General features: G+C 49.1%; 1 protein-coding gene across 2 annotated transcripts; it reads left to right on the forward strand.

Moving 5' to 3' along the window:
* The first annotated feature begins 6,893 nt into the window (after positions 1-6,893).
* Positions 6,894-55,954, forward strand: LOC115080121 (butyrophilin subfamily 1 member A1-like). Of its 2 annotated transcripts, XM_029584158.1 has the most exons (10): positions 6,894-7,148; positions 11,369-11,465; positions 13,003-13,350; positions 19,316-19,597; positions 37,643-37,771; positions 38,801-38,821; positions 39,288-39,308; positions 40,872-40,892; positions 41,005-41,031; positions 55,299-55,954. In XM_029584158.1, exons 2-10 carry the CDS (start codon positions 11,378-11,380, stop codon positions 55,820-55,822), a joined length of 1,461 nt encoding a protein of 486 aa, XP_029440018.1. In that variant the 5' UTR covers positions 6,894-7,148; positions 11,369-11,377; the 3' UTR covers positions 55,823-55,954. The 2 variants fall into 2 exon arrangements, with proteins under 2 accessions (XP_029440018.1, XP_029440019.1); XM_029584159.1 differs by lacking the exon at positions 39,288-39,308.
* The last annotated feature ends 15,521 nt before the right edge of the window (positions 55,955-71,475 follow it).

Here is a 71,475-nt window from a genome sequence, read left to right on the forward strand (position 1 = left end):
CGACGCGGTTGGAAGGAAGTCTCGGCGGGGCCGCGACGATGCCCAAGCTGACGCAGCTCAAAGAAAGGCCTACGGGCTCGGCAACAGGAGGCATCTGGTGGTTGCAGGGCCGCTTCCTTCCCCTCCGGCAGTAAATGAGCAGCGCGGGCTGAGCCAAGGCCCAGAAGAGAGGACGACGCCTGAGAGGTTTGTGTATGTGTGAGAAAGAGAGAACTTGCATGTGTACATGAGAGAGGATAAAGATTGTGTGGCCGCCTTCACCCAAAGCCACGACAATCTCTGGGAGATCAGAAGATGCTGGGTGTTTATTTAATGGTACGGAGAGCTGGATATTTAATTATCTAATTTTTTTTTATTTTAAATTTTGGGGGGGTGTTTCATGTGTCTGCTGATTTGAAAATGTTTTTGGTGTTTGGGGAAATATTAGAACAAATTTATGAGACTTTTTAAATCCTTAGGGGCCCAGTATTGAAAGATGGCCCTTTTAAGTGACTTGGCTGGAAATAGCTTATCCTGCTAAATTACACGGTGTATTCAGTGGCACGGCTGTGTCGCTGACCATACGCATATATATTTGTACTTAGCTGTATCGGTTATAACCATCTAACGCAGCTGGTAAACTTTTATGTGGCTAAGACAGAATATTGCTACTTAGTTGCATAAGTTATGCAGATAAGTCACTCCGCCCACAACTTATGCAGCTAACTTTTTAGACATATAAGGGATTTAGGTGGCTAAGCAGCCATTAATGTTCAGCAGCCGCTACTTAACCACACAAGTCCTACTTATCCGGCTAAGTAGCGCTGAGCACGCTTTGAATATTGGGTCCCCTATGTTTGTCGGCTGTTGAGATATTCATTCTCTTCTTTTAATATTATGAATGATGTCTTATATCTCTTGATTTTATTGCTTGAGGAGTTGTGTGAGTTGTAATTGTTTTTCCATTGTTGCACTGCATAATACAGTCGGGCCTGTTATGGTTATTAGAGCATGTTTGAGAGCGAGAGAGAACGAGTGAGCCAATGAGTACATGTTTGAGCCAGTGGGCCTGTGTGTGAGTATAAAAGAGTAATTGAGCATGAGTGTGTGACACAGTGAGCATGTCTGTGAGAAAACATGTGCTCTGGTGAGCATAGGTGTGAGAATGAATGAATGATGGAGAAGAAAGTCTGTGCATATCTCCCACCCCTTACTAATCCATGACCATCTCAGGGGGACTGGAATCTAAAGTTCCTGGATACGGAGAGCAGGGGATTTATTTTAGCTTTAATTTTAATTATTGGGTGGTATTTGCTGGGTCTATTTTGAAATAGTTTATCGATGTTTGTTTTTTCAATTTCCCAAGCAGTTATATGTTTGTAATCATTAGATGTTCTTTTCATCAGTTATTTAGAAATATTTATTCTTTCTATGAGTTTGGTTTTACTGTTACGATGCTTTATATTTCTTGATGTTTAGTGAGGAATATGTTTTTCCATTCCACACAGTCTGGCATGTTTCGGTTTCAAGTTCAGATTTTGTCTGCATGTTTCTATTTATACTTTAGTATTTATTCATTTTGTGTTTGGCGAGGGTCTGTCTGTGTTCTGCAGGTGCGACTAAGGTGAGGTCTTCTGCTAAGCAGACTTGTGGGGTGGCCCCAACCAATCTGCATGGATGGAATGGGGGGGGTCCTGCAGCTTTGCTTACTCACTGCTGGTCGGAGTAGGCTCTATTTCTTAGTTATTTAGGGAAAATGTGACATTCACTTTGGAGATATTTGGCTTAATTCTGCAGGGTTCAGAGAGGACTTGGCCTGTTGATGCAGGTGCTGCAGAGAGAGGGAATAAGATACCCCGAGGGCTGGGTTTGAAAAAATCCCCCGGGCTGATATTTTCCCACAATCCGCCTCTGTTTCCTCCATTTCTATGCGATGTTGAGCAGTTTTTGCTTTTGTGTTTGTTTGTTTTTTGCTTATAGAGCATGGTCTGTTGCACAGACTGGCAGACAGGCAGATTATGCAAACCCAGGCTGAGTTTACCGGCGTCAGACTTCATAACCGGCAGCCCGGCAAGCGACCCCAGCGTGACCACCTAATTTACATATTGCATGGTGCCCCCCCCCCCTTGTAGGCGCCATGAGTGCGTTAAGAAAGCGAAGATTATTGCATCGGCCCCTTAATTTGGTCAGACATTGCTCTTAGGCCTGTCTGCGCTGATTTGGGGTCGTAGTAGGGTCAAATTGAACAGACAGGGTGCTGGTTGGTCATGCATGGGGGGGGGGGGGGGGTTCACATTACACACATTTGGTCTTGGGGTGCCTGTCCCAGCCTTTACGGCAGGGACGGTGTTCACCTTTCCAATGTAGGTAATGATCTACTCCTCAGTTCTATTCAGGAGGCCTTGGAGTCTGCTTTTCACCTCGTTTATCTTTAATGTGGGGGGTGAGGGGGCTGCGCAGATTTGGCCATGTGACCCCCCTCCCTATGGTGGAGTTACCAGATCCATGATTCTTGTGGGGCAGGGTTTAGAGCTAGGAATCTGCTTTCGTGACTCAGGCATTAGTTGCATGTGACTTGGGGTTCAGGCACGTGGCTGGGCTGTGGTGGGGGGTCCCTGTTAGCGGCAGGATACTGCTGGATATTGCAGGTTTGGTGGCCTGCGAAGGGATCATCTTGCTGGGATCAGGCAGATGATTCCTTAGGGTGGGGGATTTGTGTTGACGTTGGCTCTGGTGTCTGAAGGACTAATAAAGCTGCAGCCTTATTTTACTTCCAAATGCTGTTTCAGAGAATCATTTCATGACTGTAAGGAGCCACCAGTCCTGGCTGCACATATTATCAGAATAATCTTGTGTCAGGTTTAATTGTTTTTGTTCACATTTGTAGATGCGAATAGACTTTAATACAGAATTATAGGTTAAAACTACATTGAAACTTGTATCCGCTCAATCTCATAAGTGCTTTTGCCCCACTCCTCTTGGAGTGTTTTTTTCTTTATCTACCTTATAAATGGGCTCTGACCGACGGCCCGCAAATGCGCAGTAGAGAGCAGCTCTACTGCGCATGTGCGGGCGAGCACGTCGGTCAGAGCCGTGCATGCCCGAAAAAAAAAATGGCGGTGGGGCCACAGGAGCGGCGGCGAAGGTGAAAAGCTGGAGCGGCGGCAGCCGCGAAGCAGGAGTGGGAGGAGCAGTAGCGAAGACGAGCAGGAGTGGGAGGAGAAGCAGCGGCGCCGCGCGCGCGGGAGGGACACCCCCCCCCCCCCCCGAGATCTGCCGGTTGTGGATGATCAGAGATGGGAGGGGATTGAGAGAGGGGGAGTGACTGAGGAGAGGGAGGGGAAGGTGAGAGAGAGGAAGGGAGGTGAGAGGGAGGGAGGTGAGAGGGAGGGAAGGTGAGAGAGAGGGGGAGGGAGGTGTGAGAGAGGGAGGTGAGAGAGAGAGGGGGAGGGGGGTGAGAGAGAGAGAGGGGGAGGGGGTGAGGGGGAGAGAGGGGGAGGGAGAGGGGGAAGGTGAGAGGGGGGGGAGGGGGAAGGTGAGAGAGAGGGAGGTGAGAGGGAGGGGGGGGGGAGAGAGTGAAGGAGGAGGGAGAATGAGGGGGAGGGAGTGGGAAGGAAACGGACCGAGCCCGTTGTTACGGGCTTAACGGCTAGTAGATATATATATCTACAGGAAGCCATATACCCTAATCAGGAAAGAGAATACCTATACATATCTATCTATCTATATATTCGGTATTCTCTTTCCTGATTAGGGTAAATGGCTTCCCCTAGTTAATGTAGTTTATCATATTTTTATTGTTCTTTTATTAGTGTTTGTTTGTGTTTTGCAAGTTCTGGTCATCTTTTTGCAGGTCAATATACAAAAGTTGGAAATATTACAGAAGAGTTAATTGCAGATAATTTATGTATCAGATTTTATTTATTCTCTGTTCTATCCTCTTATTGCTCAAATTAATCTTCTATGCTAAAGACGTTGAAGTGTGATGCATGGACTCAGAGTGTGCATGAATGGCTCCGTGTTTACATTGGGCAAGCCCCTGAGGTAGTCCTGTGTGCATGCAGGTGATAGGACCCTAAGATAACTTCCAGTGTAGACCCCAGTGAGATTAACCCCCAGGGAGAAGGCCAGGGTGTGCGTCTGAACCCAGAGCAAAGACTTGGTGGAACAGAATGATGGAGGTGGGATTAGAGCCTGTGAATGTGAGGAGGGGTCTCAGTGACAGTGAGAATGACAGAGAGGGGATTAGAGCCTGTGAATGTGAGGAGGGATCTCAGTGACAGTAAGAATGACAGAGAGGGGATTAGAGCCTGTGAATGTGAGGAGGGGTCTCAGTGACACAGAATGACAGAGGGGATTAGAGCCTGTGAATGTGAGGAGGGGTCTCAGTGGCACATGAGAGTGACAGAGAGGGGATTAGAGCCTGTGAATGTGAGGAGGGGGCTCAGTGACACATGAGAGTGACAGAGAGGGGATTAGACCCTGTGAATGTGAGGAGGGGTCCCAGTGACACATGAGAATGGCAGAGAGGGGATTAGAGCCTGTGAATGTGAGGAGGGGTCTCAGTGACACATGAGAGTGACAGAGAGGGGATTAGAGCCTGTGAATGTGAGGAGGGGTCTCAGTGACACATGAGAGTGACAGAGAGGGGATTACAGCCTGTGAATGTGAGGAGGGGTCTCAGTGACAGTGAGAATGACAGAGAGGGGATTAGAGCCTGTGAATGTGAGGAGGAGTCTCAGTGACACATGAGAGTGACAGAGAGGGGATTACAGCCTGTGAATGTGAGGAGGGGTCTCAGTGACAGTGAGAATGACAGAGAGGGGATTACAGCCTGTGAATGTGAGGAGGGGTCTCAGTGACAGTGAGAATGACAGAGAGGGGATTAGAGCCTGTGAATGTGAGGAGGGGTCTCAGTGACAGTAAGAATGACAGAGAGGGGATTAGAGCCAGCAAATATGAGAAGGGTTCTCAGTGACACAGAATGACAGAGGGGATTACAGCCTGTGAATGTGAGGAGGGGTCTCAGTGGCACATGAGAGTGACAGAGAGGGGATTAGAGCCTGTGAATGTGAGGAGGGGGCTCAGTGACACATGAGAGTGACAGAGAGGGGATTAGACCCTGTGAATTTGAGGAGGGGTCCCAGTGACACATGAGAATGGCAGAGAGGGGATTAGAGCCTGTGAATGTGAGGAGGGGTCTCAGTGACACATGAGAGTGACAGAGAGGGGATTAGAGCCTGTGAATGTGAGGAGGGGTCTCAGTGACACATGAGAGTGACAGAGAGGGGATTAGAGCCTGTGAATGTGAGGAGGGGTCTCAGTGACACATGAGAGTGACAGAGAGGGGATTAGAGCCTGTGAATGTGAGGAGGAGTCTCAGTGACACATGAGAGTGACAGAGAGGGGATTAGAGCCTGTGAATGTGAGGATGGGTCTCAGTGACACATGAGAGTGACAGAGAGGGGATTAGAGCCTGTGAATGTGAGGAGAGGTCTCAGTGACACATGAGAGTGACAGAGAGGGGATTAGAGCCTGTGAATGTGAGGAGTGGGCTCAATGACACAGGAGAGTGAGAGAGATGGGATTAGAGCCTGTGAATGTGAGTAGGGGTCTCAGTGACAGATGAGAGTGATAGAGGGGGGATTAGAGCCTGTGAATGTGAGGAGGGGCCTCAGTCACAGGGTGGGAGTGACAGAGAGGGGATTAGAGCCTGTGAATGTGAGGAGGGGTCTCAGTGATACATGAGAGTGACAGAGAGAGGATTAGAGCCTGTGAAATTGAGGAGGGGACTCAGTGACACATGAGTGACAGAGAGGGGATTAGAGCCTGTGAATGTGAGGAGGGGTCTCAGTGACAGTAAGAATGACAGAGAGGGGATTAGAGCCTGTGAATGTGAGGAGGAGTCTCAGTGACATATGAGAGTGACAGAGAGGGGATTAGAGCCTGTGAATGTGAGGGGGGGTCTCAGTGACACATGAGAGTGACCAATAGGGGATTAGAGCCTGTGAATGTGAGGAGGGGTCTCAGTGACACATGAGAGTGACAGAAAGGGGATTAGAGCCTGTGAATGTGAGGAGGGGTCTCAGTGACACAGGAGAGTGACAGAGATGTGATTACAGTCTGTGAATGTGAGGAGGGGTCTCAATGACACATGAGAGTGACAGAGAGGGGATTAGAGCCTGTGAATGTGAGGAGGGGTCTCAGTCACAGGGTGAGAGGGACAGAGAGGGGATTAGAGCCTGTGAATGTGATGAGGGGTCTCAGTGACACATGAGAGTGACAGAGAGGGGATTAGAGCCTGTGAATGTGAGGAGGGGTCTCAGTGACACATGAGAGTGACAGAGAGGGGATTAGAACCTGTGAATGTGAGGAGGGGGCTCAGTCACAGGGTGAGAGGGACAGAGAGGGGATTAGAGCCTGTGAATTTAAGGAATGGACTAATATTTCCTATGCAGGTGGCCAGTGCCATTTTGAATATTTGGAGGCCCGGGGGTTATTTTTTCATACATGGAGGGTTTTTAGGGGAGGGGGTGGTGCCTGAACATGGGATCAATGATTACAATATTTTGTCACTGAGGCCACTTCACGGGGCAGTGGAAGGGGATGTTTTTAGACTTGGTCTGTGCCTGTAAAAGAGGACCCTGGAATACTGGGAGGCAGATTTTCATGCAAGCCAGGGTAATAGATGCAACGTGAGCTGCACCTCCAGCGCTGTGACCCTCTTTCCCTGGGAGCGTCAGACGCTGACCCTTGTCCTCATGCTCCAGAGGCCACATTAATCATTATAAGGATTAGATGATGTCTTAGCAGGGTGGGGAGGGATTTCCAGGCAGAAACTGCACCTGTGCTACAGCAGCACAAAGTCTGCCCAATCCCACAGGTCCCCTCAGTTACTTTCACTCTCACCCAGACTGAAGAGGAGGAGGAGGAGGCAGGTTTCAGGGAAAGTTAATCTTATGCTCTAAAAGGAGAGGAAGATGGTGACTGAACTCCTTCCCTTTAGAAAGCTTTGATATTTATACCTTTAAATGGACAAATATATTCCTGTTTAAATATTTCCAAATTGCTGCGATGTGAAGGAGAGGAAGGGAGACCCGACACGTCCTGGGGGAGCTGCACATCTGTAACCTCAGAGATTCTCTCACTGGGAAGATTCAGCGCCAGAGGTAAGAGACCCCCAAACTCCCCGATCCCTCGCCCAGGAGCCCCTCAGTACAGCTGTAGAGGGAGGGGGATGGGAAGGGGAGTTGATGCTGGGAGTGACTGGGTGTGTGCTGAGTGTGAGAGAGCCCTGGGGTGGGGAGGGAGGAGAGACCGTCTCCCCTCTGAACACCCTCTCACATCTTTTCAGTGAGATCTCAGAGCTGCGGCCCCACAGGGCCCCTTGCTATAGATACAGAGGGGAGATGGTGGTGGTGCAGGGCTGTGCTCGGATGTGATCTGCCATCTCTGCTTCAGTGACTCAATAGTATTTATAAAGAAGTTACCATTTTATCAAAGCATAAACTTCCTTTTTTTATAAAACTACATCAGCTTAGAGCAAAAATATTAAATACTGAACCTGAGAATGCTGGTACTGAGACCCTCACACACAACTCTGCCAATGCACCTCACTCCTGCCCTGCAGCACCTCCTGCTATTCCAGTACTGAGACCCTCACACACAGCTCTGCCCATGCACCTCACTCCTGCCCTGCAGCCCCTCCTGCTATTCCAGTACTGATACCCTCACACACAGCTCTGCCCATGCACCTCACTCCTGCCCTGCAGCACCCCCTGCTATTCCAGTACTGAGACCCTCACACACAGCTCTGCCAATGCACCTCACTCCTGCCCTGCAGCACCCCCTGCTATTCCAGTACTGAGACCCTCACACACAGCTCTGCCAATGCACCTCACTCCTGCCCTGCAGCACCCCCTGCTATTCCAGTACTGAGACCCTCACACACAGCTCTGCCAATGCACCTCACTCCTACCCTGCAGCACCCCCTGCTATTCCAGTACTGAGACCCTCACACACACAGCTGTGCCAATGCACCTCACTCCTGCCCTGCAGCACCTCCTGCTATTCCAGTACTGAGACCCTCACACACAGCTCTGCCAATGCACCTCACTCCTGCCCTGCAGCACCCCCTGCTATTCCAGTACTGAGACCCTCACACACAGCTCTGCCCATGCACCTCACTCCAGCCCTGCAGCACCCCCTGCTATTCCAGTACTGAGACCCTCACACACACAGCTGTGCCAATGCACCTCACTCCTGCCCTGCAGCACCTCCTGCTATTCCAGTACTGAGACCCTCACACACAGCTCTGCCCATGCACCTCACTCCTGCCCTGCAGCACCCCCTGCTATTCCAGTACTGAGACCCTCACACACAGCTCTGCCCATGCACCTCACTCCTGCCCTGCAGCACCCCCTGCTATTCCAGTACTGAGACCCTCACAAACACAGCTGTGCCAATGCACCTCACTCCTGCCCTGCAGCACCTCCTGCTATTCCAGTACTGAGACCCTCACACACAGCTCTGCCAATGCTCCTCACTCCTGCCCTGCAGCACCCCCTGCTATTCCAGTACTGAGACCCTCACACACAGCTCTGCCCATGCACCTCACTCCTGCCCTGCAGCACCCCTTGCTATTCCAGTACTGAGACCCTCACACACACAGCTGTGCCAATGCACCTCACTCCTGCCCTGCAGCACCTCCTGCTATTCCAGTACTGAGACCCTCACACACAGCTCTGCCAATGCACCTCACTCCTGCCCTGCAGCACCTCCTGCTATTCCAGTACTGAGACCGTCACACAGAGCTCTGCCAGTGCACCTCACTCCTGCCCTGCAGCACCTCCTGCTATTCCAGTACTGAGACCCTCACACACAGCTCTACCAATGCACCTCACTCCTGCCCTGGAGCACCTCCTGCTATTCCAGTACTGAGACCCTCACACACAGCTCTGCCAATGCACCTCACTCCTGCCCTGCAGCACCCCCTGCTATTCCAGTACTGAGACCCTCACACACACACAGCTCTGCCAATGCACCTCACTCCTGCCCTGCAGCACCTCCTGCTATTCCAGTACTGAGACCCTCACACACAGCTCTGCCAATGCACCTCACTCCTGCCCTGCAGCACCTCCTGCTATTCCAGTACTGAGACCCTCACACACAGCTCTGCCAATGCACCTCACTCCTGCCCTGCAGCACCTCCTGCTATTCCAGTACTGAGACCCTCACACACAGCTCTGCCAATGCACCTCACTCCTGCCCTGCAGCACCTCCTGCTATTCCAGTACTGAGACCCTCACACAGAGCTCTGCCAGTGCACCTCACTCCTGCCCTGCAGCACCTCCTGCTATTCCAGTACTGAGACCCTCACACACAGCTCTACCAATGCACCTCACTCCTGCCCTGGAGCACCTCCTGCTATTCCAGTACTGAGACCCTCACACACAGCTCTGCCAATGCACCTCACTCCTGCCCTGCAGCACCCCCTGCTATTCCAGTACTGAGACCCTCACACACACACAGCTCTGCCAATGCACCTCACTCCTGCCCTGCAGCACCTCCTGCTATTCCAGTACTGAGACCCTCACACACAGCTCTGCCAATGCTCCTCACTCCTGCCCTGCAGCACCTCCTGCTATTCCAGTACTGAGACCCTCACACACAGCTCTGCCAATGCACCTCACTCCTGCCCTGCAGCACCTCCTGCTATTCCAGTACTGAGACCCTCACACACAGCTCTGCCAAAGCACCTCACTCCTGCCCTGCAGCACCCCCTGCTATTCCAGTACTGAGACCCTCACTCAGCTCTGGCTTCTGCCCTGCTGGAAGCTGGAAACATTCACCTGTCCCTGAGCCTTGACATCTTTTGGTGTTGGCTGCGGTATAGCTAGCCTGTGACTGACATGATCTTGGTCACAGGCGCCATCACAATCTGCCGGCCTCTCCCTTACCGATAGAGACTTGGTGCCTGAAGAGCTCAGCTGCCAGGGGGAGAAGAGCTGCTGTACCAGCTTCTGGAGTCTGCACACAGAGTGTGGCTTTTTGTGGTTTCCAGTTCAGTATTTGTCTGCACGTTTCTGTCTATAATTTATGGTCTCTTTATTCTGTATTTAGTGAGCTCTGTCTATGTGATGGAAGTGAAGTATTCTGCTAGCCTGTATTTTTTGTGTAGGGATCTATAACAGCCTGGCTTGTTCTGGTTTCCTAGTAGGAGGTGTATTGGTGTTTTAGGACCTGGCGTAATATTTACAGCGCTGCCTTTTCACAAGTAGGGTATTTACTGTTTGAGTGCTGGCAGTTAGGGCTCTTTTGATATGGGAGATTTACAATATTGTAATTGTGATTCAATACACGGCTTTCCCAGGGCAAACCCACCCCCAGCGTGCATTACCCCAGGCCTAATACCATAGGGGCTCCAAGGGTCTTTTTCTAAATTCTTTTGGCAGGGTTTCTGGTTGGCACCACAGCAGTACCTGTGCGTAGAATATACACCCAGAAGTGATTACTTTTACCCCCCAGTCCTTCCTCATGTAAAATCTGTTATTATAAATGCATAATTGTGAATTGTGTATGGGGAGGAGGTGGGTGCAAGGCTGGGGTGCTTAATCCCTACACCCACCCCTCACTCATACATCCCTACACACTGAGGGGGGGCGGGCAATAGAGGGGAGATTTGGGGAGGTGAAGGACTGGCACAGAGAACTGGAGGGGGGAGAAGGGGGGATGAAATCTAGATGAGTGAATAGAGAGGCCGAGGTAAAGAGAGAGAATAAAAGGGAAAGATTGATATTAGACCGAGGCGTAGGGAGATACTGACGAGACAGGAGAGAGATGAAACAGAACATGAACAGGAGACCCTGTAAAGGAGTTAGGAGAGCAGTATAAAGAGGTGAGGACCAACGTGATTAGGAAAATAAAAGTCCAGACAGCCAGGGTAGAAAAGAGCATTTTATATTCAGTTTAGTGGATGGACTCTGTTGACTTTGGGAATGAGCAGCTCAGGATCTCTTATTTTGCTCAGTGCAGGAGGAAGTGTTTCTGCTTCTCTTTCTCTGGTGTTGCAGGGCATGCAGAGTCTGCTTTCTTGGGGTTTCCAGTTCAGTTTTTGAATGAAGGCTCATGGTGGTGCCAGGATCCCTGTACTGGTTCTGATTCAGCTGGCGGCCCATAGGGGCAGGAGGAAGCTGCTGGGTCAGAATAAGAATGAAAGTGAAAGCCCCATAGACCAGCGAGTCCTGGCTCGTGGCGTCGTGTGTTATGTTCAGGTTCAGGGCGCCCTGTTATACTTGGCCATAGCTGCCAAATAGCCGGGCTGCGGCTCTGGGTGTGGGAGTAACTTCATTTCAGTTTGTTCTAGGTTGATTGATTTTATTTTTTTCAGAGGCACTGAATGAAGATGCAGTTTCCTGATCCCCCCATGGTAAGAGCTCTCTGCTCCCTTCTGGTGATTTCTCATCACTTCCAGACTGTGAATGCAGGTGAGACGTCTCTTAATTTCCTGTGCCCTTTTATCATTATTAACTGCCGGCATTTTATCTCCACTTTCTCTTATTCTCTGTACACAGCTGTGTCATGGAGTTAAGAGAAAAGGACTAGAAACTGCTGTTTGCAATGGAAGGAATAAAATTATATCTGAGGTGATAAAATCCTCCGAGACTCAGACTTTCCCATCTGCAAGCAGTGGTTAGAGGAGGAGGCAGAGGACCTGGGATGCCAGGGTCAAATCCTGCTTCTCACCTCCCCCTGCATCTCCTCAGGTACAACAAAGACTCTGAGTCCTCATGGGCAGGGAAATAACTGAAGAACCTGAATTGTAACTCTCCTTGAGCTCGGATTTTGGAAAAGATGCGCAATTAAGTCTGAAATCCAACTCTGTTAGAGTAAAAACGAGGCTGTACTGTAAATCTTAAATGCAAGAAATGTAGAAATGATTGCTGCTCCCAACTTCCCACACTCCCTCCCACAGCCTCTGGCCAATAGCAGAGCTCTCCGAGCTGCCTGTGCTCCCTCCCACAGCCTCTGGCCAATAGCAGAGCTCTCCCAGCTGCCTGTGCTCCCTCCCACAGCCTCTGGCCAATAGCAGAGCTCTCCGAGCTGCCTGTGCTCCTTCCCACAGCCTCTGACCAATAGAAGAGCTCTCTCAGTTGCTTGTGCTCCCTGCCACACCCTCTGACCAATAGAAGAGCTCTCTCAGTTGCTTGTGCTCCCTGCCACACCCTCTGACCAATAGAAGAGCTCTCCCAGCTACCTGTGCTCCCTCCCACAGCCACAGGAATGATACAGGTTTTGGGTTTATGCAGCAGGGAGAATTTATTTCTCAAGATGTGCGGAGAGGTGGAAGGGTTTACAAATTTCAGGACTGCAGTTGAGCGATGGAAGAGTGATCCTTGCCATGGGAGGATGAGTGTCAGATCGAGGTCTGACCCATGAGATCTTCCCAGGCTTGATCTGCCCTTACCCAGCAAGGATGGGTGGAAGACATTTTTCAGTAGGATCTAGGAGTATCCAAGAGTAGGTGGGGGTCAGCAGTGTCAGAAGCAGTGGATAACTTAAGGACAAAACGGATTGAGTGAAGGCCTTTGGCTTTTGCCAAGAACAGGTCATTGGCGATGTTGGCAAGGGCTGCTAGGAGGCAAGGTCTGTGGGGATGAAAATTACCCCCACCCCACCCAATATGGTTCACAGGGTGCATCCCCTAACTCTATCAGCCTGTGCCCCACCTCTCACTCAGCTAAGAACAACCCTTTGCTTCCTACTCTAGCCCCTCCCTTCCCAGGCAGCCTGCAGAGAGCAGGAGGGGAAGGGGTGAAGCTGGAGTGGGCAGAGCAGAGCAAGAAAGAGCTAATCCTCTCCTTAATTCAGCCCCTGCCTCCTCTCATCTCCCAGGATCCCATGCATGGAAAGAAACACAGGCAGAATAAGAGCCCTGTCTTTAGATTTCTCAGCTGTCGGTCCCATATTCTCCGTTTCTGACTGATGTCATTCCCTTTGTTTTTTTGTGTCACATAATTACAGAAGGATTTAAAGTCATCGGCCCTGATGGGCCCGTGGTGGCTGTTCTGGGTGGAGATGCTGAGTTACCCTGCCGCCTCTCCCCACCCCTCAGCGCAGAGCACATGCAGGTGAGGTGGTACCGATCCAGATTTGATTCTCATGTGCACCTGTATGAGAACGGGATGGATCAGAACGAGGGACAGATCCCAGAGTACCGAGGCAGGACGGAGCTCATCAAGAGTCACATCTCCAATGGCAGCGTCTCGCTGAGGATACACAGTGTCGAGCTGAGAGATGAGGGAAGTTACAATTGTTTCTTTTGGTCTGATCCTTACTATGAAGAAGCAACGCTGGAGCTGAAAGTAGCAGGTAAGTGGCAGCTTTAATCCTCTTCTGACTTTGCAACCTTTCTCTGTTTATTCTGACCCTGACTGAATGACATAAGGAGCCTTTATTGCAGGAGACACACAGTGCCATATTGTAGCTGCACTGCCGAACTCCCTGATATTACAGAGATATTGATAATGAAATAGGCAGAGGAGGGATAGGAGAGATTGGATATGGAGAATAAGCTCAGGGTACAAGAATAGACAGCGACAAACTGAATAGGGTGGTGATTAGTAATAAATTACTGGAATAAATAATACTAACCAGGAATTGGACCTGACCATGTTGTAGGGTGGTGAGCGGGGAGTGAGTGAATGAAGCAGAAACCCAGGGAAGACTCATGTTAGAGGTGGAAGCAGGGGAGAAAGATCTCCTACTGCCCCTCTATAAGGCTCTTATCAGGGCTCACTTACTGTCCAGGTTAGGCAGGCACCATCCCTTTACAAGCTCCCGCCTTATCCTATCAGATTTCTCTTCTGTAGCCCTTGCTGGGAGCTTGCATCCACCATAGTTACAGGTCCAGCTTGCATAGAGTTTAAGCTCTCCTTAGTTTGGTATAGAAGAAAGCAGATGTTATTTAATCCACTCATCCTTCTCTGTAACTTTCTATGCCTACTGCTCACTTCTATAGAGCCACTCAGTGTATGCAGCTCTGTACAAATTCACAGAAGGGACAGTCCCTGCTCCAAAGAGTTTACGGTCTAATCAGGACAAGCAAACAGGGCAAAAGAGAGAATGGTTACAAGTCAATATTTCTTTGTTTGTTTAGAGGTTTTATATCCTGTCGTTCCATGTGAGAATCACTAGATCACAACGGTTTACAGTGAAACATTCACAATTATAATCCTCAGTACAATGGCAGACATCCGAATTCATAATCAAAAAGAATATAGCGGGATTGCGAGGTAGAATTATTTTTCAAGTCCTAATTTGGTTTTCTGAGACCTGGTATTCTGGAAGTTTGTCATTCCTTAGGCATTTCTGAAATGTCTTTTTTGTCTGTTGTTCGTAGCTCTTCAGGCAGGGGATTGCAGAGTTTCAGGCCAGCAATTGATAATCCTCTATCTCTGCTTTGTGTCAGCTGAGAATTTCTTATGGTGGGGTCTGCTTGTTTTGTGGTCTGAGAGTTCGGTGGTGGGGATTGTGTGGTTTCAGTGTCGCTCTTGTCTGGGTTAGTGTTATTGAATATAATCGTTAGATCTATAATATATTCTTGATTGCATTGGGAGCCAGGGCAGAGCCAGCAGTGTAGGAGTGAGGAGCTCCAGACAGCAGCCTTGCTGCGGCATTTTGTAGTAGTTGAAGTGGTTTTATGTGAATTGCCGGAAGACCTAGAAGTGAGGAGTTGCAGTAGTCGAGCCTTGAGAGAATATTAGTGTTTGTAGCATGTTTCTGAAATCCGTTGTGGTTAGTAATGGCTTCAGTCAGCTCAGACTCCACAACTTGTTGTAACCTGATTTAATCAGTTTACTAATATGGGTTTTCATTGTTAAGTTTTGGTCGATTTGAACACCTAAATCACTTACTTGAGTTGATGGGATTATTTGCCACTTTCCCAGCTCTATACCTGGTGGTGTGGATTTCTGCTCAGTCAAATTATTTCTGTGTTTTTGGTGTTCAACGAGAGTTTTAAGTTGCACTAGTTTATCTTTTATTGTACTCAGGAAGGCTGTGAGTGGGATAGTCAGGGGATAAGATGTTCTTCTTAGGCTGGATTTGAATAAGGCAAGAGAGGGAGCAGGATGCCCCAAGTCAGAAAGTCTGTTCCAGGTGTATGAGGCAGCGAGGTGGAAAGCACAGATGAGAGGGACTTGCCAGAGGGCTGTAGGGAGAGGTAAGACAGGGGAGGCAGAGAGGAGCTGCCGAGTGAGGAGCTTGAGCTGTGGATGGAAGCAGATGGGGCCCCAGTGTAGTGACTTGGAAGCAGGGTTATAAGGGTCAGGCGACATCGGTGGAAGGTAAGTCCCAGCTGGATTTTTGGATAGAGCTAAGAATATGTGACCGGTGTTTACAATCTTTAGCATAAAAAGATAGATATTACACATGGATGAGTTAAGGGAATGGGTGTCTTCCTTTCAGCCCGGCGACCCTAACCATCCTCCCACCACAGCCCTGCAGAAACGTTTTCAGGGAGAGCCACAGCAAAAACAATAGGAATTGTACAAAATCAAAATCATAGAAATAGTTAGGAAAATGCTCCCCACTAAGAGCTGCACTGATATTTCTCCTGCTGAGATATTCCTGGCCAGCTGAACAGATAATCTTCCTAAAAATGCCGAGCAGAATTTTCTGTGGAACCTAGGGGCCTAGATTTTTGGCTGAATATTCTCCTAAAGTGAAATATGGCAGCCTAGATTTGGGCCCTCAGCCTAAATTCAGCAGGCTCTGTCCTTCCCTAAGCCAGCGATGCCTCTGCACCACCGATATCAGAGAAAAGGGAAATCTCCCTGCAGCCCCAGGATCCTGCCCAGCCTGGTGATTCCCCTCCCAGTCATTCCAGTATCAGATAAGAGACCTCCCGCGAGGATTCCCAAGCTGAGCCGGCGTCTCTCGTCTTATCGGCCCCGCGTCCACCGCACCTCTAGCATCAGAGCAATGAAGGACGCCAGGACAGCAAGAGGCAAGAGCGAGTCCTCCAGGAGGATTCTGGGGAGCAGGCGGGGGATGGCTGGGCTGCAGGGGCATTTCTCTTATTTTGGGGCAGATGGGCTCACAACTGCATCTAGATGAGCTGCCTCTGCATCTAATTTTGGCCGAATACATTGGGCACCTAAAATTTCTCCCTCAACTTAAATCCACTTACTGCCTCCCTCCCATCTTTAGCCCCCTAAATGTAGGTACCTCATGGATTTAGTTCCCTAAATGTGTCGAGGCAGAGGCAGGGGTAGGGGGGTTTAACTTTGAGGGATCCATCTCTAGGTGTTTGAACCCCACTGATGAACCTCCTCATACAGGATAATGTTCAGAGCAACCTAGCACACAGCAGGAGGTGGAAGGCAAGATCACCAGTCCCATGGAAAATGGAAAAGATACGGCAAGGAATTTAATGTGCAGGCAATCTGAAGCATTTAATGATTGCAATAAAGAGCTGAGTATTTTTGCTTTTTCAATTGTGGACATGGATCCCCGACATGGAGCGTGTTTCATCCTCTGCGTCAGGAGGAACCAATCACACAAGCAACGCTCAAACATTTGAATGAACAGCATTAGCAATCTAGCTGCATATTTTTCCTTATGGCAAAGAGGGTGTAGCCACGGGTGAGGGGAATGTGGACAAGTAAAGTCTACATGGGTATTTCATTTTGGCTTGCGTAAACTGGATCTTGACTTGAGGTGGGGATGGACTGGATGTCCTCCTGAGATCCCTTCCAGATCTTTGGAACTTCTATGAATCTTTTTTCAAACAATGTTTCCCTGTACATACCCGGATCAGTCCAGACTCCTGGGTTTTGCTTCCCCTCCAGCAGATGGAGACAGAGAGAGTCTCACTGACACTGTACATAACCCATTGTGCCTAATGCAGTCCCTCAGTATTTCTCTGTCTCCAGCAGTTCCCTTTACATACCCAGATCAGTCCAGACTCCTGGATTTTACCTCCCTGCCAGCAGATGGAGACAGAGAGAGGGTCTCACTGACACTGTACATAACCCAGTGTGCCTCCTGCAGTCCCTCAGTATTTCTCTGTCTCCAGCAGTTCCCTGTATGTACCCAGATCAGTCCAGACTCCTGGGTTTTGCCTCCCTGCCAGCAGATGGAGACAGAGAGAGGGTCTCACTGACACTGTACATAACCCAGTGTGCCTCCTGCAGTCCCTCAGTATTTCTCTGTCTCCAGCAGTTCCCTGTATGTACCCAGATCAGTCCAGACTCCTGGGTTTTACCTCCCTGCCAGCAGATGGAGACAGAGAGAGTCTCACTGACACTGTACATAACCCATTGTGCCACTTGCAGTCCCTCAGTATTTCTCTGTCTCCAGCAGTTGGTGGAGGTGCAAAATCCTGCAGTCTGAGATACAAAAAAAAAAAGATGAAAAAGAAGACCAGCAGGTTACAGGATTAGGCTTCTAGCCACCCGGGAAAGGGGGGGGGGGGGTTGTCAGGTCCTGGTGGGACCATCCCCCCTGGTATTTGAGGCAGGCGAGCAGAGGGTCGGAGACCCTGTAAGCTCTGTGCCGAGTGAGAAGAGCGGTGGTGGTCCCGCTTCACAAGAATGAGAGCAGAGGCCGGTTAGCATCACCTCGGTTGTGGGAAAATGAATGGAGACTCTGCTGAAAGAAAGGATAATGAACTATCTACAATCCGGTGGGTTGCTCGATCAGAACCAGCATGGATTTACCAGGAGAACTGGATCAGGGAAGAGCGCGCGATGTAATTTACTTGGATTTTAGTAAAGCTTTTGATACGGTCCCACACAGAAGTCTCATCAACAAAATGAGAAGCTTGGGAGTCAGCTCCAAGGTGTTGGTGTGGATTACAAACTGGTTGATGGATAGAAGACAACGGGTGATGGTTAATGGAACCTGCTCTGAAGAGAGAGCGGTGTTAAGTGGAGAGCCACAGGGATCGGTGTTGGGACCGGTCCTGTTCAACATCTATATGAGCAACATTGCAGAAGGGATAGAAGGTAAAATTTATCTATTTGCGGAAGATACTAAGATCTGCAACAGAGTGGACACGCCAGAAGGAGTGGAGAGAATGAGACGGGATTTAAGGAAGCTGGAAGAGTGGTCGAAGATATGGCAGCTGAGATTCAATGCCAAGAAGTGCAGAGTCGTGCATATGGGGAGTGGAAATCCGGAAGAACTGTATTCGATGGGGGGAGAAGGGCTGATGTGCACGGAGCAGGAGAGAGACCTTGGGGTGAACCTCGTCAGGCCCTCATGGCTTTGTCCACTTTCAGTTTCCCCAGCTCTTCCCATACATTCTTTGCTGTAAACGGAGTTTCATCTACTCCACTCCCCTCCAGTTTCTTATTAACTAGCGACGGTCTTCAAGGGCCTTTCTTAATGAACTCTGAACTGAAGTATTTGTTTAATATTTCTGCTAATTCATCATCTCTCTCCACCCATTGATCCTTATCCCCTTTCAATTTCATTTTACCACTCTGGACCGTTCTCCTTTCTCTGATGTATCTGAAAAATGTTTTGTCACCTCACTTTATCTCCTTGGCAATCCTTTCCTCTGCCTGACTTTTTGCTTTCTTTATTACTTTTTTCACCTCCCTCAGTTTCGCCAGATAATCCTCCCTGTGTTCCACTTTTTGGGATCCTTTTATTTCTTAATAGCTGCTTTTTTTGCTTTTGTTACATCAGCCACCTCCTTTGTGAACCAGATTTCTCTTACTTTTGTTTACTTTTCTAACATATAGATTTGTTGCCTTTTGTAATTGCCCCTTTTAGTTTGTCCCACTGTTGTTCCACCTCCCCCATTTTCTCCCAGTCTTCAAGTTCTGCCTCCAGATATTTCCCCATTTCAGTGCAAGGTTTTCAGACCCCAGGCTGAGGTTCCCGATGGAGATGCTGAGGTACCGGGGCCTCTCTATAGGACCAGTGGGAGAGGGGAAGATCTGGGAGGAGGAAATAGCAATGTTATACTGGTGAGGGAGTGAGGTCTCCTCACACCTCTGACTACTGGGTGAGACCCCTCCATGCTCCACCTTCTGATTACTGAGAGGACCCAGGGAAACCTCCCCTCCCCCACCACCTATGGGTACCCTTGTTTTTAAATCTGTCCCTGCTCTGCATTATTTGTGTCAGCAGGGAGCAAGTCCAGGAGAAACCACTCTGCAGTTCTGCTGGTGATCAGGATCTCAGGGCCTGTTCGCCATCAACTGCAGGAGGCAAAGTCCCCCTCATGCTTAATATTAGGATATAAAGGCAGATCATCCTGGCACTAGAAGAGAATGAATCTCTCTCATGTTCTGACAGATGGATGTTATTTTATCATTAGCTCTGGGCACTGCTCCTGTCATCTCTATCAATGACCATCAGGACAGAGGAATCAGGGCTGTGTGTGAATCTACAGGATGGTACCCAGAGCCTGAAGTGACCTGGAGACAAGAAGATGGACAGAGCCTGACATCATTATCAGAGACAAAAACACAAGAGCACAACGGTCTGTTCAACATCACAAACTCCCTCCTGATGAGAACTAATCAGTACGGCAAGATTTCCTGTCGTATCAGAAATATCATCTTGAGTGAAGAGAGAGAATCAGCGATTTCTATATCAGGTGAGTGACGGTCGCAGAGAGCAGCCTGGGTGATAGAAAGTGTTCATGTGAGGGAGACCCTAACCTGGCAGCAGGGAGGGCTTCCTGGAATCAGATCCAGAGAAGGTCCTTAACGCGTTTCCCCTCACCCCCTGCACATCCTTCCTCTGCTGTATCTCCACTCTCAGTATCAGAGAGAGAAACAGTGATTTCTATATCAGGTGAGTGACGGTCACAGAGAGCAGCCTCAGTGATAGAAAGTGTTCATGTGAGGGAGACCCTAACCCAGCAGCAGGGAGGGCTTCCTGGAATCAGATCCAGAGAAGATCCCTAACTCGTCTTCCCTCACCTCCTGCACATCCTTCCTCTGCTGTATCTCCACTCTCAGTATCAGAGAGAGAATCAGTGATTTCTATATCAGGTGAGTGACGGTCACAGAGAGCAGCCTCGGTGATAGAAAGTGTTCATGTGAGGGAGACCCTAACCTGGCAGCAGGGAGGGCTTCCTGGAATCACATCCAGAGAAGGTCCTTAACTCGTCTTCCCTCACCCCCGGAACATCCTTCCTCTGCTGTATCTCCACTCTCAGTATCAGAGAGAGAATCAGCGATTTCTATATCAGGTGAGTGACGGTCACAGAGAGCAGCCTCGGTGATAGAAAGTGTTCATGTGAGGGAGACCCTAACCCGGCAGCAGGGAGGGCTTCCTGGAATCAGATCCAGAGAAGGTCCTTAACGCGTTTCCCCTCACCCCCTGCACATCCTTCCTCTGCTGTATCTCCACTCTCAGTATCAGAGAGAGAATCAGTGATTTCTATATCAGGTGAGTGATGGTCACAGAGAGCAGCCTCAGTGATAGAAAGTGTTCATGTGAGGGAGACCCTAACCTGGCAGCAGGGAGGGCTTCCTGGAATCAGATCCAGAGAAGGTCCTTAACGCGTTTCCCCTCACCCCCTGCACATCCTTCCTCTGCTGTATCTCCACTCTCAGTATCAGAGAGAGAATCAGTGATTTCTATATCAGGTGAGTGACGGTCACAGAGAGCAGCCTCGGTGATAGAAAGTGTTCATGTGAGGGAGACCCTAACCCGGCAGCAGGGAGGGCTTCCTGGAATCACATCCAGAGAAGGTCCTTAACTCGTCTTCCCTCACCCCCGGAACATCCTTCCTCTGCTGTATCTCCACTCTCAGTATCAGAGAGAGAATCAGCGATTTCTATATCAGGTGAGTGACGGTCACAGAGAGCAGCCTCGGTGATAGAAAGTGTTCATGTGAGGGAGACCCTAACCCGGCAGCAGGGAGGGCTTCCTGGAATCAGATCCAGAGAAGGTCCCTAACTCGTCTTCCCTCACCCCCTGCACATCCTTCCTCTGCTGTATCTCCATTCTCAGTATCAGAGAGAGAATCAGTGATTTCCTTATCAGGTGAGTGATGGTCACAGAGAGCAGCCTCGGTGATAGAAAGTGTTCATGTGAGGGAGACCCTAACCTGGCAGCAGGGAGGGCTTCCTGGAATCACATCCAGAGAAGGTCCTTAACTCGTCTTCCCTCACCCCCGGAACATCCTTCCTCTGCTGTATCTCCACTCTCAGTATCAGAGAGAGAATCAGCGATTTCTATATCAGGTGAGTGACGGTCACAGAGAGCAGCCTCGGTGATAGAAAGTGTTCATGTGAGGGAGACCCTAACCCGGCAGCAGGGAGGGCTTCCTGGAATCAGATCCAGAGAAGGTCCTTAACGCGTTTCCCCTCACCCCCTGCACATCCTTCCTCTGCTGTATCTCCACTCTCAGTATCAGAGAGAGAATCAGTGATTTCTATATCAGGTGAGTGATGGTCACAGAGAGCAGCCTCAGTGATAGAAAGTGTTCATGTGAGGGAGACCCTAACCTGGCAGCAGGGAGGGCTTCCTGGAATCAGATCCAGAGAAGGTCCTTAACGCGTTTCCCCTCACCCCCTGCACATCCTTCCTCTGCTGTATCTCCACTCTCAGTATCAGAGAGAGAATCAGTGATTTCTAAATCAGGTGAGTGACGGTCACAGAGAGCAGCCTCGGTGATAGAAAGTGTTCATGTGAGGGAGACCCTAACCCGGCAGCAGGGAGGGCTTCCTGGAATCACATCCAGAGAAGGTCCTTAACTCGTCTTCCCTCACCCCCGAAACATCCTTCCTCTGCTGTATCTCCACTCTCAGTATCAGAGAGAGAATCAGCGATTTCTATATCAGGTGAGTGACGGTCACAGAGAGCAGCCTCGGTGATAGAAAGTGTTCATGTGAGGGAGACCCTAACCCGGCAGCAGGGAGGGCTTCCTGGAATCAGATCCAGAGAAGGTCCCTAACTCGTCTTCCCTCACCCCCTGCACATCCTTCCTCTGCTGTATCTCCATTCTCAGTATCAGAGAGAGAATCAGTGATTTCCTTATCAGGTGAGTGATGGTCACAGAGAGCAGCCTCAGTGATAGAAAGTGTTCATGTGAGGGAGACCCTAACCCGGCAGCAGGGAGGGCTTCCTGGAATCAGATCCAGAGAAGATCCCTAACTCGTCTTCCCTCACCCCCTGCACATCCTTCCTCTGCTGTATCTCCACTCTCAGTATCAGAGAGAGAATCAGTGATTTCTATATCAGGTGAGTGACGGTCGCAGAGAGCAGCCTCAGTGATAGAAAGTGTTCATGTGAGGGAGACCCTAACCCGGCAGCAGGGAGGGCTTCCTGGAATCAGATCCAGAGAAGGTCCCTAACTCGTCTTCCCTCACCCCCTGCACATCCTTCCTCTGCTGTATCTCCACTCTCAGTATCAGAGAGAGAATCAGTGATTTCTATATCAGGTGAGTGACGGTCACAGAGAGCAGCCTCAGTGATAGAAAGTGTTCATGTGGGGGAGACCCTAACCCGGCAGCAGGGAGGGCTTCCTGCAATCAGATCCAGAGAAGGTCCCTAACTCGTCTTCCCTCACCCCCTGCACATCCTTCCTCTGCTGTATCTCCACTCTCAGTATCAGAGAGAGAATCAGTGATTTCTATATCAGGTGAGTGACGCAGAGAGCAGCCTCGGTGATAGAAAGTGTTCATGTGAGGGAGACCCTAACCCGGCAGCAGGGAGGGCTTCCTGGAATCAGATCCAGAGAAGATCCCTAACTCGTCTTCCCTCACCTCCTGCACATCCTTCCTCTGCTGTATCTCCACTCTCAGTATCAGAGAGAGAATCAGTGATTTCTATATCAGGTGAGTGACGGTCACAGAGAGCAGCCTCAGTGATAGAAAGTGTTCATGTGAGGGAGACCCTAACCCGGCAGCAGAGAGGGCTTCCTGGAATCAGATCCAGAGAAGATCCCTAACTCGTCTTCCCTCACCCCCTGCACATCCTTCCTCTGCTGTATCTCCACTCTCAGTATCAGAGGATTGCTAAGGTCTGTGCAGCTCTTTCACAGTTAATCCTACAAACTCATGTCCCATAATGCAGGAGGGAGGTGCAGAGCAAAACAGATAAATCAATCTGAGAAATGTGCTAAGGGTGCTGATTAAAATGAATCTGAAAATTATTTCTAAAAGCATTTCTCTGTTGTCTCTGAAGAAAGATGGGAGGGAATGGCTGATTGGGTTTTCTGGTGAAAGGGGCACAAAATTATTGCAAATCTCAAACGCAGCGAGAAGTTACTGGGCTCTGACGCTCTTTTAATAGACATAGGAAGGATGATGAGGAACCGAAGAATTCATTTTAGGTATAATTTTCATATCTGCCCTCATGGGTACTTTCCACCCGTTCTGAAAGGCGCAGTATGAGCAGAGATTCCCTTTGAGTATGTATTTATTTATTTATTTACTAATTTTTCTATACCGATGTATAGACTTAACCTTCACATCGCTTTACAATCATTTCAAAATAAAACCATCTCATACCTAAAACAATGTAAAATATCAATAGCAAATAAACCAACAATCGGAGAGAAACAACTTGGAACTTGATTAAGGAGGTGAAACAGACTGCTTTTTGACCCGGGGGTAAGGATTCGTTTACCTAGCCCCGACGGCGTATCGGAAGCCACGCCCTCCCTTGTGAGTCAGCCTGGTGAAAGCTTAAAAACCGGACTCCTACCGTGAATGTTTGAGAGAAACAACTTGGAACTTGATTAAGGAGGTGAAACAGACTGCTTCTTGACCCGGGGGTAAGGATTCGTTTACCTAGCCCCGACGGCGTATCGGAAGCCACGCCCTCCCGTGTGAGTCAGCCTGGTGAAAGCTTAAAAACCGGACTCCTACCGTGAATGTTTGAGAGAAACAACTTGGAACTTGATTAAGGAGGTGAAACAGACTGCTTCTTGACCCGGGGGTAAGGATTCGTTTACCTAGCCCCGACGGCGTATCGGAAGCCACGCCCTCCCGTGTGAGTCAGCCTGGTGAAAGCTTAAAAACCGGACTCCTACCGTGAATGTTTGAGAGAAACAACTTGGAACTTGATTAAGGAGGTGAAACAGACTGCTTCTTGACCCGGGGGTAAGGATTCGTTTACCTAGCCCCCACGGCGTATCGGAAGCCACGCCCTCCCGTGATGACGTCCCCTTCCTGAGACCTCATATTGAAGTCATTCTGCGGCGCACCGCGTCCGCCGGCGCAGCGCCTAAGCCGCGTGCGCCCAAGGGGCGCGCGCGACTTAGTTTGCGACTTTGTTTAGTGACTTTGTGGGACTTTAAATGCTTAACTTAATGTTTATAGCAGGTTTTTCCTCTCAACTAGAGATTTACTGGGTCTCAAGTATTTCTCTCCACCAAGAAAAGCCCATCTTTATTCGATAGGAAGAATAGGTAAGAAATTGTTTTAGTGAATTTATCAATTTAAATGCCTCATACTAAGCGGAAAGGGCGTCTGAGGCCTGAGTCCTCTGCCTCGGTCCCAGAAACGCCCAACCAGCTAAAGATACAAGGTTTTCTTACCCCATTAGCGGCTTCAACACCGGGAGTATTGTCTGCTGTGGGATTAGATATGGAGCCTGATCTAACCCACCTGGACACACAAATATCTCTGTCCCCAGGTGCACCGAGTATCCCTCCCCCTCCTCAATCGGCAAACCTCCAGATACATTTTCCAGCCCCAGTAGATGAAAGTACTGGATCTGGGGAAGCACGAGGAGTAACTGGAGGAATTGCTGAGATAATGGATGTTGAGGGAGCTTCGGCAGGGGAGATCTTAAAAATCTCTCAAACCTGCCGAGCTGGTACGGCTACTACTGCTTTAAATATACCCAAAATAGAGAAACCAAATAAGATCACGCTCGACTCGATTTGGTTAGCAATAACCACTATGGAGAGATCTATCTCTTTATTAGTAACAACAATGAATAAATCACAAGAGAAGGTATCAAATATTGAACCAACAATAAAGGAACACACAGAACAGATAGGGGAGATATGTGGAAAAGTAAATTCTATTCAGAAGGTACAATCTACTATAATTCAATCGGAGACAGTTTTGAGAAGAAGGATGGAGAATATGGAGAATAAATTAAGATATCAAAACTTGAGAGTTTTAAACTTTCCTAATCTTAAATTGATCTCTCTCAGAGAGCAATTTAAGAAATATCTTAAGGAAATATTGTTAATACCGATGGAAAAAATGCCCTCCATATCAAAAGTATATTTTACTCCATTAAAAAATGGAACAGTAGAGAAGAAGGATGAGGAGAAGGTCGATTTAGACCTTAATCTAACTGCCTACATAGAAACTCCATCTGAAGATCAAATTGAGCAGAGGGGAATTTTATTTCTCTCATTTAGCCAATTAGAAGAAAGGGATATGATTTTGAGTACCTTCTTAAAAAATAGAAATAAGACCTATTTAGGCCAGAAAGTACAAATATACCCCGACATAGTTAAAGATACCCAGATACGAAGGAAAGCCTTTGTGCAATTGAGTCAAGAAGCTAGAAAAATGGGAGCACAGGTGAACATCAGATATCCATGTAAATGTGTGATGCAAATTCATGGGAAAAGATTTGTTTATTTTGAACCAGAACAAATGAAGATCTATTTAGAAAATTTGAAAGAACAGCAAGTAGAACCCAACCTACCCAGTGGGTAAAAATAAACCGCTATTTTTCTTTTCTTCCTAATGTTATCAATGTAGATTATATGATATTTTGGCTCATAATTATTTAGTAGTATGGACTTTTCTGATCTTTATAACAGTACTTTAAAGATAATGTGTACAGTTGTACTAAACATTATTTTATATTGTAATTTGAAAAAATTGATAAATAAAGAATTAAAAAAAAATAAAATAAAAAATAAAACAACAATCATTTAAAATAAAACAATCTCATACCTAAAACAATATAAAATATCAATAGCAAAAAATGCCCCAATAGATTACACCTGCAGAGATTTCCACCTGCCTTTCTATGAAAATAACTTCTACCTCCCCCTGAACATTTAGAAACAGTAATGACAGCAGAAAAAGACCAAATGGTCCATCCAGTCTCCCAAAAAGTTTCTTACGGTAATAACTGCCGCTGCGTGCAGGTTACCCCCATGTTTCTGTTAAGGGCAGCAACTGATGCTCCATGAGGTTATCCCCATGTTTCTGTTAAGGGTAGTAACTGCTCCGTGCAGGTTACCCCCATGTTTCTGTTAAGGGTAGCGACTGCCGCTCCATGCAGGTTACCCCCATGTTTCTGTTAAGGGCAGTAACTGCCGCTCCATGCAGGTTATCCCCATGTTTCTGTTAAGGGTAGTGACTGCCGCTCCGTGCAGGTTACCCCACTGTTTCTGTTAAGGGCAGTAACTGCCACCCCATGCAGGTTATCCCCATGTTTCTGTTAAGGGTAGTGACTGCCGCTCCATGCAGGTTACCCTCATGTTTCTGTTAAGGGCAGTAACTGCCGCTCCATGCAGGTTACCCCCATGTTTCTGTTAAGTGCTGTAACTGCCGCTCCATGCAGGTTACCCCAATGTTTCTGTTAAGGGCAGTAACTGCCACTCCGTGCAGGTTACCCCAATGTTTCTATTAAGGGCAGTAACTGCCACTCCGTGCAGGTTATCCCCATGTTTCTGTTAAGGATATTGACTGCCGCTCCATGCAGGTTACCCTCATGTTTCTGTTAAGGATATTGACTGCCGCTCCATGCAGGTTATCCCCATGTTTCTGTTAAGGGTAGTGACTGCCGCTCTATGCAGGTTACCCCCATGTTTCTGTTAAGGATATTGACTGCCGCTCCATGCAGGTTATCCCCATGTTTCTGTTAAGGGTAGTGACTGCCGCTCTATGCAGGTTACCCCCATGTTTCTGTTAAGGATATTGACCGCCGCTCCATGCAGGTTACCCTCATGTTTCTGTTAAGGATATTGACTGCCGCTCCATGCAGGTTATCCCCATGTTTCTGTTAAGGGTAGTGACTGCCGCTCCATGCAGGTTACCCCCGTGTTTCTGTTAAGGATATTGACTGCCGCTCCATGCAGGTTATCCCCATGTTTCTGTTAAGGGTAGTGACTGCCGCTCTATGCAGGTTACCCCCATGTTTCTGTTAAGGGTAGTAACTGCCACTCCATGCAGGTTATCCCCATGTTTCTGTTAAGGGTAGTGACTGCCGCTCCATGCAGGTTACCCCCATGTTTCTGTTAAGGGCAGTAACTGCCGCTCCATGCAGGTTATCCCCATGTTTCTGTTAAGGGTAGTGACTGCGACTCCGTGCAGGTTACCCCACTGTTTCTGTTAAGGGCAGTAACTGCCACTCCATGCAGGTTATCCCCATGTTTCTGTTAAGGGTAGTGACTGCCTCTCCGTGCAGGTTACCCCAATGTTTCTGTTAAGGGCAGTAACTGCCGCTCCGTGCAGGTTACCCCAATGTTTCTGTTAAGGGCAGTAACTGCCGCTCCGTGCAGGTTACGCCAATGTTTCTGTTAAGGGCAGTAACTGCCGCTCCGTGCAGGTTACCCCCATGTTTCTGTTAAGGGCAGTAACTGCCCCTCCATGCAGGTTACCCCCATGTTTCTGTTAAGGGCAGTAACTGCCACTCTATGCAGGTTACCCCCATGTTTCTGTTAAGGGCAGTAACTGCCTCTCCGTGCAGGTAACCCCCATGTTTCTGTTAAGGGTAGTAACTGCCGCTCTGTGCAGGTTACCCCCATGTTTCTGTTAAGGGTAGTAACTACTGCTCCATGCAGGTTACCCCATGCCTTCTGTTAAGGGCAGTAACTGCCACTCCGTGCAGGTTCTCCCCATGTTTCTGTTAAGGGTAGTAACTGCCGCTCCATGCAGGTTACCCCCATGTCTTATGTTAAGGGTAGTAACTGCCGCTCCATGCAGGTTATCCCCATGTTTCTGTTAAGGGTAGTAACTGCCGCTCCGTGCAGGTTATCCCCATGTTTCTGTTAAGGGCAGTAACTGCCGCTCCATGCAGGTTACCCCCATGTTTCTGTTAAGGGTAGTAACTGCTGCTCTGTGCAGGTTACCTCCATTTTTCTGTTAAGGGCAGTAACTGCCGCTCCGTGCAGGTTACCTCCATTTTTCTGTTAAGGGCAGTAATTGCCGCTCCGTGCAGGTTATCCCCATGTTTCTGTTAAGGGCAGTAACTGCCGCTCCATGCAGGTAACCCCCATGTTTCTGTTAAGGGTAGTAACTGCTGCTCTGTGCAGGTTACCCCCATGTTTCTGTTAAGGGCAGTAACTGCCGCTCCATGCAGGTTCTCCCCATGTTTCTGTTAAGGGTAGTAACTGCCGCTCCATGCAGGTTACTCCATGTTTCTGTTAAGGGTAGTAACTGCTGCTCTGTGCAGGTTACCTCCATTTTTCTGTTAAGTGTAGTAACTGCCGCTCCGTGCAGGTTACCCCCATGTTTCTGTTAAGGGCAGTAACTGCCGCTCCATGCAGGTTATCCCTATGTTTCTGTTAAGGGTAGTGACTGCCGCTCCGTGCAGGTTACCCCAATGTTTCTGTTAAGGGCAGTAACTGCCACTCCGTGCAGGTTACCCCAATGTTTCTATTAAGGGCAGTAACTGCCACTCCGTGCAGGTTATCCCCATGTTTCTGTTAAGGGTAGTGACTGCCACTCCGTGCAGGTTACCCTCATGTTTCTGTTAAGGGTATTGACTGCCGCTCCATGCAGGTTATCCCCATGTTTCTGTTAAGGGTAGTAACTGCCGCTCCATGCAGGTTACCCCCATGTTTCTGTTAAGGGTAGTAACTGCCGCTCCATGCAGGTTACCCTCATGTTTCTGTTAAGGGCAGTAACTGCCGCTCCATGCAGGTTATCCCCATGTTTCTGTTAAGGGTAGTGACTGCCGCTCCGTGCAGGTTACCCCAATGTTTCTGTTAAGGGCAGTAACTGCCACTCCATGCAGGTTATCCCCATGTTTCTGTTAAGGGTAGTGACTGCCGCTCTGTGCAGGTTACCCCCATGTTTCTGTTAAGGGTAGTGACTGCCGCTCTGTGCAGGTTACCCCCATGTTTCTGTTAAGGGCAGTAACTGCCGCTCTGTGCAGTTTACCCCCATGTTTCTGTTAAGGGCAGTAACTGCCGCTCCGTGCAGGTTACCCCCATGTTTCTGTTAAGGGCAGTAACTGCCACTCTATGCAGGTTACCCCCATGTTTCTGTTAAGGGCAGTAACTGCCTCTCCGTGCAGGTTACCCCCATGTTTCTGTTAAGGGTAGTAACTACTGCTCCATGCAGGTTACCCCATGCCTTCTGTTAAGGGCAGTAACTGCCGCTCCGTGCAGGTTATCCCCATGTTTCTGTTAAGGGTAGTGACTGCCGCTCTATGCAGGTTACCCTCATGTTTCTGTTAAGGGTAGTAACTGCCACTCCATGCAGGTTATCCCCATGTTTCTGTTAAGGGTAGTGACTGCCGCTCCATGCAGGTTACCCTCATGTTTCTGTTAAGGGCAGTAACTGCCGCTCCATGCAGGTTATCCCCATGTTTCTGTTAAGGGTAGTGACTGCGACTCCGTGCAGGTTACCCCACTGTTTCTGTTAAGGGCAGTAACTGCCACTCCATGCAGGTTATCCCCATGTTTCTGTTAAGGGTAGTGACTGCCGCTCTGTGCAGGTTACCCCCATGTTTCTGTTAAGGGCAGTAACTGCCGCTCCGTGCAGGTTACCCCAATGTTTCTGTTAAGGGCAGTAACTGCCGCTCCGTGCAGGTTACGCCAATGTTTCTGTTAAGGGCAGTAACTGCCGCTCCGTGCAGGTTACCCCCATGTTTCTGTTAAGGGCAGTAACTGCCCCTCCATGCAGGTTACCCCCATGTTTCTGTTAAGGGCAGTAACTGCCACTCTATGCAGGTTACCCCCATGTTTCTGTTAAGGGCAGTAACTGCCTCTCCGTGCAGGTAACCCCCATGTTTCTGTTAAGGGTAGTAACTGCCGCTCTGTGCAGGTTACCCCCATGTTTCTGTTAAGGGTAGTAACTACCTGCTCCATGCAGGTTACCCCATGCCTTCTGTTAAGGGCAGTAACTGCCACTCCGTGCAGGTTCTCCCCATGTTTCTGTTAAGGGTAGTAACTGCCGCTCCATGCAGGTTTACCCCCATGTCTTATGTTAAGGGTAGTAACTGCCGCTCCATGCAGGTTATCCCCATGTTTCTGTTAAGGGAAGTACCTGCCGCTCCGTGCAGGTTATCCCCATGTTTCTGTTAAGGGCAGTAACTGCCCGCTCCATGCAGGTTACCCCCATGTTTCTGTTAAGGGTAGTAACTGCTGCTCTGTGCAGGTTACCTCCATTTTTCTGTTAAGGGCAGTAACTGCCGCTCCGTGCAGGTTACCTCCATTTTTCTGTTAAGGGCAGTAATTGCCGCTCCGTGCAGGTTATCCCCATGTTTCTGTTAAGGGCAGTAACTGCCGCTCCATGCAGGTAACCCCCATGTTTCTGTTAAGGGTAGTAACTGCTGCTCTGTGCAGGTTACCCCCATGTTTCTGTTAAGGGCAGTAACTGCCGCTCCATGCAGGTTCTCCCCATGTTTCTGTTAAGGGTAGTAACTGCCGCTCCATGCAGGTTACTCCATGTTTCTGTTAAGGGTAGTAACTGCTGCTCTGTGCAGGTTACCTCCATTTTTCTGTTCAGTGTAGTAACTGCCGCTCCGTGCAGTTTACCCCCATGTTTCTGTTAAGGGCAGTAACTGCCGCTCCATGCAGGTTATCCCTATGTTTCTGTTAAGGGTAGTGACTGCCGCTCCGTGCAGGTTACCCCAATGTTTCTGTTAAGGGCAGTAACTGCCACTCCGTGCAGGTTACCCCAATGTTTCTATTAAGGGCAGTAACTGCCACTCCGTGCAGGTTATCCCCATGTTTCTGTTAAGGGTAGTGACTGCCACTCCGTGCAGGTTACCCTCATGTTTCTGTTAAGGGTATTGACTGCCGCTCCATGCAGGTTATCCCCATGTTTCTGTTAAGGGTAGTAACTGCCGCTCCATGCAGGTTACCCCCATGTTTCTGTTAAGGGTAGTAACTGCCGCTCCATGCAGGTTACCCTCATGTTTCTGTTAAGGGCAGTAACTGCCGCTCCATGCAGGTTATCCCCATGTTTCTGTTAAGGGTAGTGACTGCCGCTCCGTGCAGGTTACCCCAATGTTTCTGTTAAGGGCAGTAACTGCCACTCCATGCAGGTTATCCCCATGTTTCTGTTAAGGGTAGTGACTGCCGCTCTGTGCAGGTTACCCCCATGTTTCTGTTAAGGGTAGTGACTGCCGCTCTGTGCAGGTTACCCCCATGTTTCTGTTAAGGGCAGTAACTGCCGCTCTGTGCAGTTTACCCCCATGTTTCTGTTAAGGGCAGTAACTGCCGCTCCGTGCAGGTTACCCCCATGTTTCTGTTAAGGGCAGTAACTGCCCCTCCGTGCAGGTTACCCCCATGTTTCTGTTAAGGGCAGTAACTGCCACTCTATGCAGGTTACCCCCATGTTTCTGTTAAGGGCAGTAACTGCCTCTCCGTGCAGGTTACCCCCATGTTTCTGTTAAGGGCAGTAACTGCTGCTCCGTGCAGGTTACCCCCATGTTTCTGTTAAGGGCAGTAACTGCCGCTCCGTGCAGGTTACCGCCATGTTTCTGTTAAGGGCAGTAACTGCTGCTCCGTGCAGGTTATCCCCATGTTTCTATTAAGGGCAGTAACTGCCGCTCTGTGCAGGTTACCCCCATGTTTCTGGTAAGGGCAGTAACTGCAGCTTCGTGCAGGTCACCCCCATGTTTCTCTTAAGGGCAGTAACTGCCGCTCCATGCAGGTCACCCCCATGTTTCTCTTAAGGGCAGTAACTGCCGCTCCGTGCATGTTACCCCCATGTTTCTGTTAAGGGCAGTAACTGCCACTCCGTGCAGGTTACCCCCATGTCTTATGTTAAGGGTAGTAACTGCTGCTCCATGCAGGTTACCCCCATGTTTCTGTTAAGGGCAGTAACTGCCGCTCCGTACATGTTACCCCCATGTTTCTGTTAAGGGCAGTAACTGCCGCTCCGTGCAGGTTACCCCCATGTAAATGCTCTGCTTACTATATCAATCCATAAGCTACAGACAGTGAGGGTAGCGTCAGGAGGTTGTAGAAGAGCCAGCGATGTCTCTCTCCTCATTTGCTTCCGATGGTGGAAAGAGCCAAATTTAAGTTCTTGATGCTGACTTAAGATTCTGCATTTATTTTATTTATATATTTAAAGTATTAAGGATATTAGATGGCGAGTCCTAAGTGAGTTACAATCAAACACGCATAAGCTAAAAACGTACAAAATTAACTTATAAGAAGCATAAAACATTTAAATCAAAAGATATCAGTTCTACCATAGAGAAGCTGAACCAATCTGCCAGCCCTGCGCTCACTTTTATACTCAGAGCTCAGAATAAAATCCTGATGGGGACCGTCCAGAACTGGCAGCGAGATCGGTCACTCTGCCCTGATAAGAGAGCCTCGCTCCTCTCCAGGTGGTTCCTTGACATTTCCTCCAGTTATTGAGATGTAGAGCTGGGGCTTCCTCAGTCATGTCCCCAGTTTGTGGGAATAGTTTGTCTTTAGAAATCCATCAGGGAGAGGGCTTAGAAACTATTTTACACAAGTGGAAATCAGATTGAATGAAGGCAGGTTCATGTTCTCTGTGAAATTTGCATCCTTTCTGCCTGGGGGAAGTGCATCCCTGAATATGCATTGGGGAGAGTCTGAGCACCGGATCTGTTTGTAGCCTTCCAGGACAGGAGCTCTCCCTCCATGACTCCCTCCGTGGTCAGTGAAGAGGCTGGAAGGTTTTTCTCCTTGTGCTACTGGAATTTGCATTGTGATTTTGCATTGTGGCTAAGTATCCTGCTTATTACTTTCAAGTTTTGTGGAAAGCTTCTGTGAATAATTCCTGTCTGTGTTTCATTTCTTGTTAGTAAGATATATTCTAGTAAGTTAATTTGCTGTTTGGTTGCTCTGCCATAACGTTAAAAAAAGAAAAAAAAAACAAAGCACTCCAGCTTTTAATCTGTAAAATCTCTCTCTTTTGGAGTTAGCTGGCATAAATAATCTGGTCAAATTTTTATATTGGGGCATAAAGTCTGTTTTAAAGCAATTGATCAAAGGACAGATACACTTCCAGAAGTGACCTCATCTAACTGGATTGGGTGTGTCTCAGCCCTTGGGGGAGGTAAAGTTAGTGAGAAGGAGAGCCATTGTGGTCAGTGAAGAGGCTGGAGTATATATTTGGTCTGGTTCTTTGCTAATTCGTTTGCTTTAAGATTCAGTATACCTGCATTTCTCTTATTGTAGAGCTATCTTTATAATCTGTTTAACATTGGCACATAAGTACTGAGAGATCATTTAATAGAGGACTATTATTGCTCCAGGAAGTGCCCTGCTTTACCCAGCTTGTCCCAGATTACACTGTTTGACTCCCTCCCACCCTACCCCTGGGGCTTGTTTTCTAATAAAGACTGCCTAACTTAACATTAGCAGCAAGATACATTAGTACATTGATAAGTCAAGGAAATACAAATCATATCTTACCAAAATGAGGACTATCCAATGTAACTGCTGTGGAGCCTGTATTCTGAGGGAAAGCATCTGGAAACTTAGAGCTTGCCCAATTTGTGCACAACTCTCTTCCTTGAAAAAGGAGCTGACTGAGGTTAAAGCTCAATTAGCTTCAATTACAAGTATTACACCCACATTGCATTACTCAGAAATTAATTCCCCAATATCACAGAAAAACCAAGAGTCAAGAAAAGGAGATTCATTAGGCTCAGGTAGGACCCACAGTCACCCATTCTTGACGAATGGACAGCCAACAGATACACCCCCCCACTCAAACAGGTCATTAAGAAATTCTTTAAAATCCAGGATTACAGTGGGCTCTGGTAGAATTAGACCTGTGATGAGGAGACACACAATGTACCAAATGCAAAAAGAACAAAAAGCCTTCTCTATATTAAAAACTAATGAAGTTCTTGAGAAAAACATTGAAGTGTTACCAGAAAAGAGAAAAAAAACACAATGCATGCAGAATATCAAGTTCCATAACCAAAAGAAAAATCTAATTGAGATGGATAACTCTGTCAACAGTGGCACAACTGCAAAAGGAAAGAGTGAAGGGAATAACAAATCTCAACTAAAGTCTCATAAGGAGTCCAGGAAAAGCAATAACCTTAAAGAGAGTACCTGGAAGGCTATGACCACAAATGCTCATAGTTTGGGAAATAAAATCCCAGATCTGCAGGCCCTAATGGCTGAGGCAGAATTGGACATTGTTGCTATCACAGAAACATGGTTCACAGAATCTCATGAATGGGATACAACAATACCAGGCTATAACTTGTTAAGGAAGGACAGAGAGGATAGAAAAGGGGGAGGTGTGGCTCTTTGTCAGAAACAACATCCAAGCATCTGAGCTACAAGGAAGTTGGGGTAATGAAGAAGCTCTATGGCTCGACCTAAAAAAAGATGACGGAGCGTCCATTTATATTGGAGTGGTTTACAGGCCTCCAAACCAAAAGGAAGAGCTGGACAGAGATCTGGTTGAAGACATCCATAAGATAGGTAAGAAGGGAGAAGTGGTGATCGTGGGTGACTTTAATATGCCAGATGTAGACTGGAAAATCCCATCTGCAGAAACTAAAAATAGTAGAGCGATAGTGGATGCCATGCAAGTAACTTTGTTCAAACAAATGGTGTTGGAACCCACGAGAGAAGGAGCTATACTCGACTTAGTGCTCACTAATGGAGATAATGTCTCCGATGTCCAGGTGGGCGCCCACCTCAGCAGCAGTGATCATCAAACGGTATGGTTTAATATCACTAAAAGAATAGGGAAAAGAACCACAAAGACCCGAGTTTTACAGTTCAAAAACACAGACTTTGAGGAAATGGGGAAGTACCTGGAGGAAGAACTAAAAGGATGGGAGAATGAAAGAGATGTGGATCAGCAGTGGACCAATCTAAAAGGAGCAATCACCAAGGCAACTGCTCTATATGTTAGAAATGTAAAGAAAAGCAAAAGAAAATTGAAACCTATCTGGTTCTCAAAGGAGGTGGCTGACAAAATTAAAGCTAAAAGAACAGCATTCAAAAAATACAAAAGATCCCAAAGGGAGGAGCACAAAGAAGAATATCTGATTCAACTGAGGGAGACTAAGAAATTAATCAAGTTGGCAAAAAGTCAAGCGGAAGAGAGGATTGCCAAGGAGATAAAAAATGGTGACAAAACATTTTTCAGATACATCAGCGAAAAGAGAAAGGTCCAAAGTGGTATAGTGAAATTGAAAGGTGGTAATGATCAATGTGTGGAGAGAGATGAAGAAATGGCAGAAATATTAAACGAATACTTCAGCTCTGTGTTCACTAAAGAAGACCCTGGAGAAGGACCATCTCTACACAACAAGAAACTGGAGGGAAGTGGAATAGATGAAAATCCTTTTACAGTAGAAAATGTATGGGAAGAGCTAAAGAATCTGAAAGTGGACAAAGCTATGGGGCCTGATGGGATTCATCCAAGGATACTGAGGGAGCTCAGAGATGTTCTGGCGGGTCCGCTGTGTGACCTGTTCAATAGATCCCTAGAAACAGGAGTGGTACCAAGAGATTGGAGAAGAGCGGTGGTGGTCCCGCTTCACAAGAGTGGGAACAGGGAGGAGGCTGGTAACTACAGACCGGTTAGCCTCACTTCGGTGGTGGGAAAAGTAATGGAGTCACTGCTGAAAGAGAGAATAGTGAACTATCTACAGTCAGGAGAATTAATGGACCAGAGGCAACATGGATTCACCAGGGGAAGATCCTGTCAGACAAACCTGATTGACTTTTTTGACTGGGTAACCAAGGAATTGGATCAAGGAAGAGCGCTCGATGTCATCTACTTGGATTTCAGCAAAGCTTTTGATACGGTTCCGCACAGGAGACTGGTGAATAAAACGAGAAGCTTAGGAGTGAGTGCCGAGGTGGTGACCTGGATTGCAAATTGGTTGACGGACAGAAGACAATGTGTGATGGTAAACGGAACTTTCTCTGAAGAGAGAGCGGTTTTAAGTGGTGTACCACAAGGATCGGTTTTGGGACCGGTCCTGTTCAATATCTTTGTGAGCGACATTGCGGACGAGATAGAAGGTAAGGTTTGTCTTTTTGCGGATGACACTAAGATCTGCAACAGAGTGGACACGCCGGAAGGAGTGGAGAGAATGAGACGGGATTTAAGGAAACTGGAAGAGTGGTCGAAGATATGGCAGCTGAGATTCAATGCCAAGAAGTGCAAAGTCATGCATATGGGGAGTGGAAATCCGAATGAACTGTATTCGATGGGGGGGGAAAGGCTGATGTGCACGGAGCAGGAGAGGGACCTTGGGGTGATAGTGTCTAATGATATGAAGTCTGCGAAACAATGTGACAAGGCGATAGCAAAAGCCAGAAGAATGCTGGGCTGCATAGAGAGAGGAATATCGAGTAAGAAAAGGGAAGTGATTATTCCCTTGTACAGGTCCTTGGTGAGGCCTCACCTGGAGTACTGTGTTCAGTTCTGGAGACCGTATCTTCAAAAGGACAAAGACAAGATGGAGGCGGTACAGAGAAGGGCGACCAGGAAGGTGGAGGATCTTCATCGCATGACGTACGAGGAGAGATTGAAGAATCTAAATATGTACACCCTGGAGGAAAGGAGGAGCAGAGGTGACATGATACAGACTTTCAGATACTTGAAAGGTGTTAATGATCCAAAGACAACAAACCTTTTCCATAGGAAAAAAATCAGCAGAACCAGGGGTCACGATTTGAAGCTCCAGGGAGGAAGATTCAGAACCAATGTCAGGAAGTATTTCTTCACAGAAAGGGTGGTGGATGCCTGGAATGCCCTTCCGGAGGATGTGGTGAAGACCAGAACTGTGAAGGACTTCAAAGGGGCGTGGGATAAACACTGTGGATCCATCAAGTCTAGTGGGCATAAATATAGAGGAGGTGGTAAAACACTGCACGGAGCGGCAGTAGCCACAGAGGCATTCACGGAGCGGGATGCCAGTGGTTTGTGTTCCACCTTCACGGAGCGGAAGGTTGGAGGGCTGCCATCTCCAAAAAAACAAAAAACAAAAAAACAAAAACAAAAAAACAAAAAACAAACAAGCAAAACAGAGGTGGGTAAGAGTATGGGGCAGGGGTGTGGCCATTTATTGCGGCGGTTGCTACCCCTGATTGAGCTGGATGTTCATTGGGATGCGGATACGGCGCTGCTCTCTGCATTGGTGGAGGGGTGGAAGGGAATTGGGGCCGGAGGGTGCTGGAAGCCAATAGTGACGGGGGAGGGGGAGAAAAAAAGGGGTGGGGGGGAAGATAAAAAAAAAAAATTGGATAAACTGCGTAGCTTGCTGGGCAGACTGGATGGGCCGTTTGGTCTTCTTCTGCCGTCATTTCTATGTTTCTATGTTTCTATAAGATGCACCACATTCATTCCTCCCTCAGTATCAGGATCTCGCAGAAGCTCCTGATGTTTATTTCAGATCCCTCTTCTCGTTGTCCTCCTGTCCCGCACCTTCTCTTCCCTGAATCTAACAGCATTCTTTACAAATCCTTTTCACATTGTCAGATTAAAAGACTCAAATATTCATTATGTAATCCAGGAATAACTGAAAGTTCACATCCTCTGTCTCCTTTCATTTTCAGATGAATTTTTCCGGCGGGTCTCCCGTTGGGTGGTCTCTCTCTCCATCATTCTGGGGTCTGTGCTGATCTTCTGTGGTTTGCTGGTTGCGTTGGTTCTTTACCACTCGAGGAAGGAACACAAAGAGAAAGGTAATGTAGCCCTGAACCCTGGCAGTCAGGGCCGCTGCTTCCATTAAGGCAAACTAGGCGGTTGCCTACAGGGCCAACATTTTGGAGGCAGCAAAATCCCACCAGCACAAGGGCCAGAAGGGGAAAGGCAATACTGCAAAAGAAGGATGATTAGAACCAATGAAAAGATGAAACGAAACTACCGATTGCTTTTTCTGGTCTTAATCTGATTACAGCAGAAGAAATAAATATCACTGGGTCCCAAGAAACAGACCGGAAGACAAAACAAAACGAGACAGAGCAGTCGAGTTAGACTGATGATAATTATTCGCACATATTCCGTGATAAAAGAGACCAACTCTGGCCGAGTTTCACACAACGGCTGCTTCAGGGGCTTTTAAAATAAGTTTTTGCTTCAATATTTCAATCTCTGAAAGTGCAGATTCTGGTAAGATAAAAGGATGATAAGATTCCTGCAGAGTCAATCTCTGATGCAGTTCCCCTGAAGCAGCCGTCGTGGAAACTCGGCCAGAGTTGGTCTCTCTTTTTACAGTATATGTGCAAATAAATATCATCAGTCTAAGACGACTGGTCTGTCTCGTTTTGTTCTGCCTTCAGGATTTCGAAAATCCACTCCCCCAGTCAGCTATCCCAGGTGTGATGATCCTGAGAGCAGGAGGCAGCATCTTTGGCCCCAGGATGAGCTGGGAGGTATCTTTTCTTGTCCAAGGAGACATGAGGGGGTCGATTTGATCATCTTTGACCCCAATAAGAGCCTAGAAAGCTGCAGAGGGGATGGGACAGTAGATGAGGTGAGAAAGGGCTGCAGAGGAAGGATTGGGGATGGAGAGAGAAAACTGCTTCTGGGTGGGGTGAGAGGAGGGAAGAGGAGGCTGAGATGGTAGCGAGGTGTGAACTCACCTTGTAATGCCCCTCCCCACCCACAAGCAAATAATTCATTTAAATCCCGGTGAGGAAGTCCTGGAGGCAGGTTCAGATCTCTGTTACTGTCTGTGTGCACTGATTCTCTCTTCTTGTGTTTTCTTGTAGCAAATCTTTCTGCAGAAGTTAGTAAGTAACTTTATAATTATTTACTGTGCCTGAAACAATCCCAGTTCATACAATCAAACAATCCCAGTCACCTGGGATGATCCTGAGAGCAGGAGGCAGCATCTTTGGCCCCAGGATGAGCTGGGAGGTATCTTTTCTTGTCCAAGGACGCATGAGGGGGTCGATTTGATCATCTATGACCCCAATAAGAGCCTAGAAAGCTGCAGAGGGGATGGGACAGTAGATGAGGTGAGAGAGGGCTGCAGAGGAAGGATTGGGAATGGAGAGAGAAAACTGCTACTGGGTGGGGTGAGAAGAGGGAAGAGGAGACTGAGAGGGTAGCAAGGTGTGAACTCACCTTGTGATGCCCCTCCCCACCCACAAGCAAATAATTCATTTAAATCCCGGTGAGGAAGTCCTGGAGGCAGGTTCAGATCTCTGTTACTGTCTGTGTGCACTGATTCTCTCTTCTTGTGTTTTCTTGTAGCAAATCTTTCTGCAGAAGTTAGTAAGTAACTTTATAATTATTTACTGTGCCTGAAACAATCCCAGTTATTTATTTTATTTATTTAGGGTTTTTATATACTGACATTCTCGATATACATATCAAATCAAGTCGGTTTTCATATAACAAAACTGTCGCCAGTAAGGCGTTACATTAAACAATAGACAGAGTATTGAACAGAGAACGTGCAGCGTTACATTAAACAATCAACAGATTATTGAACACAAGAACGTAAATCAATAAATATTAAATGTAAAAAAGATATATAAAATAGGCGACAAAAAAATTCATCAAATAACATGAATAAATGATACGATAACTGCAAATAATTGGTAGGTAAGATTGAATTGTACCGGTAGGGGTATACAGGTGATAGTGTTCAATGTTGAAAGACATAACTTATGGGAAGAGCATGAGCTAGAGAGCTGATGCTTCAAGAGAGGATCTTTCATAGCAGGTGGGTGGACTGTCCAGATAAGGTCCGGAGGGTCATGAGGGTATAAGGTCGGTAGTGGATTTTATATTGCGCTATTTTGCTCTTTGACCTGTGTCGAAGTGTTCCTGTGATTCCGGAAAGGCTTGCCGGAAGAGCCACGTTTTAAGGTTTTTCTTGAAGGTTAGATGGCAGGTTTCAATACAATACAGGTTCAGATCTCTGTTACTGTCTGTGTGCACTGATTCTCTCTTCTTGTGTTTTCTTGTAGCAAATCTTTCTGCACAAGTTATAATTATTTACTGTGCCTGAAACAATCCCAGTTCCTGTCTTGCCCATTATCCCCACATTTCTTAGTTTATAAATAGCTTAGACAGGGCTGCTTTAACCACTTATCACCAGGGGACCCTTGCATAAAGCTTAGCACAGGGCCCCCTTGTGATTTTCCCAGATTGATCCCAACCCCATGTCAGGAACAGAGAAGCATTAGACTGTTGCACAATTTATTTTAAAGCAGTGTTTTTCATCTGAAGAAAGTGGGTGAGGGAGGGAGACTGGAAGAGAGCACGCCAGCCATCCCAGAATATATGTGGCAAAGGACGTAAACGCAAAGCAGAAACAGAGAGCAGCAGCCAAACCAATCAGGCCATGCGAGACTTATCTAAATGCATTTTACATGGCTCGGGTGCTCGATTTCCTGTTAAATACAGAGCTAGCCCGGACCCTCACATCCAGTGCATGGGAAGTTAGGTCCTAGACTAGAAACGGTGCAGAATCTGCCCTGGAACCAGGAACTGCAAACAGAGTTTTCCCAAATACCTTCAGCAATGCAAGAGAGAGGGTCTAACATGTAGGTAAGCCCCATCCTGTATGTGATCCAAAACCAAACCATTCATTCCCCAACCACTTTGGCTAAAGGCAGCTTTCAAACAATTGTAAACCCAGACCCTGACATCAGTTGACGTTTCAGGAAGACCCTGCTTCAGGGGGATCTTATCATCGCCGAATCGCCCGATCTCACTGCGTACAAATGAGGATCCTGTGCTATAATCAGATCATCATGATAGTAAAGTAAGGGATAGGTTTATAACCCAGCAGCTCTAACTTGTATCCATTTCTGTTTTTCTATACAGAATCCCTTTCTGCAGAACTTGGTAAGTTTTTATTCATAGACACATCAAAGTGTTTATTAAAGATTTTCCTTCCTATCATTAATGTCTGTAATTCTCTGAGCTTTGACTGTTGTGCTTTTCTGTTTCATTTCAGAGTGGAGAAGATGCTGCAGTTATGCAGGTAACACAATCTGATACAGTCTCACCTCTTCAATGTGAATGTATTCCTTTATACAACTACTCTCACTGTCGTATCTCAGTACAGCCGTCTACAGATAGTAATATGGACAGAATATTTCTCTGCTGTGATAGACAAGAGTGTGTGTGTTTCCTGATCATACACTGCAGGGTCAGGGAGTGATCCCTCTGGTAAGGAGAGAATAGGGACAGAATATTTCTCTGCTGTGATACAGAAGAGTGTGTGTGTGTCCTGATCATACACTGCAGGGTCAGGGAGTGATCCCTCTGGTAAGGAGAGAATAGGGACAGAATATTTCTCTGCTGTGATACAGAAGAGTGTGTGTGTTTCCTGATCATACACTGCAGGGTCAGGGAGTGATCCCTCTGGTAAGGAGAGAATAGGGACAGAATATTTCTCTGCTGTGATACAGAAGAGTGTGTGTGTCCTGATCATACACTGCAGGGTCAGGGAGTGATCCCTCTGGTAAGGAGAGAATAGGGACAGAATATTTCTCTGCTGTGATACAGAAGAGTGTGTGTGTTTCCTGATCATACACTGCAGGGTCAGGGAGTGATCCCTCTGGTAAGGAGAGAATAGGGACAGAATATTTCTCTGCTGTGATACAGAAGAGTGTGTGTGTTTCCTGATCATACACTGCAGGGTCAGGGAGTGATCCCTCTGGTAAGGAGAGAACAGGGACAGAATATTTCTCTGCTGTGATACAGAAGAGTGTGTGTGTTTCCTGATCATACACTGCAGGGTCAGGGAGTGATTCCTCTGGTAAGGAGAGAATAGGGACAGAATATTTCTCTGCTGTGATACAGAAGAGTGTGTGTGTTTCCTGATCATACACTGCAGGGATCAGGGAGTGATCCCTCTGGTAAGGAGAGAATAGGGACAGAATATTTCTCTGCTGTGATACAGAAGAGTGTGTGTTTCCTGATCATACACTGCAGGGTCAGGGAGTGATCCCTCTGGTAAGGAGAGAATAGGGACAGAATATTTCTCTGCTGTGATACAGAAGAGTGTGTGTTTCCTGATCATACACTGCAGGGTCAGGGAGTGATCCCTCTGGTAAGGAGAGAACAGGGACAGAATATTTCTCTGCTATGATACAGAAGAGTGTGTGTGTTTCCTGATCATACACTGCAGGGTCAGGGAGTGATCCCTCTGGTAAGGAGAGAATAGGGACAGAATATTTCTCTGCTGTGATACAGAAGAGTGTGTGTGTGTCCTGATCATACACTGCAGGGTCAGGGAGTGATCCCTCTGATAAGGAGAGAACAGGGACAGAATATTTCTCTGCTGTGATACAGAAGAGTGTGTGTGTTTCCTGATCATACACTGCAGGGTCAGGGAGTGATCCCTCTGGTAAGGAGAGAATAGGGACAGAATATTTCTCTGCTGTGATACAGAAGAGTGTGTGTGTGTCCTGATCATACACTGCAGGGTCAGGGAGTGATCCCTCTGGTAAGGAGAGAATAGGGACAGAATATTTCTCTGCTGTGATAGAGAAGAGTGTGTGTGTCCTGATCATACACTGCAGGGTCAGGGAGAGATCCCTCTGGTAAGGAGAGAACAGGGACAGAATATTTCTCTGCTGTGATAGAGAAGAGTGTGTGTGTGTCCTGATCATACACTGCAGGGTCAGGGAGTGATCCCTCTGGTAAGGAGAGATTAAGGACAGAATATTTCTCTGCTGTGATACAGAAGAGTGTGTGTGTTTCCTGATCATACACTGCAGGGTCAGGGAGTGATCCCTCTGGTAAGGAGAGAATAGGGACAGAATATTTCTCTGCTGTGATACAGAAGAGTGTGTGTGTCCTGATCATACACTGCAGGGTCAGGGAGTGATCCCTCTGGTAAGGAGAGAATAGGGACAGAATATTTCTCTGCTGTGATACAGAAGAGTGTGTGTGTTTCCTGATCATACACTGCAGGGTCAAGGAGTGATCCCTCTGGTAAGGAGAGAATAGGGACAGAATATTTCTCTGCTGTGATAGAGAAGAGTGTGTGTGTTTCCTGATCATACACTGCAGGGTCAGGGAGTGATCCCTCTGGTAAGGAGAGAACAGGGACAGAATATTTCTCTGCTGTGATACAGAAGAGTGTGTGTGTGTCCTGATCATACACTGCAGGGTCAGGGAGTGATCCCTCTGGTAAGGAGAGAATAGGGACAGAATATTTCTCTGCTGTGATACAGAAGAGTGTGTGTGTTTCCTGATCATACACTGCAGGGTCAGGGAGAGATCCCTCTGGTAAGGAGAGAACAGGGACAGAATATTTCTCTGCTGTGATAGAGAAGAGTGTGTGTGTCCTGATCATACACTGCAGGGTCAGGGAGATGATCCCTCTGGTAAGGAGAGAATAGGGACAGAATATTTCTCTGCTGTGATACAGAAGAGTGTGTGTGTTTCCTGATCATACACTGCAGGGTCAGGGAGTGATCCCTCTGGTAAGGAGAGAATAGGGACAGAATATTTCTCTGCTGTGATAGAGAAGAGTGTGTGTTTCCTGATCATACACTGCAGGGTCAGGGAGTGATCCCTCTGGTAAGGAGAGAATAGGGACAGAATATTTCTCTGCTGTGATAGAGAAGAGTGTGTGTGTTTCCTGATCATACACTGCAGGGTCAGGGAGTGATTCCTCTGGTAAGGAGAGAATAGGGACAGAATATTTCTCTGCTGTGATACAGAAGAGTGTGTGTGTTTCCTGATCATACACTGCAGGGTCAGGGAGTGATTCCTCTGGTAAGGAGAGAATAGGGACAGAATATTTCTCTGCTGTGATACAGAAGAGTGTGTGTGTGTCCTGATCATACACTGCAGGGTCAGGGAGTGATCCCTCTGGTAAGGAGAGAATAGGGACAGAATATTTCTCTGCTGTGATACAGAAGAGTGTGTGTGTTTCCTGATCATACACTGCAGGGTCAGGGAGTGATCCCTCTGGTAAGGAGAGAATAGGGACAGAATATTTCTCTGCTGTGATACAGAAGAGTGTGTGTGTGTCCTGATCATACACTGCAGGGTCAGGGAGTGATCCCTCTGGTAAGGAGAGAATAGGGACAGAATATTTCTCTGCTGTGATACAGAAGTGTGTGTGTGTGTCCTGATCATACACTGCAGGGTCAGGGAGTGATCCCTCTGGTAAGGAGAGATTAAGGACAGAATATTTCTCTGCTGTGATACAGAAGAGTGTGTGTGTTTCCTGATCATACACTGCAGGGTCAGGGAGTGATCCCTCTGGTAAGGAGAGAATAGGGACAGAATATTTCTCTGCTGTGATACAGAAGAGTGTGTGTTTCCTGATCATACACTGCAGGGTCAGGGAGTGATCCCTCTGGTAAGGAGAGAATAGGGACAGAATATTTCTCTGCTGTGATACAGAAGAGTGTGTGTGTGTCCTGATCATACACTGCAGGGTCAGGGAGTGATCCCTCTGGTAAGGAGAGAATAGGGACAGAATATTTCTCTGCTGTGATACAGAAGAGTGTGTGTGTGTCCTGATCATACACTGCAGGGTCAGGGAGTGATCCCTCTGGTAAGGAGAGAATAGGGACAGAATATTTCTCTGCTGTGATAGAGAAGAGTGTGTGTGTTTCCTGATCATACACTGCAGGGTCAGGGAGTGATCCCTCTGGTAAGGAGAGAATAGGGACAGAATATTTCTCTGCTGTGATACAGAAGAGTGTGTGTGTTTCCTGATCATACACTGCAGGGTCAGGGAGAGATCCCTCTGGTAAGGAGAGAACAGGGACAGAATATTTCTCTGCTGTGATACAGAAGAGTGTGTGTGTTTCCTGATCATACACTGCAGGGTCAGGGAGTGATCCCTCTGGTAAGGAGAGAATAGGGACAGAATATTTCTCTGCTGTGATACAGAAGAGTGTGTGTGTGTTTCCTGATCATACAGTGCAGGGTCAGGGAGTGATTCCTCTGGTAAGGAGAGAATAGGGACAGAATATTTCTCTGCTGTGATACAGAAGAGTGTGTGTGTGTCCTGATCATACACTGCAGGGTCAGGGAGTGATCCCTCTGGTAAGGAGAGAACAGGGACAGAATATTTCTCTGCTGTGATACAGAAGAGTGTGTGTGTTTCCTGATCATACACTGCAGGGTCAGGGAGTGATTCCTCTGGTAAGGAGAGAACAGGGACAGAATATTTCTCTGCTGTGATAGAGAAGAGTGTGTGTGTTTCCTGATCATACACTGCAGGGTCAGGGAGTGATTCCTCTGGTAAGGAGAGAATAGGGACAAAATATTTCTCTGCTGTGATACAGAAGAGTGTGTGTGTGTCCTGATCATACACTGCAGGGTCAGGGAGTGATCCCTCTGGTAAGGAGAGAATAGGGACAGAATATTTCTCTGCTGTGATACAGAAGAGTGTGTGTTTCCTGATCATACACTGCAGGGTCAGGGAGTGATCCCTCTGGTAAGGAGAGAATAGGGACAGAATATTTCTCTGCTGTGATACAGAAGAGTGTGTGTGTTTCCTGATCATACACTGCAGGGTCAGGGAGTGATTCCTCTGGTAAGGAGAGAATAGGGACAAAATATTTCTCTGCTGTGATACAGAAGAGTGTGTGTGTGTCCTGATCATACACTGCAGGGTCAGGGAGTGATCCCTCTGGTAAGGAGAGAATAGGGACAGAATATTTCTCTGCTGTGATACAGAAGAGTGTGTGTGTTTCCTGATCATACACTGCAGGGTCAGGGAGTGATCCCTCTGGTAAGGAGAGAATAGGGACAGAATATTTCTCTGCTGTGATACAGAAGAGTGTGTGTGTGTCCTGATCATACACTGCAGGGTCAGGGAGTGATCCCTCTGGTAAGGAGAGAATAGGGACAGAATATTTCTCTGCTGTGATACAGAAGAGTGTGTGTGTGTCCTGATCATACACTGCAGGGTCAGGGAGTGATCCCTCTGGTAAGGAGAGAATAGGGACAGAATATTTCTCTGCTGTGATACAGAAGAGTGTGTGTGTGTCCTGATCATACACTGCAGGGTCAGGGAGTGATCCCTCTGGTAAGGAGAGAACAGGGACAGAATATTTCTCTGCTGTGATACAGAAGAGTGTGTGTGTGTTTCCTGATCATACACTGCAGGGTCAGGGAGTGATTCCTCTGGTAAGGAGAGAACAGGGACAGAATATTTCTCTGCTGTGATACAGAAGAGTGTGTGTGTGTCCTGATCATACACTGCAGGGTCAGGGAGTGATCCCTCTGGTAAGGAGAGAATAGGGACAGAATATTTCTCTGCTGTGATACAGAAGTGTGTGTGTGTGTCCTGATCATACACTGCAGGGTCAGGGAGTGAGCCCTCTGGTAAGGAGAGATTAAGGACAGAACATTTCTCTGCTGTGATACAGAAGAGTGTGTGTGTCCTGATCATACACTGCAGGGTCAGGGAGTGATCCCTCTGGTAAGGAGAGAATAGGGACAGAATATTTCTCTGCTGTGATACAGAAGAGTGTGTGTGTGTCCTGATCATACACTGCAGGGTCAGGGAGAGATCCCTCTGGTAAGGAGAGAATAGGGACAGAATATTTCTCTGCTGTGATACAGAAGAGTGTGTGTGTTTCCTGATCATACACTGCAGGGTCAGGGAGAGATCCCTCTGGTAAGGAGAGAACAGAGACAGAATATTTCTCTGCTGTGATAGAGAAGAGTGTGTGTCTGTCCTGATCATACACTGCAGGGTCAGGGAGTGATCCCTTGGTAAGGAGAGAATAGGGACAGAATATTTCTCTGCTGTGATAGAGAAGAGTGTGTGTGTCCTGATCATACACTGCAGGGTCAGGGAGTGATCCCTCTGGTAAGGAGAGAATAGGGACAGAATATTTCTCTGCTGTGATACAGAAGAGTGTGTGTGTCCTGATCATACACTGCAGGGTCAGGGAGTGATCCCTCTGGTAAGGAGAGAACAGGGACAGAATATTTCTCTGCTGTGATACAGAAGAGTGTGTGTGTTCCTGATCATACACTGCAGGGTCAGGGAGTGATCCCTCTGGTAAGGAGAGAATAGGGACAGAATATTTCTCTGCTGTGATACAGAAGAGTGTGTGTGTTCCTGATCATACACTGCAGGGTCAGGGAGTGATCCCTCTGGTAAGGAGAGAATAGGGACAGAATATTTCTCTGCTGTGATACAGAAGAGTGTGTGTGTGTCCTGATCATACACTGCAGGGTCAGGGAGTGATCCCTCTGGTAAGGAGAGAATAGGGACAGAATATTTCTCTGCTGTGATACAGAAGAGTGTGTGTGTTTCCTGATCATACACTGCAGGGTCAGGGAGTGATCCCTCTGGTAAGGAGAGAATAGGGACAGAATATTTCTCTGCTGTGATACAGAAGAGTGTGTGTGTTTCCTGATCATACACTGCAGGGTCAGGGAGTGATCCCTCTGGTAAGGAGAGAATAGGGACAGAATATTTCTCTGCTGTGATACAGAAGAGTGTGTGTGTTTCCTGATCATACACTGCAGGGTCAGGGAGTGATCCCTCTGGTAAGGAGAGAATAGGGACAGAATATTTCTCTGCTGTGATACAGAAGAGTGTGTGTGTGTCCTGATCATACACTGCAGGGTCAGGGAGTGATCCCTCTGGTAAGGAGAGAATAGGGACAGAATATTTCTCTGCTGTGATACAGAAGAGTGTGTGTGTTCCTGATCATACACTGCAGGGTCAGGGAGTGATCCCTCTGGTAAGGAGAGAATAGGGACAGAATATTTCTCTGCTGTGATACAGAAGAGTGTGTGTGTTTCCTGATCATACACTGCAGGGTCAGGGAGTGATCCCTCTGGTAAGGAGAGAATAGGGACAGAATATTTCTCTGCTGTGATACAGAAGAGTGTGTGTGTTTCCTGATCATACACTGCAGGGTCAGGGAGTGATTCCTCTGGTAAGGAGAGAACAGGGACAGAATATTTCTCTGCTGTGATACAGAAGAGTGTGTGTTTCCTGATCATACACTGCAGGGTCAGGGAGTGATCCCTCTGGTAAGGAGAGAATAGGGACAGAATATTTCTCTGCTGTGATACAGAAGAGTGTGTGTGTGTCCTGATCATACACTGCAGGGTCAGGGAGTGATCCCTCTGGTAAGGAGAGATTAAGGACAGAATATTTCTCTGCTGTGATACAGAAGAGTGTGTGTGTTTCCTGATCATACACTGCAGGGTCAGGGAGTGATCCCTCTGGTAAGGAGAGAATAGGGACAGAATATTTCTCTGCTGTGATACAGAAGAGTGTGTGTGTGTCCTGATCATACACTGCAGGGTCAGGGAGTGATCCCTCTGGTAAGGAGAGAATAGGGACAGAATATTTCTCTGCTGTGATACAGAAGAGTAGGTATGTGAATCGTTTTAGGACGATTAAAATTATCGTCCGATAATTTTAATATCGTCTTAAACCGTTATGGAACACAATACAATACAGATTCTAACGATTTATCGTTATAAATCGTTAGAATCGTGAGCCGGCACACTAAAACCCCCTAAAACCCACCCCCGACCCTTTAAATTAAATCCCCCACCCTCCCGAACCCCCCCCCAAATAACTTAAATAACCTGCGGGTCCAGCGGCGGTCCGGAACGGCAGCGGTCCGGAACGGGCTCCTGCTCCTGCATCTTGTCGTCTTCAGCCGGCGCCATTTTCCAAAATGGCGCCGAAAAATGGCGGCGGCCATAGACGAAAAAGATTGGACGGCAGGAGGTCCTTCCGGACCCCCGCTGGACTTTTGGCAAGTCTCGTGGGGGTCAGGAGGCCCCCCACAAGCTGGCCAAAAGTTCCTGGAGGTCCAGCGGGGGTCAGGGAGCGATTTCCCGCCGCGAATCGTTTTCGTACGGAAAATGGCGCCGGCAGGAGATCGACTGCAGGAGGTCGTTCAGCGAGGCGCCGGAACCCTCGCTGAACGACCTCCTGCAGTCGATCTCCTGCCGGCGCCATTTTCCGTACGAAAACGATTCGCGGTGGGAAATCGCTCCCTGACCCCCGCTGGACCTCCAGGAACTTTTGGCCAGCTTGTGGGGGGCCTCCTGACCCCCACGAGACTTGCCAAAAGTCCAGCGGGGGTCCGGAAGGACCTCCTGCCGTCCAATCTTTTTCGTCTATGGCCGCCGCCATTTTTCGGCGCCATTTTGGAAAATGGCGCCGGCTGAAGACGACAAGATGCAGGAGCAGGAGCCCGTTCCGGACCGCTGCCGTTCCGGACCGCTGCTGGACCCGCAGGTTATTTAAGTTATTTGGGGTGGGGGGTTCGGGAGGGTGGGGGATTTAATTTAAAGGGTCGGGGGTGGGTTTTAGGGGGTTTTAATGTGCCGGTTTTTCGATTTTTCGATTTTTAACGATTTTTAACGATTTTTCACGATATTTTACCCCCCCAAACGGCAACAATACGATTCCCTCCCCCTCCCAGCCGAAATCGATCGTTAAGACGATCGAGGACACGATTCACATCCCTACAGAAGAGTGTGTGTGTTTCCTGATCATACACTGCAGGGTCAGGGAGTGATCCCTCTGGTAAGGAGAGAATAGGGACAGAATATTTCTCTGCTGTGATACAGAAGAGTGTGTGTGTGTCCTGATCATACACTGCAGGGTCAAGGGAGTGATCCCTCTGGTAAGGAGAGAACAGGGACAGAATATTTCTCTGCTGTGATACAGAAGAGTGTGTGTGTGTCCTGATCATACACTGCAGGCTCAAGGGAGTGATCCCTCTGGTAAGGAGAGAACAGGGACAGAATATTTCTCTGCTGTGATACAGAAGAGTGTGTGTGTGTCCTGATCATACACTGCAGGCTCAAGGAGTGATCCCTCTGGTAAGGAGAGAACAGGGACAGAATATTTCTCTGCTGTGATCAGAAGAGTGTGTGTTTTTCCTGATCATACACTGCAGGGTCAGGGAGTGATCCCTCTGGTAAGGAGAGAATAGGGACAGAATATTTCTCTGCTGTGATACAGAAGAGTGTGTGTGTCCTGATCATACACTGCAGGCTCAAGGAGTGATCCCTCTGGTAAGGAGAGAATAGGGACAGAATATTTCTCTGCTGTGATACAGAAGAGTGTGTGTGTGTCCTGATCATACACTGCAGGCTCAAGGAGTGATCCCTCTGGTAAGGAGAGAACAGGGACAGAATATTTCTCTGCTGTGATTCAGAAGAGTGTGTGTTTTTCCTGATCATACACTGCAGGGTCAGGGAGTGATCCCTCTGGTAAGGAGAGAATAGGGACAGAATATTTCTCTGCTGTGATACAGAAGAGTGTGTGTGTCCTGATCATACACTGCAGGCTCAAGGAGTGATCCCTCTGGTAAGGAGAGAATAGGGACAGAATATTTCTCTGCTGTGATACAGAAGAGTGTGTGTGTGTCCTGATCATACACTGCAGGCTCAAGGAGTGATCCCTCTGGTAAGGAGAGAACAGGGACAGAATATTTCTCTGCTGTGATACAGAAGAGTGTGTGTGTGTCCTGATCATACACTGCAGGCTCAAGGAGTGATCCCTCTGGTAAGGAGAGAACAGGGACAGAATATTTCTCTGCTGTGATTCAGAAGAGTGTGTGTTTTTCCTGATCATACACTGCAGGGTCAGGGAGTGATCCCTCTGGTAAGGAGAGAATAGGGACAGAATATTTCTCTGCTGTGATACAGAAGAGTGTGTGTGTCCTGATCATACACTGCAGGCTCAAGGAGTGATCCCTCTGGTAAGGAGAGAATAGGGACAGAATATTTCTCTGCTGTGATACAGAAGAGTGTGTGTGTGTCCTGATCATACACTGCAGGCTCAAGGAGTGATCCCTCTGGTAAGGAGAGAATAGGGACAGAATATTTCTCTGCTGTGATACAGAAGAGTGTGTGTGTGTCCTGATCATACACTGCAGGGTCAGGCAGAATATATTATATTTATTGTTTAATATTATGTGTAACCTCTTTTCACTGCCTGAGCCCTAGTGGAATGAGCCTGAACCTGAGTAGGTAACGGCTTTTCAGTATCCACATGTGCAGCTGTGACCTCCTTAACCTGCGAAGCTGGTTCACCCTGCTTCCTTCCACCATGAAGGACAAACAGGGGATCCATCTTTCAGAAAGGTTCAGAAACCACCAGATACCACACAACAAGTCGTTTGACATCCAAGCGATACAGGAGGCGACAAGGAAATGGACTGACAAGGAAATTAAATTCCAAGCCAGCTTAGGGAAGAAGGATGGACCAGGATGCAGCTCTCTGCCCCTGGAGTCACCTGAAGGAATGGCTACCGGCAAGACAAGGCCTGCAGCTCGGAAACTCGATGTGCAAAACATATAACAACCAGGAACACTGTCTTCAAGGTTAATAACCACAAGGAAAGACCATGCAGAGGTCAGAACGCAGGGCCTGCCAAATAATCTAGCACCAAAGACTCCACAAGGGAACCGAGAACTGCAATGGAGGCCTAAGATTCTTCACTTCCTTCAGAAAATGGGCCACATCCAGATGAGGTGAGAAGGAAGCTCCATTCACCTCCCTCTGAATCAGGCAAGAGCCACAACCTGCACCTTCAAGGAAGTAAGGGCCAAACCTTTATTTATCCCATCCTGCAAGAATTCCAGAAGGAGTAGGATCCTAACTGAATGAGGAAGGACACAGAGATCCTCACACCAGGCCTCAAACGCTCTCCAAACCCGCACACAGGCTCAGGAAGTAGATAGCGTGCGAGCGTGAAGTAAGGTGGCAATCACCACAGAAGAATATCCTCGCTTCAACAGGCAAACCCTTTCCAGGGCCAAACCCCAAGACAGAACAGAGTCGGATCCTCGTGAAGAACTGGTCTCTGACGCAACAGATCCACCTGCGTTGGAAGACTAACGGGGGTCTCCACCAGGAGTCTTCACAGATCTTCAAACCACGGATGCGTGGGCCAGTCTGGTGCCACTAGAAGTACCAACCCCCTGTGGCCTTCAATCCTGCAAACTATCCTGCCCAGCAAGGACCACGGAGGAAAGGCCTAAAGCACCTTGTATGAGAGCATCTATGCAAATATCTGCATCTGCTGGCAGGGGAGCATCACCTGAGTCCATCTGTCTACTCGCTAGGAAACGTAACACATCCCCCCTCACTTATATCTCTCCTCCATACCCATCCTTCACCTGTCTACTCGCTAGGAAACATAACACATCCCCCCTCACTTATATCTCTCCTCCATACCCATCCTTCACCTGTCTCCTCGCTAGGGAACGTAACACATCCCCCCTCACTTATATCTCTCCTCCATACCCATCCTTCACCTGTCTACTCGCTAGGAAACATAACACATCCCCCCTCACTTATATCTCTCCTCCATACCCATCCTTCACCTGTCTACTCGCTAGGAAACGTAACACATCCCCCCTCACTTATATCTCTCCTCCATACCCATCCTTCACCTGTCTACTCGCTAGGAAACATAACACATCCCCCCTCACTTATATCTCTCCTCCATACCCATCCTTCACCTGTCTACTCACTGGGAAACGTAACACATCCCCCTCACTTATATCTCTGCTCCATATCCATCCTTCACCTGTCTACTCGCTAGGAAACATAACACATCCCCCCTCACTTATATCTCTCCTCCATACCCACCCTTCACCTGTCTACTCGCTAGGAAACGTAACACATCCCCCCTCACTTATATCTCTCCTCCATACCCATCCTTCACCTGCCTACTCGCTAGGAAACATAACACATCCCCCCTCACTTATATTTATTTATTTATTTATTTTTGGTTTTTATATACCGGAAGTTCCTGTATACAATACATATCACTCCGGTTCACATTTAACAGAAATAACTATCGCCGGGGAGGCGGTTTACATGTAACATATCGAAATAATCGATATAATCGAAATAATCGATATGTTCCATGTATGTTCTCACTTATATCTCTCCTCCATACCCACCCTTCACCTGTCTACTCGCTGGGAAACGTAACACATCCCCCCTCACTTATATCTCTCCTCCATACTCATCCTTCACCTGTCTACTCGCTAGGAAACATAACACATCCCCCCTCACTTATATCTCTCCTCCATACCCATCCTTCACCTGTCTACTCGCTAGGAAACGTAACACATCCCCCCTCACTTATATCTCTCCTCCATACCCATCCTTCACCTGTCTACTCACTAGGAAACGTAACACATCCCCCTCACTTATATCTCTCCTCCATACCCATCCTTCACCTGTCTACTCGCTAGGAAACATAACACATCCCCCCTCACTTATATCTCTCCTCCATACCCATCCTTCACCTGTCTACTCGCTAGGAAACGTAACACATCCCCCTCTCACTTATATCTCTCCTCCATACCCATCCTTCACCTGTCTACTCGCTAGGAAACATAACACATCCCCCCTCACTTATATCTCTCCTCCATACCCATCCTTCACCTGTCTACTCACTGGGAAACGTAACACATCCCCCTCACTTATATCTCTCCTCCATATCCATCCTTCACCTGTCTACTCGCTAGGAAACATAACACATCCCCCCTCACTTATATCTCTCCTCCATACCCACCCTTCACCTGTCTACTCGCTAGGAAACGTAACACATCCCCCCTCACTTATATCTCTCCTCCATACCCATCCTTCACCTGTCTACTCGCTAGGAAACATAACACATCCCCCCTCACTTATATTTATTTATTTATTTATTTTTGGTTTTTATATACCGGAAGTTCCTGTATACAATACATATCACTCCGGTTCACATTTAACAGAAATAACTATCGCCGGGGAGGCGGTTTACATGTAACATATCGAAATAATCGATATAATCGAAATAATCGATATGTTCCATGTATGTTCTCACTTATATCTCTCCTCCATACCCACCCTTCACCTGTCTACTCGCTGGGAAACGTAACACATCCCCCCTCACTTATATCTCTCCTCCATACTCATCCTTCACCTGTCTACTCGCTAGGAAACGTAACACATCCCCCTCACTTATATCTCTCCTCCATACCCATCCTTCACCTGTCTACTCGCTAGGAAACGTAACACATCCCCCCTCACTTATATCTCTCCTCCATAGCCATCCGTCACCTGTCTACTCGCTAGGAAACGTAACACATCCCCCCTCACTTATATCTCTCCTCCATACCCATCCGTCACCTGTCTCCTCACTAGGAAACGTAACACATCCCCCTCTCACTTATATCTCTTCTCCATACCCATCCTTCTCTCCCTCCCCTCACTGTCCCTCCTCACTCACACTCACTTCCCTTTACCCCCTGCTGCTTACTTATTCTCTTTTCCAGAGACTCGCTCTCCCTTTCCTCACACACACCTCACCGCTGGACACTTAAATCTCTCTCTCTACCACACACTTTGTTCCTGCCTCCTCCGCTCTGTCTTTTGCTCACTCATTTCCCCTGCTCCCTCCCTTCACACACATTCCTCTCCTGCCCCTGCTCTCTCTCTCACACCTTAGCAGTGCCTCTCACTCCCTGCTGAAGCCCTCCAGAACCAGCACCGGGACCCTGGGGGCCTGCAGTTTTGCTTTCCCCATGGCCTCCGTTGTCCCTGAAAGAAGCCCTTCTGCCTTCGTCAGGAAGTGCCCAGGTACAGAGAGAGTGCAGGGGGCACAGGACAGGCAGGGCAGTGCCTGTGACCCTCATCACTGCTACTGCCCTGTGCCACTGTCACCTGCCTCCATGTCATAGTGAACAGTCTGATTCGGTCCTGGCTTTAGCGTGGTGCATGCTGGGATTTGTAGTATGCAGGGCATCAGCTTCCCCATTTGGGGGCAACCCCCCCTTCCCCTCACCTTTCTCCCAAGCCTCTGCGCATGGTACATCTTTAGCCAGCTGTGTCACATTTTTGTGATTTTGTTCAGACCTTTTCTTCTGTGTCCCCTGCGGGATGCAGGGAACAGTTATTTGACTATTATTTCGGTGGGAGAGTGGGCTGGTGCCCCTCTCCCGGGCACTTTCGTACGGTCTGAAATAGGCCCATTTGGGGGCAACGCCCCTCCCTCAGCTGAAAGCAAGAAGACACTGGGAGAAGAGAGGGGCAGTCTGGAGACCTATGTCCTGCAGCTCAGGAGTGAGAGCCACTGACCAATAGGATTGCTAGAACCTGCCAGTGAGCAGAGCTTCTGATAGGCTGAATGGGTGAGGAACTAACCAATGACAGGAGCCAATGAGGGCCAGGGGATGGGTAGGGAGCCAATAAATGTTAGATGTGGGTGTGTGAGGAGCCAATCAGAAGTGTGAGCTCATGTTTATTAATGTTTCTCCTCTCTGCAGTGGATGTGACTCTGGATCCTGAAACCGCTCATCCCTGGCTCCTCCTGACTGACGACGGGAAAACTGTGAAACGTGGAGGCACAGGAGAGGACCTGCTGTTCAATCCACTGAGATTTGATTCATATCTCTGTGTGCTGGGGAGTGAGGGCTTCACCTGGGGGAGACATTACTGGGAGGTGGAGGTGGGAGGTGGGAGGTTATGGCAGTTGGGGGTGTGCAGAGAGTCTGTGAGGAGGAAGGGGTGGATCACACGATCACCTGAGGAGGGATACTGGGCAATGGGGCTGTGGTATGGAGGGGGATACCGTGCCCTCACCTCCCCTGAGACCCCGCTCCCCCTGAGTGAGAGCCCCCCCCGGGCTGTGGGGATCTTCCTGGACTATGAGGCAGGGGAAGTTTCATTTTACGATGCAGAGAATAAATCTCATCTCTTCACCTTCTCTGACCCCTTCTCTGGCCCTCTCCTGCCTTACTTCTGTACTTACGGGGCTCTGAGGATCCGGCCAGTGCCAGACTGGGAGTGAGAGCGCGGGGCTCAGGGGTATCAGCTGCGGCCTCTGGGAGAGGGGGAAAGGAGGCTCCAGATTTGTGTTAAACCTGTGAATGAAACATCACTGCCCAGCAAGAGGAGAGGACCTGAGAGGGTGGGGAGTGGGTGGGAGATGAGGAGTTAGGGGCTGGGAGGTCTCAGTTACCCAGGGGGTAATGAAATGGCCTCCTAATGAGAGTCTGCAGGGAGGGCCGCAGGACAGAGGAGGGGGAGAGGGGCTTTTCTCTCTAAATAAAATCAGTTGGAGGGGAGGGAAGGATTCCTTGCTTGGGGGGGGGGAGTTAGTGGATGTAACTGGATAGATTTAGATGATTAATTTGGGGCTGAAAATCTCACCAGTTCAGCTGAAAATGTCCCTAAAGATTAAGCATCTGAGATTAGCCCAGGCCCGTGCCTGTTCACGAGACAGGCCCATACAGTAAAGCGCGGCCGCGGTTACCCTGCTTCGCGTAAGTCCAACCCGCGATTCACTATCCCTTTTAACCCATCCTTACCGTTTCTTTAAATCCCCGGGTAACCCTTTCCGCCCGCAGCATGTATATGAGATGTAAACGCTCCGATTAGCTACTCCCTCCCATACAGCAATGTGCGCCCCGATATCTCCTTTTTACCCTGCAGTTTTGCCGCGTGTTTAACCTGATAACTTACCGCCTACCCCTACCCCTGCGTTAGTGTGGAGCGTCGGGTCAGAGAGACGAAATTTCATGGGCAAATGACCCCCTCAACCCCCCCCCCCCCCCCCGGGACCCTTACCCTGGCGTTAGTGTGGTGCGACAGCAATAGGCAGGCTCCGGTCAAAATCCCCCCCCTCCCGAAGTAAGGCGCAGGGCGAAAATAAAAACAAAAGTGAATAAAGTGTAATAAAAGTAAACTTACTGCATGTGAATTTTCTTTGAACAGTCCTCTCTCTCCTCCTCCCGAGGCGCGCACCGCGGCTCCCCTGCCTCCCGAGAGCAGCCGGCGGCGAAAGCGGCTTCCAGCAGCCCCCGCCGGTGAAGGTGAATGAATGGACGCCTGTACGCCTGGATGAGTGCACGCCCGCTGGCTCCCGCCTGGATGAGTGCACGCCCGCCGGTGAAGGTGAGTGAATGAATGCACGCCTGTGTACGCCTGTGCGTGCAATTTGGGTGCTCGAGGCGTGACGTCACGACGTGTGACATCGGCGTTTGCTAATGCACTGACTTGAGCGCCCAAATTGCACGCACAGGCGTACACAGGCGAGCATTCATTCACTGCCGGCGGGGGCTGCTGGAAGCCGCTTTCTCCGCCGGCTGCCCCCGGGAGGCAGGGGAGCCGCGGTGCGCGCCTCGGGAGGAGGAGAGAGAGGACTGTTCAAAGAAAATTCACATGCAGTAAGTTTACTTTTATTACACTTTATTCACTTTTGTTTTAATTTCCCCCTGTGCCTTGCTTTGGGAGAGGGGGAGAGAGGACCCGAGCATAGGAGAACCATCCACTTCCTGGTACCTGTGATTTGAAATGACAGGCACCAGCGCACCCAGGTTACTGTATAGGCGCTGTATAGTGCTCTATACGGTAAAATGGGTTGCGCGGGCCTAACGCTTCACGGACGCTTCTTGGACGCGGCTTGCATTTGCAAGCTATTTACATACAGGATCGAGCGGTAGGTGAGCTGCACTGTGCGTGCGGCAAACGCGGGTGCGCCCGGCCATAATGCAGCTCTTCCTACCGCTCCTTACTGTATCGGCCCGAATGTTTGTACAGGGACCTCATGTAGAGTAAAATACCTGGGGAACAAATCATTAAGGAGGAGTGGAGGAGTCACCGAGGGGTGAGAGCAGCTACAAACCAGGGCTCAGATCCTGCTGCTGCTCCCTGTGACCTTGTGCAAGTCCCTTCCCCCTCCTTTACCCCAGGCTGTGACCCCTCTGGGGACGGGGAGATAGGGACAGCACCTGCAGGATAGGGGCAGCCAGGACTGGTGGCTCCTTACAGAAACCGTCACACAGATAATACTCTCCAGACATCAATGGGATTAAAACAAGGCCGCAGCGTTATTAGTAATTAAATCACCAGAGCCAAGGTCAGCACAGATTCCCCATCCCAAGGAATCACCTGCCACACCCCAGCAAGATGACCCCCTCACAGGCCCCCAAACCTGCAATATCCAGCAGTATCCCCCCCCCGCTAACCAGGACCCCCACCACAGCCCAGCAAGGTGACCCCTTCACAGGCCCCCAAACCTGCAATATCCAGCAGTATCCCCCCCGCTAACCGGGACCCCCACCACAGCCCAGCAAGATGACCCCCTCACAGGCCCCCAAACCTGCAATATCCAGCAGTATCCCCCCGCTAACCGGGACCCCCACCACAGCCCAGCAAGGGGGCCCCTTCACAGGCCCCCAAACCTGCAATATCCAGCAGTATCCCCCCGCTAACCGGGACCCCCACCACAGCCCAGCAAGATGCCCCCCTCACAGGCCCCCAAACCTGCAATATCCAGCAGTATCCCCCCGCTAACCGGGACCCCCACCACAGCCCAGCAAGATGACCCCCTCACAGGCCCCCAAACCTGCAATATCCAGCAGTATCCCCCCCGCTAACCAGGACCCCCACCACAGCCCAGCAAGGTGACCCCTTCACAGGCCCCCAAACCTGCAATATCCAGCAGTATCCCCCCGCTAACCGGGACCCCCACCACAGCCCAGCAAGATGACCCCCTCACAGGCCCCCAAACCTGCAATATCCAGCAGTATCCCCCCCGCTAACCGGGACCCCCACCACAGCCCAGCAAGGTGACCCCTTCACAGGCCCCCAAACCTGCAATATCCAGCAGTATCCCCCCGCTAACCGGGACCCCCACCACAGCCCAGCAAGATGACCCCCTCACAGGCCCCCAAACCTGCAATATCCAGCAGTATCCCCCCCGCTAACCGGGACCCCCACCACAGCCCAGCAAGATGACCCCCTCACAGGCCCCCAAACCTGCAATATCCAGCAGTATCCCCCCGCTAACCGGGACCCCCACCACAGCCCAGCAAGGGGGCCCCTTCACAGGCCCCCAAACCTGCAATATCCAGCAGTATCCCCCCGCTAACCGGGACCCCCACCACAGCCCAGCAAGATGACCCCCTCACAGGCCCCCAAACCTGCAATATCCAGCAGTATCCCCCCGCTAACCGGGACCCCCACCACAGCCCAGCAAGATGACCCCCTCACAGGCCCCCAAACCTGCAATATCCAGCAGTATCCCCCCCGCTAACCAGGACCCCCACCACAGCCCAGCAAGGTGACCCCTTCACAGGCCCCCAAACCTGCAATATCCAGCAGTATCCCCCCGCTAACCGGGACCCCCACCACAGCCCAGCAAGATGACCCCCTCACAGGCCCCCAAACCTGCAATATCCAGCAGTATCCCCCCCGCTAACCGGGACCCCCACCACAGCCCAGCAAGGTGACCCCCTCGCAGGCCCCCAAACCTGCAATATCCAGCAGTATCCCCCCCGCTAACCGGGACCCCCACCACAGCCCAGCAAGGTGACCCCTTCACAGGCCCCCAAACCTGCAATATCCAGCAGTATCCCCCCCGCTAACCGGGACCCCCACCACAGCCCAGCAAGATGACCCCCTCACAGGCCCCCAAACCTGCAATATCCAGCAGTATCCCCCCGCTAACCGGGACCCCCACCACAGCCCAGCAAGGTGACCCCTTCACAGGCCACCAGACCTGCAATATCCAGCAGTATCCCCCCGCTCACCGGGACCCCCACCACAGCCCAGCAAGATGACCCCCTCACAGGCCCCCAAACCTGCAATATCCAGCAGTATCCCCCCCGCTAACCAGGACCCCCACCACAGCCCAGCAAGATGACCCCTTCACAGGCCCCCAAACCTGCAATATCCAGCAGTATCCCCCCCGCTAACCAGGACCCCCACCACAGCCCAGCAAGGTGACCCCCTCACAGGCCCCCAAACCTGCAATATCCAGCAGTATCCCCCCGCTAACCGGGACCCCCACCACAGCCCAGCAAGATGACCCCCTCACAGGCCCCCAAACCTGCAATATCCAGCAGTATCCCCCCCGCTAACCGGGACCCCCACCACAGCCCAGCAAGATGACCCCCTCACAGGCCCCCAAACCTGCAATATCCAGCAGTATCCCCCCGCTAACAGGGACCCCCACCACAGCCCAGCAAGATGACCCTTCACAGGCCCCCAAACCTGCAATATCCAGCAGTATCCCCCCCGCTAACCGGGACCCCCACCACAGCCCAGCAAGATGACCCCCTCACAGGCCCCCAAAACTGCAATAACCAGCAGTATCCCCCCGCTAACCGGGACCCCCACCACAGCCCAGCAAGGTGACCCCCTCACAGGCCCCCAAACCTGCAATATCCAGCAGTATCCCCCCGCTAACCGGGACCCCCACCACAGCCCAGCAAGGGGCCCCCAACCACGAGCCTGAACCCCAAGTCACATGCAACTAACGCCAGAGTCACGAAAGCAGATTCCTGGCTCAAAACCCTGCCCCACAAGAATCAGGGCTCTGGTAACTCCAGCACCGGGAGGGGGTCGGGGGGAGAATCCTCACAGCCCCCTCACCCCCCACAAATGACTCCAAGGCCTCCTGAATAGAGTTAAGGAATAAATCATTGTCCTCATTAGACAGGTGAACACCGTCCCTGCCATAAAGGCCCGGACAGACATCCCAGGACCAGATGTGAGTAACATGAATCCCACCGTGCGCCAACAACCAGGACCCAATCTGCTTATTCAGTTTAACCCGACTGCAGCCGCGAATCCTCAGATCCAGGCAGACAGGCCCTGGGATAATGTCCGACCAGATTAATGTTATATTAGGCGGCCACGACGACGACGGCACAGCCAAATCCTTTCAGACTGCGCCCAGCAGTTGACGACAGGACCAGTCCCCCGAGTCGTTGCCACCCAGGTGAACGAGCAGAACCTCCGGAGGCGTCCACTAGGATAGCGAGGAGCGCACAAGAGGGAGGAGCTGCTTCCATCGCATCCCACAGAGCCCGAGCCACTTCACACGGCCTCCAGGCCGAGCCAAACTAAGGTGAGGGCTGTAAGCTCCTTTCATGGCCCAGAGATGCGCCAAACAATAAAGGAATGGCCAATCAGCCAAACCCTCCTCTCAGGCAGCCGCAAATCTGGAAAACAAAATTAATGCAGGAAGCAGACCATGAAACTACATTTGCCAGATCTTTCCTGATTAGGAAAGAGAATACCTATACATTAGGGATGTGAATCGTTTTAGGACGATTAAAATTATCGTCCGATAATTTTAATATCGTCTTAAACCGTTATGGAACACAATACAATAGAGATTCTAACGATTTATCGTTATAAATCGTTAGAATCGTGAGCCGGCACACTAAAACCCGCTAAAACCCACCCCCGACCCTTTAAATTAAATCCCCCACCCTCCCGACCCCCCCCCCCCCAAATAACTTAAACATTTCCTTGCCAAATCCTACCTCCTTCAATCCCCCACCCTCCCGAACCCCCCCCCCCAAATGACTTAAATTACCTGGGGGTCCGGAACGGCAGCGGTCCGGAACGGGCTCCTGCTACTGAATCTTGTTGTCTTCGGCCGGCGCCATTTTCCAAAATGGCGCCGAAAAATGGCGGCGGCCATAGACCAACAGGATTCTACGGCAGGAGGTCCTTCCGGACCCCCGCTGGACTTTTGGCAAGTCTTGTGGGGGTCAGGAGGCCCCCCCAAGCTGGCCAAAAGTTCCTGGAGGTCCAGCGGGGGTCAGGGAGCGATTTCCCGCCGCGAATCGTTTTCCGTACGGAAAATGGCGCCGGCAGGAGATCGACTGCAGGAGGTCGTTCAGCGAGGGTTCCGGCGCCTCGCTGAACGACCTCCTGCAGTCGATCTCCTGCCGGCGCCATTTTCCGTACGGAAAACGATTCGCGGCGGGAAATCGCTCCCTGACCCCCGCTGGACCTCCAGGAACTTTTGGCCAGCTTGGGGGGGGGCCTCCTGACCCCCACAAGACTTGCCAAAAGTCCAGCGGGGGTCCGGAAGGACCTCCTGCCGTAGAATCCTGTTGGTCTATGGCCGCCGCCATTTTTCGGCGCCATTTTGGAAAATGGCGCCGGCCGAAGACAACAAGATTCAGTAGCAGGAGCCCGTTCCGGACCGCTGCCGTTCCGGACCGCCGCTGGACCACCAGGTAATTTAAGTCATTTGGGGGGGGGGTTCGGGAGGGTGGGGGATTTAATTTAAAGGGTCGGGGTGGGTTTTAGCGGGTTTTAACGATTTTAACGATATATCACGATATTTTACCCCCCCCAAACGGCAACAATACGATTCCCTCCCCCTCCCAGCCGAAATCGATCGTTAAGACGATCGAGGACACGATTCACATCTCTACTATACATATCTAACTATCTGTCTATATATTAGGTATTCTCTTTCCTGATTAGGGTAAATGGCTTCCTCTAGTTAATGTATTTTAAAATTCACTTTTAAGGTTTTATCAGATATCAAACCCTTTAGGAAAAACTTAAAGGCTTTGTTATTTTGGGAAGCTTTTCCTGAACGCTAGTGAATATTATTTGAAGATTTATCTGTTATTGTGTTTTTGATATTTTACTATGTAATGTATAATTTTAATATGTTTTTTATATGTGCTGCACTCTGCTTAGCATGTGCCATTATAAGTGGAATAAAAATGTTTATATAAATAAATAACCCTCCGTAAAAGAAAGAGAGAGAGATTGTAAGTGACCACACCAGAAATACAGTACTTCTCTAATAAAGGCATTCAGACCTTAACAGGAACACTGAGCAGAGTTCAGAGGGAGAACCTGCAACCAAAGGTGAACTAATTTTACTTTCAAAAAGGGAAAGGGTTTTTCTTAAAAATTTGAAACTGTTTATTGGGTTGAACTATTTTAAGCAATGTAAATTATTATGTATTTATGAATTAAACTTAGTTCTGGAATTTATTACCAGAGGATGTGGTGAAAGCTGTTAGTATAGCTGCGTTTAAAAAAAGGTTTGGACAAGTTCCTGGAACTTGACAATCATTAAGGTAGAGTTACAGAAATCCACTGGAAAAAAAAAAAATAAGGGTCCCTAGCCTCAGGAGACCCTGGGGGGTCATTATCCCAGCGCAGGAAGGTCTGTGGGGAGAAGACCAGAGAACTTCAGGGTTGCAGGAAGGGAAGTACCAGGGAACTCAGAAGGAGCCCAGAAGGAGTGCCCGAGGAAGTATCAGATGCTGAGGAGACCCAAGAAAGGAGGGGGGTCTGCAGAATCCTGGATCAGTGGAGCAGAGAGCCCTACGGGAGAAGGCCACAGCCTGTTGGCTGATCAAGCAAATCAGCCAGAAGCTCACCAGAGAAAGAGAGAGAGAGGACCTGAGAAGATCTGCAGTACACTAAAGGTACTTGCCCCTAAGAGCTTACCCCTTTGGGGAAATGTGCCAGGTGACAGAGCTGTATCTTTTGATTTCTGTTGTCTGTGGTGTTCTCTTTGGGTTTTCCTGTCCCCACTTTCAATAAAGATTTTTATTTTGAACAGACCTGGAAGGACGAGTGATTTCTTTTTTCCTGCACGGTTGGCCGGGGAGCAGAAGAGTCCCAGAGAGCAGAAAGCAGCCTCTGCTCCTCACGGGGATTTCTGGGGCTCACATGCAAGGCTGTGCGTTTCTGCATTAAATCTTGGGGACCGGACTCTTCAGCACTCGGGAGGGTTCACTGGGGGCAGATCTCAGTATCAGCAGCAAGAGAGCGTGCGTTTTACAGATCTGTAACTTTACATGTCCCTTCCAAAAGGGGGTAGAAGCTGCTGCTCCGCGCAAGTTTATTTATTTTAAATTCTCTTAACCCGCTCGTTCCACGCAGCATTTCGCGGCGGCTTACGTAGCGTTAACGCAGGTAAATATTAAAACAGAAGTACGGACTAAAAGAAGAAAAACCAAACCCCCCCAGACTGCTAGAACCTGTCCGTGTCAGAAAAGCCGGTTCACGTAGGTGCGCGTTTAGTGCTTCCTTGAAGGCCGTAGGTGCAGACTCTGGTAGATTGTCCCTCGCGGAAAACGCCCTCTTCCGTGTAATCTCGGGTCCGGCGAGTCTTACAGTGGGTACTCCCAGCAGATTTTTACTCGCAGATCGCGGTCGACGGGGTTGGGTTTGTAAAGACGAAGGGCTGAAGCTAGCCAGGTGGATGATTCATTATTTAAAAGCTCAGATATCGGGCCGAGGGCTTTCTATGGGGGCAGCCAGTGTAATTTCATCCACGCGGGGGCAATGTGATCTCATGCTTGACTTCCTGTCGGGGTCATTGCCGCAGAATTGTGAATAATTTGTAAAGGGACGCATTGCATGGATTTGGTAAAGCCAAGATTATTATTATTATTATTATTTATTTCTTTTATATACCGACATTCAATCGAGATATCACATCGGTTTCCAGATAACCAAGGGAATAGGGCGTAGTCCGCCCTATTTTACAAAAAACAATTATAACATATTATAACAGTGGTACATGGAACAAAAGGTTATAGGATATAACAAAAGGTTATAGAAAATAACATATGTACATGAATGTGTTGTTGATAAAATAAAATTGGGATAAGGGACTTGTTGGGTAGGTAATTTAGGAATAGAGGTGGGGGGGATGAGGGAAGGGAGGGGGGGTGGGAGGAAGGTGGGGTGGGAGGAAGTAGCGGAGTGAGGGATTCAGGGGGGTGAGAAGACTTGAGTATGGGATGAGGTGGGTTGCGTTCGGGCAGGTTAAGGGTCGGGTGGGAAGGCTTTTAAAAACAGCCATGTTTTTAGGTGTTTTTTGAAGGTTTGCAGTGATGGTTCATTTCTGAGACAGGTGGGGAGGGTGTTCCATAGGGTGGGTCCCGATGGAACACCCTCCACACCCGACCCAGATACAACGAATTACACGAGTTCAGTATCAGTGCCTGTAATATAGTCCTGAAATCCTGCGAGTTTAACGTGGGTTTCAGATTTTTCAGTATTTTGTGAAAAATGTTTACACCATTGGAAGTAAGTGCATTCATTGATAGATTATTGTCCAAAGTCAATGAATGTCTGATATGGAGTGAAGGGATTCAGTTACTGTAGTAACATCAGTTTTTTAAGATTAAGTTGTAACCCGTGATGTGTTTGCCAGCATTTTGATTGTATTGGTACAGAGTGAAAGAATGTTTAATGTGTTGGACCATGATGTTGAAAACAAGACAAAGAACTGAATACCATCTTTAATACCAAGGCAGGAAAGCAATATGCAGAGAGGGGCTTAGGTATATATTGAACAGAATGGATGAAAGAGCTGACCCCTGTGGTACACCAGATGTAAATGAAGAACCATTGGAGTATTGTGGACCTATCCTGATTTCTTGTGTGCGATCATGTAAGATAGGATGTGAACCATTTAAGGACTGTTCCAGATATCGGGGATGCACATTTGTTGGTCATTCGTTTTTTGTTTGTTTGTTTTCTTTCATGATTCGCGCATAACGCGAAACGAATGGCCAAGAAATGCACATCCGTACCACATATGCCCAGTGCAGATAATCAAGCCAAAGGTATTGCATGTACAGTGCTCTCGAGTGGCGCCAGAATGTAGCCCCGGAGTATTGCCTTGTGTGATGAACCCTTTCCTAAAACCATGTTCGGAGTCTAGTATCCAGGAAATTGGTACGTTGATGATTAGTTTTGATGGTAATCAGCCAGCTCTTGACTGTTGCCTATCTGGTTTTTTAGGTATTTGAGTAATAATTGCTTGTTTTAAGAGTGTGGCCCAATTGCCAGACGTGCTTGACGGGTCGACTGTAGGAGCAGGGCGCCGAGATGTTCCATCGTCGGCTTGTTTTTGTATTTCAGTAGGACATGAGGTTTGGGGACATACCGTGTTTTTCATTTTGGATATAATTAAGTGTCTTGTTGGTTTTTACTAGGGTAAATGCCCGGGTGCTCGGTCTGTGCTTCTGTCGGCAAAGGTAAATGTGGAAAAACCGTCGTATCTTTTCGCTGTTTCCTGTAGAGAAGTTGCCCAGTTACCTCCACGCATCCCTTTATTTATTACTTCCACCTCCAGTCGTGCCTTTTTTATTTGTTTTTGGAATTTCGTCCTCGTCACCTCCTCTGGAAGGAAGCACTCTCTCCTACACTTCCTTTTTTCTTTTTTTTTTTGCTTTTTGAGAGATGAGACAATAACCTTTTGAGCGCGATCCTATCTTTAGTCCTCGTTAGCGTGCAGCCAGGAACGGAATGGCACGAGGCGCGTCTCCCGGGCTCTTGCACGTGCAACGCCAGCACTTTTTTGTTTTTAAGTGTTTTCAGTACTTACGCATGCAGTACATTGAGTAATCTCAGAAGGCTCGAGTGAGCGCTGGACAGAACTGCAGAGCTGCTTTCCGGAGTTTAATTCTGCATTACTCACCAATGAGATAAATCCTTTTTATTTCATTTTTTTTTTAAGAGCTTTGGGAGAACTGTAACGCTTTGTCGACGAGGAATAGCTTAGAATAACGCCTCTCCAATTCCTATCGCCCAGAGAAAAGGGCTTGCGGCAGACTGTACCCACCGGTGGACAGTAATCATGAACCCCCATGGTGTTTAGTCGCAGGTGGCTGGCTCCGTAAAGCCCTCCCTGAGTCTCTGTCGGCCTTGCCTTTAGCTGCTGTTCTGTGGTGTCTGGTTAATAAGAGCATGCTTTATGTAGCATGGGCCACTCCACCTGAGCTGGTAAATGGAGTTAAGCTCTCAGCTTTCTGTCTCGGCAGGACTGTGGGCAGATCTGGGATAAGAGTGGTCAGGGGTGGCAGCCGGTGCTGTCATCGCATATGAACATCTACCTTGTACTTAATACAGGACCTGTAGCTCACGTTCGCTGCTGATATCTCTGGCTGTCAGACAGAGCTGCTGAGCCACCAGTCAGCCGGTTACAAACGCTACCGGGTTTTACCCCTTATTCTTCTCCTAGCACAGGACTCCAGCCTAAGAACCAGCCCTTCACAGCCGGCTCTGCACTCTCCGGGCAGCCGGGGACAGAGGCTCCGGGGTTTTACCCCTCTCTTGTATTACACCCTCCAGTGATTAACAGATCCTCGCCCGCACTCACAAGAATGAAATGTTCTCTCTTAAAATAAAAGAATCTTTCTAACGCACACAGTGCGCGGTGAAACCTCCTCCCCTATGCAAACAAACATTAAACGTGCAGAGAGTATGGGTTTCCAGCAGGGGCTGTTAGACCCGGGCTGCGGGGGAGCTTCCGAGCCATCTCTCACCGGCACAGACCGTCCAGCACTGCCATGACAGGTGGGTCAATCCCCTCCCCCCCGCAACTTACTACTGTGAGGGCGAGACAGGCAGGGTCGGAGCCTATCACAGGAGAGTCCTGCTGCAGCCCCGCCCCTTCCTGCTGCTGCGATTGGACAGCAGGGAGGAAAAGGCGGGGCACAGCCCTGAGGTCCCAGACGTTCCATCCGCAGCGAGCAGGAGATTCAGAGAACCCCAGAGAGATGGATCCAGGCCCAGGAGGGGACGTGGAGGCAGGGACCGGGGCCCAGGATCTCACCCTCTGTCCGGCCGCGAGCTGCAAAGAGCCCTACAGAGAGAGAGATCGCGGCCCAGGGGAGAGGAAGGCACCGGGGGACGTGTGCGATGCTGCTGTGTGGGGATCGCTCCCTTATGCAGAGCCCTTCAGCAGCTCATAAAGACTCTGAGCAGCTCTGCTTTCCTATGGGAATCTAACGTTTTGCTGTTTAATGCGGCGATCGAGGAGGCTCCTGCACAGGTCAAGCAGTTCATGTCTTAGGTTCTGAAGGCTGCGAGATGCTCGGTTCCGGCCGAATGGAAGAAGATCGCCGGTCCAGCAATGTCGCGGGCCTGCAGCCGTCCGGATGAGATGCACAGGGGATGGAGCAGGTCAGGGCAATGCGGAGGAACGGGCTGGATCCTTTACAACTATAGGGAAGCCCTAGGAGAAGGGGAAATCCGAGCATTCTCCGGGGCGGGGAATAAAGGAAGGGCTGGGGATATTGTTCTGTACTGTGTATCTGCTGATGACTGAATTATGATGGAGAGAGGTGTTGTGCACTTGCTGTTTTCCTGATAACTAACTTTATTGTAATAAAAATCACATCGAAGTGTGTTTAAATAAAAAAGAAGCTGAATGTGAACCGCGGGACTTGTGGTTTATTAGTGGCTCCCTCTGAGACCTGAGCCACCCGTGGATCCTGGAAGGCTGTAGTGCTCCGGGTAAAGATATCTTTTAGGAGGTGGGTGGGGCGGCGTTTCTACTCCCTGAAAAGGTCAGATCTGGGATAAGAGTGGTCAGGGGTGGCAGCCGGTGCTGTCATCACATATGAACATCTACTTTGTACTTAATACAGGACCTGTAGCTCACGTTCGCTGCTATCTCTGGCTGTCAGATAGAGCTACTGAGCCACCAGTCAGCTGGGTACAAACACTCCCGGGGTTTTACCCCTTATTCTTCTCCTAGCACAGGACTCCAGCCTAAGGACCAGCCCTTCACAGCCGGCTCTGCACTCTCCGGGCAGCCGGGGACAGAGGCTCCGGGGTTTTACCCCTCTTTCCACCACTCTCTTGTATTACACCCTCCGGTGATTAACAGCTCCTCGCCCGCACTCACAAGAATGAAATGTTCTCTCTTAAAATAAAAGAATCTTTCTAACGCACACAGTGCGCGGTGAAACCTCCTCCCCTATGCAAACAAACATTAAACGTGCAGAGAGTATGGGTTTCCAGCAGGGGCTGTTAGACCCGGGCTGCGGGGGAGCTTCCGAGCCATCTCTTGCCGGCACAGACCGTCCAGCACTGCCGAGTGGAGCAGGAACATTATGGGGGGGAGTGGAAACTGGGATCGGAGGATTAAGGGGGCACAGACCTGGGCAGAGAGTGAGGAGGGGGGTCACTGCAGTGCGTTCTATGTTTTGGTTTAAACCCCCCTAACTTCCAAGCTGCTAAGGGACCTGAGGGAGGAAAGTGCATCCTACAGAGCAGCTTCCCAGCCACCGGCAGCTCCTCACCGGACAGAGGGTGAGATCCTGCGACCCGGTCCCTCCCTTCACGTCCCCTCTGCCCGCGCCTCTCCCCACCTTCTCCCCTGGGCCGCGATCTCTCTCTCTGTAGGGCTCTTTGCAGCTCCTGACCGGACAGAGGGTGAGATCCTGCGACCCGGTCCCTCCCTCCACGTCCCCTCTGCCCGCGCCTCTCCCCACCTTCTCCCCCGGGCCTGGATCCGTCTCTGGGGCTCTCTGAAGCTCCTGCTCGCTGCGAAGGAACGGCTGGGACCGGGATGTGCTGTGCCCCGCCTCCTCCCCCTGCCGTCCAATCGCAGCAGCAGGAAGGGGCGGGGCTGCAGCAGGGCTCCCCTGTGATAGGCTCCCACACTGCCTCTCTCGCCCTTACAACCGTGGCGGAGCTGTAGCTTCCGGTCGGTGACCGAGAGCCCGGCCGTGCGCTCCGAGAGCGGGCAGCGTCCGCCCTGCCGGGAAAAGCCGCTTAGCACGGAAGGAGCAATGGGGGCTAAGGCTGGGGGGAAGCGCGGGTTCTGGCCCAGGCATGAGCTGCGCTTTACGGCCTCCCCCTCCCCAGGCTTTAAGCTTGCAAGTCCTGCAAACCGTGCAAAGGTCCCCGGGGTTTAAGCGGCTCTTCCCGCCAGCCTGCTCTCAGTGCTCCGTGTTCACGGTCTGATTGTGACAGAGGTGTTCGCATGGAACCAGATATCGGTTAAATGAACGAATGAATGACCGAGGGATGCGATGTGAGTAAGAAAGAGAGAGGGTGAGCGGTAAATATCGCACACGGGGAAGGCTAAATCTGTCCTCGGGGCTTCCTTTCCCAGGGCAGTGCTGGACGGTCTGTGCCGGTGAGAGATGGCTCAGAAGCTCCCCCGCAGCCCGGGTCTAACAGCCCCTGCTAGAAATCCATACTCTCTGCACGTTTAATGTTTGTTTGCATAGGGGAGGAGGTTTCACCGCGCACTGTGTGCGTTAGAAAGATTCTTTTATTTTAAGAGAGAACATTTCATTCTTGTGAGTGCGGGCGAGGATCTGTTAATCACTGGAGGGTGTAATACAAGAGAGGGGTAAAACCCCGGAGCCTCTGTCCCCGGCTGCCCGGAGAGTGCAGAGCCGGCTGTGAAGGGCTGGTGCTTAGGCTGGAGTCCTGTGCTAGGAGAAGAATAAGGGGTAAAAACCCGGGTTACAGTCTGTAACCGGCTGACTGGTGGCTCAGCAGCTAGGTGGGGGCCAGTGTAGGTAAGTGGTGCGGGTGGATGGGGAGGAGGGGGGTCAGTTAGACCTGTGTTCCAAGCATATTCCGGTGAATACCTCTAATGAGAAAGAGCCTTAATTAATAACAAGAAAGAGCCACCAGCAGACTGGGGGTTTTACTACTTTCTACCAGGCAAAATGGCCCAAATTTCACCAAAATTACCCCTTTCTGGTCCTTGTGATCAGAAACATCCTCTGTCGCGGAGAGGATGCTACAATTCACGGTGTTACTAAGCTGGTGGGGCTTCGAACCCACAACCTCACTGTTACTAACCCGGCTCCCAACCCTTGGGTCAGCGAGGCTTTCACACTAAGCTCATTTCGGAACTTATATTTGACCTTTTCAGGGAATAAAAACGCCTCCCCACCCACCTCCTAAAAGATAAGAGGTAAAAACCCGGGAGCGTTTGTACCCAGCTGACTGGTGGTTCAGCAGCTCTGTCCGATGGCTCCGTTACAGGGATTTACTCGAATATACGAGGGCGCGGGTTCGAGTCTAGCTTAGCCAGAAGCTAGGTGGGGGCCAGTGTAGGGACGCGGTGCCACCAGCAGACTGGGGGTTTTACTACTTTCTACTAGGAAAAAATGGCCCAAATTTCACCAAAACTACCCCTTTCTAATCCTTGTGATCAGTAACATCCTCTGTCGCAGACAGGATGTAATACTACCGAGCTGATGGGCTTCGAACCCACAGCCTCACTGTTACTAACCCGGCTCCCAACCCTTGAGTCAGCGAGGCTTTCACACTAAGCTCTTTTCGGAACTTATATTTGACCTTTTCAAGGAACAGCAGCGCCTCCCCCAACCACCTCCGGAAAGATAACTTTATCAGGAGCACTACAGCTTTCCAACATCCCCCAGTACCTCAGGGCTCAGAGGGAGACACTTATAAGTCACAAGTCCCACGGTTCGGCCTCCGTTTTATTTAAACACAATTGGATTTGTGTTTTTTTTTTGTTTTGTTTTTACAATAAACTTTTTTCTTTAGAAAACAGCATCATAATGCAATCAGCTAGAATCGACAGGAAATACAAAGTATAGAATATCCTCAACCATTATTTCATTACCCCTCCCGCCCTTGAGAATATTAGGATTTCCACTTCCACAGGTTTGTAAAAGCATCGGGTCTGTTTTTCCTTATTGCGTGAAATTTTCTATCCTGTGCATCTCATCCGGACGGCTGCAGGCCCGCGACATTGCCGGACCGGCGATCTTCTTCCATTCGGACGGAACCGAGCATCTCGCAGCCTTCAGAACCTGAGACATGAACTGCTTGACCTGTGCAGGAGCCTCCTCGATCGCCGCATTAAACAGCAAAACGTTAGATTCCCATAGGAAAGCAGAGCTCCTCAGAGTCTTTATGAGCTGC

The sequence above is a fragment of the Rhinatrema bivittatum genome, chromosome 19, assembly GCF_901001135.1.
Source record: "Rhinatrema bivittatum chromosome 19, aRhiBiv1.1, whole genome shotgun sequence".
NCBI lineage: Eukaryota > Metazoa > Chordata > Amphibia > Gymnophiona > Rhinatrematidae > Rhinatrema > Rhinatrema bivittatum.

Coding starts and splice junctions, on each gene's coding strand:
- LOC115080121 (XM_029584158.1), top strand. CDS start 11,378: ATGAAGATGCAGTTTCCTGATCCCCCCATGGTAAGAGCTCTCTGCTCC. Junction 37,772..38,800: donor GAAGGAACACAAAGAGAAAG/GTAATGTAGCCC, acceptor GTTTTCTTGTAG/CAAATCTTTCTGCAGAAGTT. Junction 38,822..39,287: donor AAATCTTTCTGCAGAAGTTA/GTAAGTAACTTT, acceptor GTTTTCTTGTAG/CAAATCTTTCTGCAGAAGTT.